The sequence below is a fragment of the Ixodes scapularis genome, unplaced genomic scaffold (assembly GCF_016920785.2).
Source record: "Ixodes scapularis isolate PalLabHiFi unplaced genomic scaffold, ASM1692078v2 PGA_scaffold1__304_contigs__length_218370807, whole genome shotgun sequence".
NCBI lineage: Eukaryota > Metazoa > Arthropoda > Arachnida > Ixodida > Ixodidae > Ixodes > Ixodes scapularis.
In genome coordinates, this window is record NW_024609846.1 from 82536258 (window position 1) to 82608085 (window position 71828).

General features: G+C 45.8%; 2 protein-coding genes and 2 long non-coding RNA genes across 4 annotated transcripts; 2 read left to right on the forward strand and 2 right to left on the reverse strand.

Annotated features, from left to right (window-relative positions):
* Positions 1-1625: 1625 nt before the first annotated feature.
* Positions 1626-44094, forward strand: LOC120837792 (serine/threonine-protein kinase Pink1, mitochondrial). Its single transcript, XM_040207384.3, has 7 exons — positions 1626-2254; positions 2320-2473; positions 5827-5959; positions 15023-15202; positions 18154-18454; positions 42329-42556; positions 43364-44094. Exons 1-7 carry the CDS (start codon positions 1883-1885, stop codon positions 43598-43600), a joined length of 1605 nt encoding a protein of 534 aa, XP_040063318.1. The 5' UTR covers positions 1626-1882; the 3' UTR covers positions 43601-44094.
* On the forward strand, positions 26787-28440 carry LOC115330909. The gene is made up of 2 exons (XM_040207385.3): positions 26787-27557; positions 28358-28440. The coding sequence occupies exons 1-2, from the start codon at positions 26866-26868 to the stop codon at positions 28371-28373; spliced, it is 708 nt and encodes a 235-aa protein (XP_040063319.3). The 5' UTR covers positions 26787-26865; the 3' UTR covers positions 28374-28440.
* On the reverse strand, positions 28957-31754 carry LOC121836095. The gene is made up of 2 exons (XR_006077779.1): positions 30971-31754; positions 28957-29145 (listed from the first exon to the last, which is right to left on the reverse strand). It is a non-coding gene; the product is annotated as an uncharacterized LOC121836095 (long non-coding RNA).
* LOC121836094 lies at positions 38359-38926 on the reverse strand. The gene is made up of 3 exons (XR_006077778.1): positions 38907-38926; positions 38486-38602; positions 38359-38390 (listed from the first exon to the last, which is right to left on the reverse strand). It is a non-coding gene; the product is annotated as an uncharacterized LOC121836094 (long non-coding RNA).
* Positions 44095-71828: the final 27734 nt, after the last annotated feature.

Below are 71828 nucleotides of genomic sequence, written 5' to 3' on the forward strand. Positions count from 1 at the left end.
CGCTTGGCAGCTCGTGTAGTCGTTCCGTCATCGTGGAAAATAAAAAAAAACAAAAAAACATGGTGCTGGTGTAGAAAGGTATGCATACGTCCTTCAAATGCTTGTCGAAGTTCTTTATGTCATTCTTTAAGGCTTTTGGTAATTCAGAAGGCGTTCGGCGTACCTTTAATCGCCGCACCAACAGCGTGCAGCATAAATACAAGCTCTCGATGTTGCCGCCGTCTCCGCGCACTTATTTCATCGAAGTCGTCGTCGACCAAACACTTTTTCGATGTTTCGACGGGACGGGAGCCATGTTCAAGCGCGCGTCGGAAAGCCGGAACCGGAAACGTTAAAAAAGCAGGCGTCAGATGGCGCCTCGGTACCAAAGTGCGCCGTTAAGCTACGCTCCGAACCCGCGCGCTCGAGCGCAGATGTCCGGAGTCTGGAGCTCGCTAACTTAACGCGCCCAATGCCAATCATCGCAGACTACCGCCGCGCAGGGTTGCCAGGTGTTTGAACTCCAACCCGCCAAACGTCTACGAGATATAGCCCAAAAATAGCCAAATGTCAAAACAAACAAACAAACTGATCATTTGAAACGTTTATTTTGAGCAGAAAAGACACATAATACATTTTTATCCACCAGATGTCCCAGAAATGGCGTCCCTTGCACGTTCGGCGAACTTCCTGAAACGCTCGTACAAGCGCATGACAACATGTATTGGGACGCTTGCTATCGGGGCATGATGACCAGAATGACGTCACGGGAGAGCCAATCAACAGACAACCTAAAGAATGCGCAGAACAGGTGCTGTTAAGGCCGCAAGGAATCGCGCCGTCACTTGTTGAGATGGAGGAATAACAACACATGCTTGCATTCGGACAAAATTCGGAGGTAAACAATTGCACAAGGTGCGCAAAAAGAAGACAAATTTGTTTACTGTCGCAAACTTATCAGGGTTAAGGGTCTGAAGCGCCCCCCAAGAGAAAGAGGACATAAAAGCCTGGAGCAAGGAAGCATTAGACTTCCTCCGGCAGTGATGGACACCTCCTTTTCGGACAGATACGTACCATCCCATATGACCTTTGCGTTAAAATTACCGTTAATGTCCTTGTTACTGTTGTGTTAAGTTCCTGTAATACTGCGACACCACAGGCCTGAAGTACAGGCCAATGGCCTTTCTGTGGTGCTGCGACCCTCCAGGGTCGAATAAAGACTATCTATCTACTCTAAAAAACACATTTGAACCTATAAACCCAAGGGCTTTCAGGCATTTTGGTTCCAGCACAGGTCAGAAATTGCCCAATGCACAGGTCAGAAGTAGCCCAATGCACAGGTCAGAAATAGCCCAATACTAGCCAAATAGCCAACTACCATTTTCTCCCGCCAACTGCAAATAAAACTAGCCCAATTTGTCTATTTATAGCCCAACCTGTCAACCCTGCCGCCGCGGCCTCCCTCGTCGTTTACCGGCATGTTTACCGGCCCATCGTCTCTCCGACGACCTTCCAGGTCGAGATTTACGAAAAAAGTCGACGACTGATTGCCGCAAGTGTTCGCTATTAATTTTCTTTCTTGTTTTTAATACCTTGATATTGTGCATATTTGGTGTAGCGACTTGTTGGCGAAATCTCGAATAAAATGGCTACTTTTGGCTACTTTCTGCGCGTGATTTGGCTACTTTGATTCTAAATCCAGTGGCAACCCTGCTGATTTGTTTTTCTCCGTCAGCTGCGTAGAGAGATCGGAGCCGACCTTGTTTGGGACGTCGTAGACGAAAACATCCGCGGCCGTGGCAGCCTGGGCCAGGCCACCAGAGGTGTGACAACCTAGGCTTCGAAGACACCGAAACAAACTCGTGATTCCGTGTGAAGTCCGCCAGCGGATCGAGGTCGAGAGATGCGGCTGGCGCTGTCAAAGGGAGCGCAGTGGTTGCAGCATGGCGGCCATCGGGTCCGCGACTCGGCGTTCCCTTCCTACCTGACCACCGTGCTGGCGCGGAGCAGGGTCCTGTGGCGGGGCCTGTGGGCCCGCGCCAGCCCCAGGTCCCTGGTGTCGCGCCCGAGACCCTGGCTGTTCTCGAGCCCAGGGCGCGCAGGGCCGCCGGCATGGAGCGCGTCGAGTGCTGCAGTTCTGGGCAGGCGCGCCGCTCGGAGGCTCTGGGGCGGCCCTACCCTGCCCCTAATGGGACTGACGGGGATCTGCCTGATCCGCAAGCCGGCCCTGGTGACGAGTGAGGAGGAGCTGGAGAGCGTCTGCGTCGCCATAAGGGTGGGTGGCGTGCGAGCGAGCGGAGGACTCCAGTCCCTGCGCTGACGGACGGGCATGTGTGGCAGGAATTGGTCAGCGAATTCCCCAAGGAGGATTCGTTCCGTGTGCCGGACAAGGGGACGCTGACCCTGGATGACTTGGAGCTGGGCGAACACCTCGACACGGGCAGCAATGCCGTCGTCTACAGCGCCCGCTGGAAGGAGCAGCCCCGCAAACGAGGTAGAGTACTACAGCACTTTTATCATCGCTCGAACCTAGGGCAAGATATGCTGCTGCTTCGAGTGGCACGACGTTAGATATGAAGGGAGAGGGACCTCATTCGAACTTTTTGGGTTGACAGCTGACATTCTGCAAGGTGAGCTTTCTAGGATGAGCTCTTGGACAGCGGTGAATAATAACTCTCGCAATGTGGGCACGAGATACTTCAAGCAGATGTCCCGTGGAAGAAGGATCCATAATACTTTGTCGCACTACGTGTCTTTGTCACTTTGTGCTGAAGCGTCATTTCTAGTGAGTTGCAATGTTTAGTTTTCACTGTTGGCCCTGCTCGCAGCATCTGCGTCTCAGTTTATGAGGATTCAAGTCGTTGGTCAAGTGTATACAACCTTGTGCTAGTATGCTTCATACGCACACTCGCTAACTGGCGTCAGCTGCTAGCCAACTTGAAGAAAGGTTCAGCATCGATTCTTTCATTCGTCCATCTGTGTCCGTACACTGGGTTTGCTTTAAAGGGATACTGCAACAAAATTCTAGTGACTATTTTATTGTCTAAATGTCAACCTCATTCTGGTCAAACCGCGGAGACACCGATTGTTTGCTTGAGGAATAATCTGTATGTCATTACGTCACTTTAAACTTAAAAGCAGCACCGCTTCACGGAAGTATGGCAACCAGCTGCGTCTGCGCGAGCCCTCTCTGACTGTATTTCCCTTCTCTCTCGGTCTATTAAACTCCTTTAAGGAGCGCGTAGGGGAACTAAAAACGACTAGGGTTTAGTGCGTTGAAGATGCCAGGTGGCGAAGCTCATAACCATGCCAGCCCCCAAGCAGCTTTGCCTGTGCTGGACCAATTGACGTCATGTCTATGACATCAATTGGTTCAGCTCTTGTGATGCATCGAGCTCTTCGATGGCTCATCTTTGAGCGCTCGCTGGAATCGGTATTTTGGAATGAAAAATATAGCCATTTGTTCAAAATACAAGTGTGAGATTGTCATTAGCAGATTAAGTTTACCATGTTTAACTTATTTCGGAACGTGAGAGGTATTTTTAAAGTTTTGCTTCATTATCTCTTTGAAGGGGTACTCCGGCGTTTTCTTCATAGTCCCAGATTTGCCTGAAAATTTCCTAAACACACCAAGAAGCATACTTAAAACAGCAACCCAAATATTGGGAAAAAATGCATTTTTTTCGTAAAGTTATTGAGTCCATAATTTTGGTCCTCACCGTGTTTTAGAGCGCAGCTCTTAGGGGCCCGTTTCCGGCTTGAGCGGTGTCGCTGTCGCCATCGGCGTAACTGCAAGGTCACGTAACCCCCCCAAGGTCACGTCCCCGTCCCCCCCATCCAAGGTCACGGGATCCCCCCCCCCCCCCCCCCCCCCCCCCCCCCGAGGTCACATTACACCCGTGACGTCACACGACCCCCCTGGGGTCACGTGACCTCAAGGAGTCACTTATCCCTCAGCACGCTTCCATCCTCCTCCTCAAGAGCTGCGCTCTAATCCGACGTTAAAGGGAATGGTAAACGGCTTTTCTTTTTTCAGAGTTAAAGTTTCTATCTTTGTTGAGGGTGTGGTATATCAGATTCCCTTAACATGCGGTAAGAAGTATGTTGGTCAGACTGGGAGATGCCTGAACGATAGGCTCCGAGAACATAGTCTGAACGTAAAAAACTATCGGGATGGCCATCTTTCAGTGCACTGCCATGACTGCGGATGCAAACCTTTGTTTGACTCATGTTCCGTACTTGCTAAACATAAAAATAGAACTGTTAGGGAGATTATTGAAGCAGACGAAATAAAAAGGGCAGGGCTGGGGTGTGTCAGCGTTGCATCTATCGACCTTTTCGATAAGGAAGTGCAGTTCATGCAGGTGGCGGCTAGGCCTGGGGTTGGTTGATTGATAGGATCGAAGCGTGTATATATGCCTCATTTCCATGTTGATTAAATAGTTGCAGTCAGCGCTCGTGTCTGTCTTGTCTTTCTTTCTTTTGTCCTCGTCCAAAAAAGCGCTACCATGCCTTTGGCAACCCAAGACCAATACCAACTAGCCCAACACACAGCTTTGTAAAGTTTCTACTAGCAACAATAAATAAGTGACGTCAGCAGAAGGCAGGGGTTCACTTTTTTCACTGTAGACTTTGTTCCCAACTGATTACAAGCAGTTTCATGGTGTCAAATAAATGCTTTAAAAGTTCGCTCCAGCATGCGCAGCAGCACGAAAGAAATGCTCACAAATGCTCGTCCATTTTTAGGCTAACCTGTTGACCTGCAAGCCTGCCTTCCTTTGACATCACGGCACAGAAAGGCGGGGGTATATTTGTATGTTGGTTTTGGCAATATTTTCACTTGCTGATTTTACAATAAATATTCTAAATTTGATGATACTAAATAGCGTACCAGAAAGGGTAAAGGCTGGTGATTCCAAAAATATAGTTGGCGTAAAATACCAGGCAAGTGCCCACTCAAACTTTGGAGACAATCGCGAAAAAATGGGGATGGCTTGTCCGGTCATCTATTTTGTATATAGATGTACTGTGTGTATTTTCTGAGATCTTACAAATTTGGGAATGGGCACTTAGTGTGGAACAGGCAGATGTGCGGTATTTTACGGTAGTTGGGGTAGCTAAAAAAGTCGCCAGAGTATCCCTTTAATACTGGTCGGTTGCCAGTGTGACCGAGCAACAATGTGTACTAGGAACTTGGGTGTCAAGACCTGCTGCAATACGTGTAGCTCCACGACGGCAGGAATTTCGGGAACCCTCGGTACAGATCACATGCTTTCTTCTCATTGTGTCTCCGCGACTGCACATGAGCCGTGACAGCTACCGCCATCATTGTGTCAGAGGCGAGCTCTGACGCAAAGTTCGATGCAAAAACTGGCGTTATGACTGATAAAAACCGGCATTCCTCGGACACGGACTGTCCTCTGTGGTTATAGCTTGATGGAAGGGCATTGAAGACAAATACCTGCCGTGCTGCCTTGCCCACGGTTTCTGCTCATGTTTAGAAGAAGAAGAAGAAGAAAAATAGAAGGTGCTATGGAGAATTCGGCAGTCTTGAAATGGTGCTGGCTACTCATGTTTAAACATGTTTAAACATAAAATACATCCCAGATGTCGCAAAGCAAACGTCATAGTGCCTTCTGTTGGTGCTTTTTAATGTGAGATCACTCGGTACTTCCGGAATTTCCAGAATTGAGTGGAGTTGCCCTCATATTTATTCCTTTGCTGTTCCGGAGGACGCTCCTATCTGTGGATTGTGCAGGCACAATGCATAGTATGCGTTGTGCCGATGTTGAACTACTTTCACAGTATGGGTCCTTCCATGTACAGTGTTTTCTGTACCTTCCCCAGAGGAGCCTGAGCCTGCCTTTGACCTGGCCGTGAAGGTGATGTTCAACTACTCGGCTGAGTCAACCGCAGCGTCCGTCTGGCAGTCCCTCCACAAGGAGTGCCTCCCGGCCTGGCTTCACCCTGGTGGCCCCAGGTACCCTGAGGGATGTACAGTCGGGGCGCCTGAGGGGGGGACACAGGCAGTGATGTGATTGCTGCGCCAAGCTGCACCAAGGGGCTAACCCTGCTACATCCTGATACATTTTGCCAAAATATTAGTAATCTGCGCCAAGAGACCAATTTTGGTCGCCTTTCAAAACTGAAACTATATTGAGTACCGTAATTAAGCACTCGTGAGCTAGGTGGCGCAAGCGGCCGCCCGACACAAAGTACCCTGCATCAATCGTTCATCCAGTCCTTACATGGTTTTTACCGCCGTCTCTCGTTTCACGCTCTCGTTGATCTTGTCGCCTCGCATATTTTTTAAAACTTTTTCAACGGTAGACGCGGGCATCTGCGGATATCCCGACGCTAGCGTGCTGGGTGCCATCCATGCCATCATGCTGTGAAACGAAACCACGTTTTTGCGTGGTAGGAGTTGCTTTGAGAGCTGAAGCAGTTGCTCCTGAAAGCAACGGCCGTGGGAAAACTATTTGGTCCCTGCTTGCCAGTCACCGTGGTCGCACGACGTTGGGCGTTGCCGTCCCCACGTCGCTGCAGATATGGTGCTTTCTAAACTTAAACGTAAGGACTGCCCTAATGTTCATCAACATTCCTGTTCTTGTTTAAAACGCTGCTACAAAAATCCGTCTAGCTCAAAGACTGCTGTTTGGAAGTACTGATTACCCGGGTTTCTATCGGTAGGCTTTCTTTCGAGGGGGACCCCGGCACATAAAAAATCTGCCACAAAAAAAAGTTGGTGAAGAGAAGTGAGTTAAGGCAATGTCTGCACGCTGAACCCGCACAGGGCACTTGTTTGTCTCGAGCTCAGTCGTTGCACAAAGCGCTTCAAGAACTTCTTGACCCTGGCTCGTGATGTCTTGCATCGATGCGCTCAGGTTCTTTTTTTTTTTGTGCGTGTGTGTGTGTGTGTGTGTTTAGCTTGTGTTTTGCCAGCCAATCTGGCAAACACCTGCGGCTAAACTTTTTTTTTTTTTTCCCCGTATGCTGGACAGTTACATTTTGTGTAGAATTTTGGGAACCAGTTGGCGACGGAGCGGAGTGGCATGGTTTCGATCGAACAGCCATCTCCTCTTACGCGACAATTTCGCATTGCACTGCAGTGGTCACGTGTATTAACAGTTAGGGACTGCTTCCATTTATTATGTAACTAGTCAACCTAATGGTGTGATATTTACTACTAAGCTGGTCATTTTCAAATAAATTTTAATATGTGCATTTTGGTTCTTATTTACCTATAGTGGGTACATATGTATGTACCATTTAACTGAAGCATTTCAAAATGTGTCATGTCATGACACATTTTGGTAGTCTAAATTGACTATAATTTGTTTATTGCGGCGAGCAAAGTGTTCTAGTTTGTCCAGCACTTTAAAGAAATATTTTTATTTTTCTAAGAATATCTGCTTCAGACGCCACTTTTGCTGCTCCGAAACACTGTTTTAGCTGCTCCGAAAGCCACTTTTGCTGTTCCAAAACATTGTTTTGGCTGCTTCAAAGTCTACTTTTGCTGCACCAAAGCACTGCTTTGGCTGCTTTGAAAGGTGCTCCAAAATGGCTTAGGCCAATCACATCACTGCACAGGGGATGCTGGAGAAAAGCAACGCTGGGAATATTCTCGGAAATTCTATTCATTCATGGAAACTTTGATTTGTTCACGAAAACATTTATTGGAATGGGATGAGTACTCTACCATTTCTGATGGCAAGTCGTCCCACCTCTGTGATGACTTGGAAAGTTTGTCTAAAATTGTCAGTTTGCACAAAAATTAAAGGGAGCATGCACTTCACCTTCAAATGTTGTTTGTTGTTCTCCGCCTTCTTCCATTTTTTCAACGATACTATAGAGTGAGGAACTACTGAATGGACAGATCACATGGTTGGGGATTACTAGTTAAAGCAACAAACAACATCTTTAGGGCCAAGTGAATGTTTCCTTTAATTTCTGTAGAAGTTGAAGATACTTTGTCTTTTATAAAGAAAAAATTGAAATATGCAAAATTTTAGTAGATGCCACCCTGTGTTTGTTACTGTTTTGGGGTAACTTAGTGCAGTTACAGTTACATCTCTAAAGTTATGCTAAGGAATACCCAAATTCACATTGTTTTACAGTCGCCGACCGATATTTCGGACTCGACGGGGATCGCGCAAACGTCCGAATAATCGCGCAGTCCGAAAAAGTGAAATCTGCCAAAAAAATGCCTTTATTGGCACTTTACATACCAAGTGGCTCGAGAAACCGGTCGATGGTTTGCTGGACGGTGTTTCGCCTTTGGGCGATCAGATGGTTTTGCATTTCAGCAAGAGTCATTCTGTCACTGAATACAAACGAAAGTACCATAAGCGCTTGGGTGAGTTCCGCGTTGGACGGCCGTATAATGCCCGGCGCGTCGTCCTCGGAGTCAGATTCGCTGTCTGGCTCGAGGATCTGGCGAACGATCTCTTCGTCCGTCAAGTCAGCACACACGTCGAGTGCACTGTCCATGTCCGTGAACTTGTCTATGTCACGGCAGGGGGAACTGCATGACTGCCATCGCGCAGATCGGCAATCAAGTTCTTTGTGCTGATAAACTGTGCATCCGGCACGGGGGCCTTCGGTTTCGACGGCCGACTCGCTATCAAGAGTGAATCCCGCGTGGCAAAAACAGTTGCGAAGGGTGTCGGGCGTTACCGCCTTCCATGCATCTGACAGCATACCGATAGCTGACAGTAAATTCACCGAGTATGTCTTGCCACTGTCCAGGCACAACACCATACGTCCGAGCAGGCGTGCCCTGTAGTGGACCTTCAGATTTCGGATTATACCTTGGTCCATCGGCTGAAGGATGCTCATTGTGTTTGCTGGTAGAAACTCCAACTGAATGGACTTCAGGTTGGAGATGTGCCCGTGCAGAGCGCAGTTGTCTACAAAGAGAAAAACTTTGCGCTTTTGCAATTCAAACTTGCGGTCCAGCTTGCGTACGTAGCCTTCAAAGAGCTGTTGGGTGACCCAAGCTTTCTTGTTCGCTTCATACAAAACTGGCAAAGATCCCCTTGAAGCACCTCGGGTTTTTAGATTTGGCAATCACCAGAATCGGAAGCTTCTCGGTGCCCGACATGTTGCTGCCCACCATAACAGTCACTCGCGCCTTGCTACGTTTTCCGCCGTGGCAAGGATCACCAGACGGGGCAAGCTCTTCTCAGGGAACATCTTGTAGAACAACCCAGTTTCGTCACAGTTAAATGTGTCGTCCGGCGAATACTGGTGCAGCAATGCGTGCAGTCTTTCAGCGCGGTAGTTTGTGACGATTGTACTTTTAATGGCACCACTTTTGCCGCACATTTTTTTAAATGCAAGGTCGTATCTCTTCTTGAAATTCCGGAGCCAGCCATCACTAGGGATGTCGCGAACCACCCTAGGTTCGATTTCGAAAGGTTTCGATATTTGCGAAGCGAACTGAGGTTCGATTTCGAAAAATTTCGATATTTTCGTACCGACCGAGGTTCGATTTCGAAAAATTCGCAACTTTTGTCCACATTGGAGTTTCGAATTCGAAAATTTCGAAGCTTTCACGGTTTCTAAAATTTCGAATTCGAATATTTCGAATATTTTTTTACTACAGGTTCGATAAATTCGAAGATTTCGAAATTCTTTGTAAAAAAAATTCGAAAACTTCGAACGCTTCGAATTTTTATAGACATGAAGTTCGAACAATTCGAAGATTTCGAATTTCTTTTGGCATAAAGTTCGAAAAGTCGAAAGTTTCGATTCTCTTTTAACGCTAAATTCAAAAAAAAAAAAAAAAAAAATTTGAAGATTTTGAATTTTTTTTAATCCAAGTTTTCAAAGTTTGAAGTCCGATTTTAAAGTTTTTCTACAGTTTAAGTTTCAAATAACGTTTTCACGACTCACTTGTTTTCACGAAATCAAGTTTCGAAAAGTTAGGGTGTGATATCTAGATTCTGCGAAGTTGGTAAGGCAATTAAATGAGACGTCGAGTGTCCCGGACGTGCTAGAATATTTGCCAGTGCAGAATTGTGACCGCCAGCCCCCCGGGGGGGGGGGGTTTATCACGCAGTAGTGATTGCACGAACACACTGTTTTACGAGACTCATCCAGTTCGAAACGGCCAGGGGCGAGCAGGAGGTTGAGGCTCAGAGAAACCTTGAAGCGACCTGGCAAACTAGCTCGCCACCCCTTGCACGCTGGTAGTAATCCGATCCGGTGAAGTTTATAATTGTACTGGAGGTTTATTTTCTGGGACGGAGGAATCGCCTCGCAAAAAGCACAAAAGCCGACACAACTCGAGGTCGAGGAGCGTTCTACCATACAAGTGGCGTCGGAAGAGGAAAAACGGGGGGAAAGAGGGTAGCGGGGGGGGGGGGGGGCTTCAGCCTTCTTCTCCCCCTTGCAGGTATTTCGGACTGTTAAAGAAAACAATACGGGGAAAGAGGGCGTGGTCGAGCTTATTTTAATCTGAAATTATTTATGCATATGTATAGCTACTGTCGCTCTTCACTGCATAAAAGGTTGCGTAGATGGTCATGGTTAGAAACTCGTTGTCAGAAGGCACTGCTCGTCACATGCTTAGTGGTTCGGAAGTTCAAAGCTGTCTTTTCGACCTAAACACCTGTGCCGATAGTAACAAAAAAAAAAAAAAAAAAAAAGAATGCAGGAATAAAAAGCAGGAGGAAAAAAAAACTATCAAGAATTCGTCGGAAGTGTTCTATTCTTGCATATTCAGAGGTTCAAAACTTCGAAACAAGTTTCTTTTACCAAAATGTGTACAGGCTAAAAGAAACACGTCCCAGGAACGTGAAGCGAAAAAAAAAAAAAAAGTTTTCTTTTAATGACGTGCTGAACTTGAACACTACTAGAAATCTTCTGCCATGAGTTAATTTATTCCTTAACGTGAAAAAACAATAAATATATTATTTTGTATTCTGCAGATGGCAATGATATGTACTGTCTGTGGTGTTAATTTAAATGCGATACCTCAAACAACTTACACGAAAATAAATATCAAGTTTAGGTCATAATTGCATGCAGATACATGTTTGGACATTTCTTCGAAACTCACGTTGAATAACAATAATCACATCTTAAGACGGCACTTACCTACGCTATACATAGATCATTCTTAAAAAAAAGTATAACATATCTACCATAAATAGCTCCGGCCGCAGCGTGCTTCAAATCTGGCACAAACGATAATCGTCAAAAACCCGTCGTCCGTCCTCGCCCCTTCGGGGATTTATTTCTTTAAACCTAAGCATGCCAGAACATTGAAATAAATGACATTGTCTTTCGTAAGGAACGCAGCACCGCGTGTAAAAGTTCTAGAAAAAAAAAATTACGAATGTACCCCACTACTTGAAATCAAATGAAACCGTCCGCCGGTCTTTCGAAGTTCGACGAACGTCGAACTTTTACCCTATAAGTTCGAAGTTCGTCGAACTTCTGACTTTTCAGAATTCGAAAGTTCGAAACTTTTCGAATTTTCTTGATAAATAAGGTCGAAAGTTCGAAATATATCGAATTTTTTGGTCAGTCAAGTTCGGAAGTTCGACAAGCATCGAACCTTGCAGCGCAATAAGTTCGAAAGCTCGAAAAAGATCGAATTTTTTAGCGTAATAAGTTCGACGGTTCGAAAAGCGTCGAACTTCTTAGCTTAACAAGTTCGAAAATTCGACCTCCGTCGAATTTTACGATATAGACAATTCGAAAAATCGAAATCTTTCGAACCTTTCGAACCGCTTGATTCGATCATCGAAACTTCAATTCGAAAAAAGTTCGCGGCATCCCTAGCCATCACTGAATTTGAAATTCGTGATCTTCATTTGAAGCGCAAGGGTCTCTGCTTCTCGCTTCAAAAGGTCACCGGACACCGGAACCCGCTTGGCTACTGTGACGTTTAGCTATGTGTGAAGGGCCTCCTCGAGCTTCGGGTGGCTGCCCTTGCTGACATTCTTCTGTCGAGATTTGGTCGACTTTTCTGCGGCCTTCTTTATCTTCGTCTTGTTTCGGATGTAATCGGAGACTGTTTGCTTAGAAATCTTGAATTCCTTTGCGACTTCCGCTTGGCTGCGGCCAGATTCCACTTCCCTGAAGATGGCAGCTTTCTTTTCAATTGTCACTGTGGAGTATCTCCCGCGTTTCGTTGGAGTCTTCGTCGGCGCCGTTGACGCAGTTGAAGATGCAGTTGGCGCCACTTGACACCGCTTGGGGGGAAACGGCAGAAGGCACGCGCACTTACAACGGCGGCGGATAACGTCGTCGCTCCCGGACGTTGGCGAACACGACACCACGACCCGACGACCCGACCGTGACTGCGACCGACTTCAACGCGCAGCATGAAACAAAATTGCGAAACGAAAGAGCACGGGCGGTGTGGGCGGCGCGGGCACGAAAAATACGACTGTAGCCTCAATCCAGTTTGTTTCGGTGTCGCATTGAATGCGAAGAACGCGGTGTTGAGGCTACATACAAAATAAAGATGGCGGCGCTTCGGTTCACAGTGAGAGTGGCTACAAAGGGAAGTGTAAAGTGCAAGTGGTGGCGGTTTGGCGGCCGCAAATCAGTCCGGAAAATCGAAGGACGAGTTGTCGGTTGTCCGGAACTTCAGTCACTGTTATACATTAACTCTATGGGGCGAGTGGCGGTTCCGTGAAAATGGTCAGAATAATCGGGCATGTCCGAAATTTCAGCGTCCGAAAAATAGGTCGGCGACTGTAGTCTCATCGTTGCGTTATGTGTTGTCGCTACCTCAATCTGTACTCTGAGCAAAAGGCTTATTCAGAAAGAAACTATGCCAACATGTTCCTTACACTGAAAACTGAACTGGTAGGTCAGCATATGTTGACATACCTGGATGCCGTGAGATAATATGGGAGGTACCATATTTTTTTAACTATAGTCCGCACACCGTGCATAGTTTGCACTTAGTGCCCAGTCCAAACGTAAAAATGATCATACACAGGATGCCTTGACAAATGCCTGCTGTATCATAGCTCACAAAAAAGCTTGTATCTTACATAAATCAACATTACTATACTCCATTATTCATAAAATCCTTTACGTCTTGTCGCAGTGAATGGTCTAGAAAAAAACTGTGGCTCCAATCCACGCTGTGAAGGTTGTTGGACAGCGAAGCTGTAAATGACACCCACAGCGATTACCAATTGCAACGTCACTTGAAAATTCAGACACGTGGCTGTACAAAGAGTGAAACCAGAGACAAGTGAAATGTACTTAACCACACCCTTTATTACTTCACAGCGACATTCATGACTACTTTATGGTCAGTGTTATACACACTGAGATTTTCAGTTCTCCCTGTAGAGTTATTCTTTGCTAAGCCGGTCTCCCTTTTGTATATGAAAGCGTGGTGACGTCACTACGTGATTTCTCTGCTGTTGGGTACTTTTCTACTCTGAGTAGTTTACGCAACCGTAATCTTTACCGGGAAACACGCGCGGAGAGAAGTAACGTGCTTCGCATTGTTCGCAGGCGTCGTTATCATCCATCATGCGGTTTGCACTTCATACAAGTGCTTCGAATGATGTCAACCCGTTTCGAAGCAGCTGCAAACCTAATATTTACCGGAACGCAAGGGAGGGTGTTCCTATTGTTCACATGCGCATTATCATCCATCATGTGGTTTTGATGCTTGTTTTGTGGTTTTCTTTATTGCAATGGATACTGAGCTGTATGCTGCATGCCTGATTTCAAAGGAGATATGCTGTATTGCCTTCAATTGTTCGCCAGGAGTTTTTTTTGCTTACAACGCCAGCGACGTGAAAAAATCATTGGCTGGTAGAGGTATACAGCTTTGCCGTAAAAAGAACAAATCCTTGTATAGTCTGCACCGGGTGAAATTTCAACTTATATATATGTATACCGTATTTACTCAAATAATAGCTACACTGTTTATGAAAACAAACCTGAGGGTTCGCTTTTCCGCGGAGCACGCGGATTGCCAATCACCGCGATCGAAAGTATGATTCCAGCGGTTTACAGGACAGAGATAACGTCTTCGCGCGAAGATACCATCTGTGAAGATTGCATTTTTATGGAGACTCGTGTTCTCGATCTAGTTATTCGCTATGTTATTTATGTGCAACACGATAATTGGCTGTATGTGTGCTCTGTGGTAAAGTAGACGCAAGGGCCTTGTTCATAAAAAGTGCAGCTATTACTCGAGTGAATACAATAGTCTGCGGGCTATAGTCTGCAAAATACGGTAATCGGAGGATCATTTAGTTGCTTTTCGAGTCGACTGTAAATGTATTCGAATGTATCGATTAAAGTGTAACTGTAGTTTTAGTTTGTTTTGTAACTGCATTTTCACACGAGCTTCATGAATTTTCAGTTAATCAATTTTCAGTTAATTACATTTTAAGAGTAACTTTTGCAGCTTCACATCTTTTTAATGTTGTCTTATGGTACACATTGTCCATCCTTGTTTACAGTAACTGTTGGAACAAAAGCAGTGGGGCATGTTTTTCGAACGCCCGGTTTCCAGCTCGTGTTCCACGCCTTCCACCGTGCTTTGGCCGCGCGCGTGCACTAGAGACGTCGAAAAGTCGTCAAAGGTAGGAAGCTCGCGCAGGAGGTGGGGCGAGCAAAGCTACTTCCTGCTGTTCTCAAGTTGTCATCGACTGTGCAGAGTGCAAGTTCGTCTGCTTCTTGTGCAGGGGTTGCACTGATGTCAGAACGCCAAGCTCCGATCAGCTTTAATGGAGGCATAGTGGGTATACTTCAATGCCCGCTGCCTTGAGGTCTACCCACTATCCTTCCAATCAAGGCCAATCAGTGCTCCGCGTTCTGACGACACCACAACCCTTGCTCAAGGAGCAGACGAACTTGCACTCCACATAGTCCCGACTTCTAATCACATTTTTGCCACACCGTTTTCTACGTCGGAACTTTGTGCAAAGCCATCTCGTTCCAAACCAGGTCTTCTTCCCACCTACTGGTTGCTGCTTCGAACATTTTCTGTGCGTCTCCACTTCCAAGTTGCCACGCTTCGTACGAGCCGTGCGCTTCTTACATGCAGGCGCCTTGGCGACGGAGTGAAGCTGCCCCCTCACCCCAACGTGGTGCAGATGCCCGTGGCCTTCGTAGACAAGATGCGCGCTTTGCCCCGGGCGACCGACCTCTGTCCCAGTGCCCTCCCGCCGAGCTTGCACCCGTACGGTTGCGGCCGCAATGCCACCCTCTACCTGGTGATGCGCAGGTAGGGCAGGAGTTTCCGCAACCTTTGTCGATGCACAAAAGGCAGGACGTGGTGGACAGGTGCAAAGATATTTGCACCTTCTCTTTTACCCACCTCGAAAAGCCACCCTCGAGGCTCTGAGTCAAAGGGCTGGCTTGGGGTTTTGAGTCCCGACTGAGGTGCCCGCAGTTTGATGGGTGTACTTTAACATTCTCTTTACGGTACCTGATTTGCCTCAAAATTGACCCAAACACACCAACAAACATTGTTGAACTAGAACCCAAATATTAGGCCAAAATAAAGTTTTTCCCCCAAAGTTATTGATTTTACTATTTTATTCCTCAACATGTGTATTTTTCTTCGAACAAAAATTTTTTTTTTTTGCAACAATGAAAATGTGACGCCAGCGTAGTGATGGAAGTGCTGTGCCATTTGCTTGAAATTGTGCCATGAATGAAAGGCTCCTAAAGGGCAACTCGGCTTCATTTTTGATATTTAGAAAGCTATGCAGCCCTCTTCAGAATCATATAGGAAGACCCCATGTCAAATATTACGGTATAATTCCGTCTATATATTAATTAAACTGGCCAGCAAACTTTCAAATGAGCCAAGTTGCCAAATTCTGCCAACTCTATTGTGCAGCGTGAGGCGCAATCGTCAGCGCAGTCAATGCGACGGAGTTGGAGCGGCCAACGTTGAACCACTACGTCAGAGGCATGACTACGTCATTCTCACCATTTGTTTGTTTTTACTTCTCTGAGCGAAATTGAACGATGACGTCATGAGTTTCTCCTCCCACTGTTGGCTCAACGGCATCCACGTGATGACCGTAACGCGGATGCGCTAGTTTGCGCTGCCCTGCACGCTTATCGGTCTGTTTCTCTGCTCCCCCTTTCCTCTTTCGTCTTCTTCCCTTCCCCTCTCCCCCGGGCCCGGGCCATCACCGCCCACGCCATGCGAAGCGACCTGCCCGCGTCGCATGTCCTGTACCTCGCCCCCACGAACGTCACAAGACCACGTGGTTCGACGTGACGTGTCCATGACTCTGACGACTAGAGACCAATGTTGCCTGACACAACCGAAGTTTCGGTTTCGGTATCAGCTGATGTTTAAATTAAGATTACACAAATAATATTCCACATTTCGCGAATCCGAAGACGTAGAGCTGTTTAGTAGTGCTTTGTGAAATGGAATCCCATGTAAGCCTAAATTTTTCGGAATGGAGTGGAGTCTCCCTTTAAAAGGCTACTGAAAAGAAATATATATATATTTTTTAAACAGTCTGGTTGGGACACTCGTTTCAAAAAACAAATTTTACGCAAAGAAAACCTTTTTTGCATAAAGCATTGTAGTGAATAAAGTTATCACTCATGGAGCAGGTACAAGTCTGGGGCTAGATAAGAGATGGAACAATCGCGCGGGGGCCTTACCGCAACTGCTAGCCTTGCGCCTGCTCCACGAGTGGTAACTTTAGTGCACTACTACGCTTCTCAAGCACTCAATGTCCTTCTGAAATTACTGATTTAGTGATTCTCGATGACACTCAGCAAGTTTCTAATTGGAGCCATATGTCTATTTTCATTAATTAAAAAGTTAGTGAATTTGAATTTATTAGCCTACTGATCGTTACGATTAGCCCCCTGTACTATGTCCCTCTGGCCGTATAACTCACCTGCACAAACCGCATAAGTGTAACTTTCACAGCGTTTTTTTAAACAAATCTGTTAAGTTAAAAAAAAAAGATTATTTGAGTACATATGCTAGCCAAAGTAGTTTGCGTGCAGTGATCAATTGAAAGAGCAGCAAACTTTTGCTCAACCCTGGTTCGAACGCCACTAAAGTGCAGTGTCACTTTTGATTTTAATAATATTTGTTGGTGGTTGTTTTCGCAGCTTATGAAATTACAACCTTGGGGGTACGTACGTATCTTTATTGATAAACGTTTTAGCGGTATGCTGATATTTGCCAGCATTTTACAGGAATGATATTTACCGACACCTAGTGTAAAAGAGGGAGGGAGAGGCTTTATTTCAACTGAAGTTTTGTGCAATGCTTCATTTTTCAAACATTTCTTTTTTTTAGGTAGCCCTTGTAAATGAGACTTACTCTTTGGCCTAAAAACCTTTTAAAAAGGTTCAGCATTTCTTTTTGTCCTATTTATTCCTATTACAAAAGATAATAAGTATTATGCCTCAGTATCAAAGAAAGACCCTCAATCATTATCAGATGGGAACTCGTTTAGCGATGCAGTCACATTTTTATTTTAAAGTAGCATGCTAACAGAGGTTGACGTCCTTTCCAAAAGCTCAGTGGCTGTTCCAAATCAATATTTTGCCTGCTACAATTCTGCTTCCATCTGTGCCGGCGGCGTGCATAGGTTTACTCTTTAGGTACTAGAAGTTTTTCTCAACCGATTACAAGAAGTTTGATGGCGTCAAGTGAACGCTTTGGAAGTTTGCTCTAGCACCCCCGTAGCAGCATGAAACAAATGCGCGGCATACTCTGTTTTATAGAATGGCCGCTCGACTTGCAGACCTGCCTGCCAGTGACGTGACGGGTCTGAAAAGCGGGTGTATATTCGAATGTTGGGTTTTAGCGTCGCATTCATGTGCCGATTTTGCAATATCTGTTCCGGATTTTGCAATACTATATAGCCTGCTGGAAAGAGTAAAGGCCAGGGACTCAGAAAACCTCATTAGTAGGGGTAGCTAAAAAAGTCACCGGCGCTGACTTTTTGCGCGGGAGACAGCGTGGCAGAAGTTAGCATAAGCATGCTGTGCTTTGGCATTCAATGTTGATGCGTTGTCGAAGGAAGGAGGCTCGCGCTGGAGGTGGGGCAATTGAAGCTCCTCCCTCGCGTCCTCCCTTTGTCCTTGACTATGGGCACATGTACAAGGCTCGCTGGAGTTCCCCTCTTGCGGGGCCTTCCTTCCTGCCGTCCCTGACGGCTGTTGCCCCGTGTACGCGTCCAGGTATGAGTGCAGCCTGGAGCAGTACCTGCGCCGGGAGGAGCCCCTGAGCAGCCACGTGCGCCTGAGCCTGCTGTGCCAGCTTCTGGAGGGCGTGGCGCACCTGTGCCAGCACGGGGTGGCCCACCGGGACCTCAAGGCCAACAACCTGCTCCTGGACCTGTCCGAGGGCCCCGAGAGCCCCCGGCTGGCCATTGCGGACTTTGGCTGCTGCCTGGCACAGGGGCCCCCGTACCACCTGTGTCTGCCCTTCCCCACCGCCGAGGTGTGCAGGGGTGGCAACGCCTTGCTCATGGCACCCGAGGTGAGAGGGCGTCTCTTTGACCTCTCCCTCCTCCAGGTTTTGAGGATCTTTGAATGACAGCCAAGGAAGCCATTTCTTCCTATATTCCATTTTGTGCCTAGCGTACGACGCCACAAAAGCTTCCGGTGCGAGTGCGCGGCTTCGCCTTGTTTCTCGTTTGCACGAGGTCACTTGCAAATCGTGTTATATGGAGACAGGCTCGCGCCATCAGCTTTGATGGCGTTGAAGACCGAGTATGGAAACACATACTATACTTTTTTTAACCTTAAGATCGACCACGGCCGACACGAAGTCATCCTAGTTTATTTGCAGCACCCCTTAGCCAAAGTGATAATAAAACTGTTTCAGGTCCTTCTAACCGACAGTTGGTTGCTACGTCAGCAACTTATTGTTTCATTTTGCTACTACATACAGGTAGTCTGCCGTGTGACACTGAGCGTAATACAAGCATCTGGAATGCTCTGTGCTGTGTGCTCTGCGGGAAAGTAGACGCAAAAGCAGCTTTCGAGAGTTCGGTGACCATTCCCATCCCCTCGGCATTTCTGCGGGAGTACCGCATGAGTTTCGAGGGGCTCCGTCAATTGTCTGGTTTCAGAACAGAACGCCGCATGCATTTGGGATGTGGCAGAAAACAGGAGCGAAGATGACATATTGTGGCGTATGGAAAAGTGTCGACAAGGGTAAAATTATGAATAGAGGTTTAATCGGTCAACTTGTGCCAGAAACCAAAGAAAGAAAGAGCGTTGATAAAACAGCAGCAAGCGGTGAGGTGTCGGCACTACAGCTACTAGTGCGGGACTCTCCGAGTGTCTGACTCAGCAAGGCTACACTAGCCTCCTTTTTATTACCTTTGGTGTCTCGAACATTTGACCTCGAATGTTTGAGGTTGACTCAGCAAGGCCATGTTGGCCTCCTTTTTTCTTACACTCAGTATCTCGACCTAGAGTGTTCAAGTGTCTGACATTTTGGGCAAGAATAAAAATACAGTATAGACCACTTATAACGTAACCGCTTATAGTGCAGGACCGGGTATAACGCATTTTTTTTAAACCACCGGTTCACCTTTCATAGAACTCCATGTAATTACATACCGCTTAAAATGCAGGCGCGCGAAAAGAAATACCGGTTATAGTGCGGTTTTTGGCACAGCCCGCCGACTGCGCCGCCGACCGGAGCAGCGAGCTCGCGCGAGCCACAAGCTGCACTCGCGGGGCAAGGAGGTTGCTCGAAAACGCGGGGAGAAGCGAAGAGAGAGGCTTCGGTTGCCATAGCGACGGAGAGACGCACGCACGAGTCGTTCACGTGCGTGCATCCCTCCGCCGCGTTGGAAACAAAGAAACAAACAACCGCAACGACAGACCAATCGCAGGTCGAGGAGAAGTGTTTGCGCGCGTTGCATGCCGGTCGCGCGCCGGCTGCTTCTATTCCGCAAACATGGCGTCGGTTGTGGTCGTCGTCGTAGACGGCGTTCTGCGTAAAAGCGCTATCCTTGACTTTGAATTTTCGTTGTGTGTCGCTATGATAACCCAGCACGTACTAGAAGGGAAGATCCACCTACTCGTGCGGCGATGTCGTGGCGGCGCTCTCAAGACGGCAAAAACGCCCGTGTCGTCGTGTTTGTTTACTTCGACTACAGTGGTGATTTCTAAGCATTTGTGTCCTCGAACATCGCCCGGATTTCTTATTTGGCGCATTTCATGCGTGTGCCAAAGTTCAAGGTATTACTGGCGCGTACCGTATGAAGGATGCGAATTTTCACGCGTTTTCATCTCCGGAGAAAAGTGATTAGGGTTAGCAATCCTGAAGGCTCGCAACGTCCGTCCGCAACCCCCGACGCCGTTAAAAGGCTGCTCATTTCTTTCAAAATGTGTGACACACTTGAGACAGAACTGTACTAGTCTGGTGAAATAAAGACTTTCCTCAAACTAAGCTTTATTTTTCAACTAACATAAAATAAATTCTTTTACAAAGGTAAGTTGTTTCATGGCATGTATTTTGGCCTGAAAAACTGATGTTTTGGTTATAGTGCGGTACCGCTTATAGTGCGGATTTTCGCGACTCCTGAGACATACGTTATATGCGGTCTACACTGTAATGGTAATCTTCTGAAACTATGGAGGAGCTTTCTCTCCCTTAATGCCTGCATGGTCTGTATCTTAACGCATTTATTCAGAGTGAGCAGGTCGAGTCTATCCAATAATGAAACCCGAGTTTTGCTCAGTTTAAGGGGTCGCTTTAGATAAACAAAGTTTTTGAGGTCAAGGTGAAGCGAAGAAAGCCAATATTTATTGTCTTTTTTGTCGTGTGGTCGAGCCAAGACAGAGCAGTCCCACTTGAGAAAGTCGTCAGAAATGGCAGTAAGTATCGTTGCATCTCTCCAAATAAAGTGGAGTACAGTCGCCGACCGACTTTTTGGACGCCAATAATTCGGACGTGTTCAATATTTCGGGCTTAAAGGAGGAACCGTAACCTACCTGATAGAAATAGTGGATATTCGTGACCGATGGTTCGGACAGCTTAAAGTCAGAAGGTTATATTTTTCAGACAAAAGCGTTGCAAGCGATCAGCGGGAAGCACCACCAAGAAGCCGCCATTTTAGATTCAATGTTGGCTGCATGTGTATTGGCTTGGTTTGGCAGAGCTTACTGCTAAGGCCTATTGCTAGGTGACGCTGTGCTACGCTGTTATCATTATCATTGTTACCATTTCGCTTTGTTCATTTGCCATTCTGCTGTCATGGACTTGCGCCCCTCATCTGGTCTCGGTGAATCATGTCTTCGGACTGCGCTGGCTTGAATGTCATGGCCCCATCTGTTCTTCCACTGCTGCAAAGTGTTGCTAAAAAGTGCGGAAAGTACTCGACCGTAACACTAGAAAAGAAGGCAGTGATTCTCAAGCTCATAGAAAGTGGCTGTACGCAAATGGAGGTGTAACCTGAAGCAAGGCACTATTGATGGCTTTTAGAGCGCAGCTCTTAGGTGCTCGTTCCCGTGTTGTGCACATTGTTATCGTTGTCGTCGCAACCAGAGAAAGAGGGGAGGGTACGAAGGAGGAGGGGAGAGCACAAAAGAGGAGGAGGGGAGGATAATGAGGAGGAGGAGGACACGGAAGAGGAGAGGAAAGTGGTCCATATTTGTACATATATATATATATATATATATTTCTCAAATTCTTTAGCTTGGTATATCGCAGAATCAGAATACTTCAAGAACTGCACTCTAATTTCGCTTTACAAAGATTTGTAAACGTCTCATTTTTTTTTTTTACTTCTCTCTTATTCAGACATTTCTCCGGTTAATGCGAAGTCCGAAAAATCAGTCGGCACTGTATGCTAATAACAGCTGCAAAGATGCTTGCTTCAACAAACGCGATCCTCGTCAGTGCCTTACCTGTCCCTGCCATACTCTGCTTTACCATAACTGTTGTGCGAATATTCAAATTTTTGAATAGTAGTTTTGAAGGATACAATATTTGATAGTGGCTTCGAGATGAACTGCAATATTCATATTTTTTTAGGTGTTTATTGCAGCAGGTTAGCCGCAATGATTGCGCTTCTTACCGAGCACCGGTGCACTGCGGGGAAGCAACACCCACGGAACTCGCTTCTGCAGGTTTTGCTTCTCTGCAGTGCACTGGTGCTTAATAAGCAGCACACTCAATGGGGCTAACCCACCACAGAGCCGTGCATACAGAGAGGTTCTTCAATGGGAGGCGCAGGCAGACCCAAGGCGTACACCTGACGCAGAAAGTGGGCTTGGCATGCTCTCTTGACCAACCAGAAGCCTAAAAGAACCCCCTAGTGGTGGTAGCAAGAAACTGTTTTAATCAAAGGCATATGTTCGTATATAGCTTTAATAAGAGCATAAGAGTGAAGTGTGGTAACCCTTCATGGTTGAAAATACGGTGGACATGATGTTTCGATCATGACCATGCACAAGATGTAAGAAACGAATGCGCCGCTTGAACTCTGTTTTGCTCGGACAGAGTGTGACCGCTGGGACGGCAGATTCCCGGCCCTCGGCGCATGGCGTACAGTTTATGTCGATCGTTCCGCTAGTCGCACTCTTCCACCATAAAGAAACGCACTTATCAAGTTTGTTTCTCGTGACCACCGCCAGGGTATTATTTCCGGCTTCTGGTTGGCCCCATTGTAATTTCTGAAGACGCCCTTGAACACGCCCAGCCTGCTTTCGGCCGTTGGTTGAAAGTGGGCTGGGCGTGTTCAAGGGCGTCTTCAGAAATTACAATGGGGCCAACCGGAAGCCGGAAATAATACCCTGGCGGTGGTCGCGAGAAACAAACTTGATAAGTGCGTCGAAGTCACTCTGTTGATGTCCAATGAATGACTAACGGATAATCCAACGAATGGCCAAATTCTCTACATATACGGCTCTGACCCACCATAATCAACACTTTGAAAGGTATAAATATTGCAACCGCAGACTTAGGTGGAAAGCTGATTTCCTTAGTGGGATGATGCACGTGTGCGTGGTATACTGTATTCACATGATTGTAAGTCGACCCCCCCCCCGCATTGCACATCAACGAAAAAAATAAAAAAAAAATCTTTAGGGGTACATTTTACGGCGAACACGTGAGAATGGCAGAGAATCTCTTTCAAAAGCCCAGCCTCCAGCACGCGATCGATGCCTTCTGGCGTGCTTTGGGTGCGCATGCATGCATGAGGCGCGTGAGATGCTTAGGCGTTATCGAAACTAGGAAGCTCACGCTAGAGGCAGGACAGCTGAAACTGCTCCTTGTCATTCTCACGCTGTCTGCGACTAGAGACTACGATGCATCTGCACTGGTGATGTTAGTCCCGTCTTTATCACTACTACGTTCTCGAGGCACGTAGTCGGCATCGTCCAACGAAATCTCGTGCTTTGCAAATGACAGCCTCAACCGGATCTTCCGCGCTTGCTCGGTGACCGTATTCCACACCACAAGTAGGGACCGATTGCTCACTTCTGTGGCATACATTGCAAGCCTGACCCCTCACTCCAGAAGGCACCTCACCTATTCAGACTTTGGTCCGCGGAAGCCTCGTTTGGCGTCGCAGTTAAGATCCTGCACCAGACTCCACTGGAGCACCGCCCGCTCCAATGGGTCGAACTTGCATCCAGTAGTGCAGTTGTTGGTTGCTTCTGGATGTAGAATGGCCATAAATGAGCACTTAAAACCTAAACTGCCCGGATCACACATGTCAATACAGAAAATCATAGTTGGCACTCCAGCATGATCTTGACCCTCAATCAAACGACGTGCAACCGTGAATTGTGCGAAAAACTGCGAAAAGAAGCCGCAGGGAGTGAGGCGTGAGGCTGTTCCAGCGGCCGTTCTGGAGTGGCTCTAACAAGAAGTGCCGCAACCCCCGGGAGTCAGGCGTGCCGTGCGCTGTTTACCGTCATGCGTTCGAGCTAATTTGCAAATTGCTATCAATAATACTTGTTCGTACAAAAAAGAAAAAAAGAAAAGAACTTGTAACTGAGCACACAGAATAGTGCAATGCAACAGGTACAGCCGGCTGAACTCGTAACAAATCGAGGCGTTCTTGATATCGCATTTGTTTTGTTTTTTTTGGTGGTGGGAATGCTTTAATTCGATTATAAGTCGACCCTCCCCCCCCCCCCAACTTCAGATTTTTAGAAATTGAAAAATGGGTCGACCTACGTTTGTGTAACTACGGTATTTAAAAAGAAACAGAAACTTCATGGCTCTGGATACAGTCGAACCCCGCTTCAACGAACGTCGCTTTAACGAAATTTCCAGTTCAACGAACATTTTTCGGTTCCTTGTCAACGGTTCATAGGAGTCAATGCACAAAAATTCTCCCTAAAGCATAGAGAGTTTCTTGTGCCGTGCCGCTTTAACGAAAGTTCACAGAGCAATTCGAAGTTCGAGAGTTTAATTTTCCATACGAAAAACAAACCTCCGAGCACTTTGGTGCATTTCGGCAGATAAAATGCGTCTAGGGTACTAAAGTTTAACCCTTTGCGGTCATGTGTCGGACCAGGTCCAACATCGGAGAAACGCGCTTCTGGTCAGGTGTCGGGCGTCTCCCGACACGTGTTTCCGTGTCCTTTTAAACATGCTCCTTCGCTCTTTTTGCTGGATTGGTGGCGCCATCTCTTGGAAAACACTTCAATCACATCACTCTTGAAAGGGTTCGAGTTTCTTCTCATAGAGGGGCAGGACTAGTCATAAAGAAAAAAACAAGAGACATGTTTCATGTCGTATGTTTTTTTTTTTGCGCTACGGAGGAGCGCACAAGTTTCAACTTCGCTCGCACGATGGTTACAGCCACGTTACAGCCACGCTCGTTTTATGTAACTCTGCATGATATAATTGAAAGTGACGACGATTTCAGTGAAGAGGCCGACTATATCCCTCCATCAGATGATGGAGAGGCGACCTCTGTGACTTGAGTGAAAGTAGTGATGACTATGAAAACACTGCGCGAGACAGCGGCCGCAGAGCCGCTTCGCCACAAACATTGTCCCGGAGTTTGTACACAAACAATCTCCCGGACTTTCCTGTCCTTACATTCAGTGTGAGACGTTGCCTTTATACGCCGAAATAATTTTACTTTTCCGGCGCCCATGCATACAAAATAGGTCCTGACCGGAATGACCATTAAGTTGGTCAGAGTATCTGACCGCAAAGGGTTAAGTCGTGTGTTGAACCACCAGAAACCGCCACTAATAACCGGAATCCCCGGAACCCGAGCGCAATGGGCGCAACATTGACCGCGCGTGCGAGCCACCATTACTCGATGGCGACGGCGATTGAGGCTGGCCTTTCCGGCCTTCCTTCGCTGTTGCACCGATGTTGGTCGCACCCTAGCTCTTGGCTTGATAATTCTCTGCTGCACACTATCCAAACCCGAAGCTCAGTCGTCTTTTTTGTTTTGTCAGTTGTCCTTTTATCAATACAGTATGGGGGCTTTTTGGACATGCCACCACCAAGCAAAACGCAGAAGTTTTTATCTTTAGAAGATACAGCTCGCATCCTGGCCGAAGTTGCAAGTGGACAGAAGAAATCTGGCATCGCAGAAAAGTTCGAAATTTTTTCGAGTTCTTTGTCGACGATCCTAAAGTCGGAAGATGCAATCGAAAAGGCTTTTGCATTGGGGACATCGGCCAAACGAAAGAAACTGACACCGTCGGCGTAAGGAAAGCTCGACAAGGCTATGTACACATGGTTTGTACAGAGATTTGTGCTTTACCAGTTCGGGTATGACATTTTTTTGTTAATTTCACAACAACAGAATTTTTGCTACAACAAATTTTTTCTCGTGCACCTTCAATTTTGTTGTAGCAGGATTGGACTGTATCTACATTGCAGTAAAATTTTAAAATTAAACTGGCATGCGTGAGTAGCATATGTTAAGCAGAGATGCCCTGATGACCTGTCTTAATCCTAGTGATTGAAGAAAAGATATTTGTTTATAGCAAGAATTATAATAAATCTCCATGATTAGGTATAGCTGGTCATCTCTATACACCTTTTCCGCGTAGTGGTCGCCATCTTGCGTGTTGCAGCGACAGCCGCGCCGTCTGGCGTACGGTTGTTGCGCGCCCATTTTGGTATGCGGAGAGCAGCGTTGTTCCTAGCTCCCGCGTTCTCCCCATTGACCCCGTGCATCGTATCTTCATTGTTTTCCCTTTAGTGAGTTCTTAATTTGTTTGTTATTGAAAGTGTGAATCATTCTTGTGTTCTGGTGTGTTTATTCGCCTTGATGGCGCCCGTTGTTGCGTCAACAGCGCCGAGAGGTTCGTCGCCAGCGTCGCCGGTAATCGAAATCGGAGGTATGTTCACTTTTCCTGAGCACGTTTACCAGTGTTTTACTCTTCGCGTGTTGTTGTTTGTGAAGAATGACAGTCTTCTGCGAATGACTGACGGAGGGTTTCTATGCGCGAGCGAGGGTGACCCTGGGCATAGAAGTATCGCCGTTTAATCGTAGAAATACAAGTTGGCGACGCGGGCCGAACGCTTTTTTGTTATGGTGCACCGTCGAGGGGTACGCCAGTTACCGGGACATCTGTACTTCGTATGACGCCCAGATGCGTCGGAACTATTCAGGAGATGGGGGTGAAAAGGGGGGGGGGGGGGGGGGGGGGGACGACGATTTTTCGCTCCTTTTTTCGTATTGTTTCGCTTAACGTATTTTAGCGGGCGTCGCTACCGAGCAACACACAAAATTATAGTGCACATCCTCGTAGGAATGAACGGAATGAAAAACAAAACTTGAGTAGCCAATAACAATCATTACACCCAGGGTCTTATATTTTCACCACAAGCTGCAAAATTCGTTCTACATTTGACTTGTCGAGGCCTATTACGGCACTTGTAGATGTCTGTTTCTATTCTGCCTATTTGCTTTTTTATGTGCTGATATTGGTGGAACTCTAATGTCACTAACTACCATTTCCCTAATTTTGTGTGGAATCTTATTTTCAGAGAACCGCCTTTACCCCCATCCAACCTGCATAACTACATGGGAGGACAACCTAAAGAAATGGCCAGAAATTCGTGCCCCACAAATAGTTTACTATCTTCTCAAGACCAAGGCCTGCGACTTGGAGGAGGTCAAGGCGTACAAGAGCCTCGACTCGTACAACTACGTGCAAAGCGGCTGGGTCGGAGCATTGCTGGTGCATGAGATTGACCCGTGCACACTTCTACTGAAAGGAACTGTTCAAGGTTCACAGTCTGTGAACAGGCCCAATGACGCATGGATTTGCGCGAAGAAAGACGGTGAGGTGATCACTGGTGGGTGCACATGCATGGCCGGCAAGGCAAGAGTTTGCAGCCACGTCGGGGCTGTCTTGTGGAAAGTGGACTGTGCGGCAAGTGCTGGTTTTACTGGGCAGGCATGCACCGATGCCGCAATGAACTGGAATCGGGGGACCAAGAAGAATGTTATGCCAGCACCCCTGCACAACATCAGCTTCCGGCTCCAGAAAGGAACTGCCAGGGCAGTAGAAAGAAGAGGGACTGAAGTTACGGAACCGAAGCAGGTCCATTCCCTTCGGGACGACCAGGAGCTCCAGCAGTTTCATGCAGCAGCTCCGTTCAAGAGCCTATTCTGCATACCAGGCAAGTATGAGCTATTCTTATAATTATTATGTCAAAACTCTGCGTAGTGAGCTTATGTGAAGTTAATTTTAAGTGGAAATGGCAGGTTCATTCCATCTGGTAACTACCCCAAACATGTGGAGCATTCATTTTGTCATGAAACAGTAGGGTCAAAGTAGCTGCCATATTCGTTTATTAATTGTCTAATTGTTAACCATTTGGAAGTCCAGTACCCTGGTCCATTTGGCAAGTTTGAATTGGGGCAAGCTCTGCTAACAACACTACTCAAAAACAATTGTTCCGTGCCCCTAAAAAGATGACGGCAATATTTAACAAAATAAGATCAGATGTGAAGCTTTACACGAGATAAATAACAAGATTAGAGCTCAAGGGCAACCATAGAGCTTGAGCAATCCAGCCTATCTGCACTACCTTAACAAGTGTACTTAGTGCATACATTACTGTTACAATAAATATATAACTCTTCCATGTTGAGCTTCTACAGACCCCTTTTTTAACCACAGAACTTGTTCCAACTGGTGAGTCACTGACCAGTCAGCTGTGTCTGCCACCCACTTTGATTTACCAGCATTCTGGTATCAGCAGAAAACACTTGAAAATAAAATATTCTGCGATATCAAATAAATTCCAACACCATTTTGTCTGTCCTTGACACATCAGGTACTATTTCTAAATGCAGAGATCACCTAAACAAGCTGCAAACGAGCTAAGGATGCCTGTTATCATTTGTTCTTGCTTTTCTAATGTAATTCATTGATATGAAGTTGTATGTTTCGTTTTTAATAAATTCTGTTTATATTGCAGGAACGCTTTTGCATGAGACCATCACAGCCTCTAGGCAGCCCCAGGCTCAACCAGTTGCCAAGGTGCCCGACCAGGCCCCAAGCCACCAAGACCATGATAGGGCAGAGACCCTTCCAGAATCGTGCCCAGCATGCAACTTATTTTATAGTGACTTCGTTGTACTAACTAGTACTGCAGCTGTGCAACTTGAAACTGGAACACGGGGCACTACAAATGCCTTGTGGAAAGATTCACGGAAGTTGCGCATCACAGCATCCAACGTTAAGTGCGTACCAAAGATGATAAAAACATCTCACGAGAAGGCCGTTCTAACCCTGACAGGCAGTTCATTCCATGGAAATGCTGCCACTAGACATGGACACATGTATGAACCTGTAGCGCGGCAGGCGTTCATTGTAAAGACAGGGTTCACAGTTTCCCTCTGTGGAACTGTAGTTTGCAGTGAGGAGCCCTGGCTCTCTGCTACTCCTGATGGCATCATCGAAAGTCAAAATGCCATTCTGGAGATAAAGTGTCCAGAGGTGCAAGACTGCAGGGCAATGATTGCCACTAATAAGAGGTATGATGTCCAGAGAAGAGATGACACATACACACTAAAAAAGACTGGAAGTAACGGCTTTTATAGCCAAGTACAGTACACAATGCTGTGCACAGGGAAGCAGCTCTGTTTTTTGTATGTGTGGTCAAAGAACAGTGATGTGTTGTTAGAGATTTCTTTCGATGGCAGCTTCATTGCTGAAAACACACCTCGGCTGAGCCGGTTTTATTTTTCTTCGATGTTGCCGCACCTTGAAAAGATGCAAAGGGGGGGCAAACTGAACATGTGCCTTGAATACAGGCGACTGGCCCTCATGTAATCAAACTTTTTCCAAAAAGTGACAAGAACAAAAGGTGAAATAAATGAAGCAGCAGGTGGAGCAGTGACAATGCTTCATACAACAAGCCAGTGTTGACTGTCGCCTGCTCGCCATGTTTTTCAAGGTTCGACGAGGTGTGAAGACTGTGCCATTTGTCTTTCACATTCCTTGAATTATTTCATATACACATACCACAATCGGTCAAGCAGAACAGAAATCAGTAACTTGCAAGTGTCCAAGAAGTAGAAAAACTGTCCAACTTTGGAAAATCTTGAAATGTACAACACATCAAGGACAGCTTACAAGGCTTTCGAGACCAGCGTCCTCGTCCTCGGCTATTGCATGTGTTGTCAAAGCTGAAGAGGGGACCACCGGTCCCAAACCAATCTTGAAACTGCACTTGAAGGGATGGTGAACCGAAATTTTGATATCAGAAAACATTGCAGGAGCTGTAGGCGGGAGACTACAATCCCTACAACACTACTCGTAAAATGATATCCCGAATGGACGGCCGCATTTTTGGAAAAAGGTCGAGATTGGACAATGCGCGTGATGTCAAGATGTCTCGTTTCCTCCTCTTCTCACTTCGCCCCCTCAAGGCGACGAGGCGGAGAAGACGTGAGGCTGTTCCTTCTCCTCCTCGGAGAAACGAGACGTAAGCACATCTGTCCAATGCGCCTCCTTTTCCTGAGAAATACGGTCATCCCTTCGAGATATCGCTGTACGAGTGATGTTTTGGTGTTTGTAGCATCCCGTTGCACGCTTTTGCCGCCGTGTTTTGTGGAATCCAGATTTCAGTTCAGCATCTCTTTAAACTGGTTAACATTTTAAGATTATCCTCGGCTAAGCAGGATCTTTTATTTATTAATATGTTATTTTTGTTTACGCTAGTACACATATCACAACGAAAGAGGTGAAATAATTGGCATGAGTAAAACGAGGCATGTGAAAAACCTACTTTTTTGCTAGACTAAGTCCGTAAGCCAAGTTTTATCCTTTGCATCAAATAAGAATACTAACACTTTCAATCTAAAGGGGAGGTGAAACAATTTACTACACAAACATGCAGCATATAACTTATATTTTGTTTGTATCAACGTAAGTAAAAGTAAATGCAGACTTTCCCTAAAATATTGTGATTTTTCATGTTCTCGCGAAGCAAAAGCCAGATTATTTCCCAACTTGCAGCAGCATGTGGCAGCCATGAGAAAAATGGCCCGAAGTTACCACGAGCTACGCCACAGTGAATGAGCAAGTTGCGTGTGTAAGCGTGCCATTCACCTGAAGTCAACCAAATTATCCCCTTCCGATGCTTTCATGACAAGCGAGCAAAAACGGATGTCCATACTTATGTTTTTTCACTCATCCAAGATTGGCTACCTGCCACGACCATTACCGATGCCGACTGGCTATAATGTTCCAAGGCGATCGAACCAAAGTTTGAAAAGTGTTCCTATCTGAGGCGAAAGGTCCTCTTCCCACCGATGAAAAAAGGAAGGTCACGAGCATGCTTGAGAACACAGTGACTCAGTAGACAGTGTAACAGTTGAAAGATACCATGAACTTCAATTTGTATTATTTTTACAGCAACAGCTCTTAGCGAGATCCTGCTGGGGGAATAACGTTGACATCCTGCTCAAAACTTCACAGTGCCTCGAGCAAATGCACAGCTAGTGAATGCATCAAAAAGCAACGACCACGTGATCAAAACCACAAACACTAGTTGAGGGCCAGGCATTTGAAAGACATGCCTTACCGTTCTCACTCTGAGGGTGGATGTAACAGAAACCCCACTTTTTCCGGAGCATGCACACGACCATCCGAGCAGACGAACTTGCACGTTGTATGGCTAGACCTTGGAAAGTTTGTAGCGGGTCCAAAGAAAATGACTTTTAGTTACGGCACGGGAGTGGAATTGAGAGCGGAAGTGGTGTAAAAATTCTCGGAACTGTGCTCAGGAGGCAGTGCAGAAACGACAATGATGTCACAGTGTTGGCGAATTACGTGATTGCTGAGCTCCTGTTGCTGTGACGTATGTCGTGCAATTGTGTAAACCCACTATTGTTAAAAAAATATCTAGTGCACTTAAGCAATGAAAGGTTTTTGTTCTGAAGTTTGAAAATTGTTCCACTCCCCAATTAAGTGAGCAAGAAAATAAACAAAAAACTTCCATCCTGCAGACAAGAGATCAAAACAAACACACCTACAAAAATTGTACTCAACATCAGCGATGTGAGGCACACAAAGGAAACACGGATAGAGCAATGATCATAAACCACACTACCAAGTCTGTCCAAGGAAATAAAACCTGTCTTGAGCCGCATAGGTACTGGAAACTGCATGAGAATGCGACACTAGCTGTAGTGGCAGAATGCAAAAGCTGGAGAATATGTTACCAGAATCGAAAAATGGAAACACGAAATTTCTCTATAAATAGACGACTACCTCAGCGTAATGCATGTAGAACAGAACAAATGCCACTAAATGCCTGTGGTGTTTATTTTAAAAACAAATAACAAACAATAGCCAATGACAGAATTTGCTATCAGAATTTGTCTACTGAGAGCAGCTGCAGTCGACCTAGATTCTATCCCTGCTGGGGCTATGTTGATTTTATACACAACTTTAACGAACATGTCGGTCGTTACGACGCTTGTTCATATCTAGTTTCCTATTGTAAACAACCCATAAACCACATTCTGTGCTAGAAGTATGGTCTCAAAAAAAAAAAAAAAAAAACAATACTGCATTTCTTACTCGCAAATTTTTCCCACCGGAGCATTAGATACATCTAGAATACCATTTTTTTTCGTTTGCCCCGAGTATTTGGATGATCCAGGTAACTTCAAGTTGTCGAACTTTCACATTCTCTCACCACTGCTAGCCTGACATTCCCAGTTTCATCTTTTGGCAACAAATAATTTGTCTATGCACGCCAAAAACCGGGTTTCATTTTCTTGATCAGACCCAGTACATTAGAACGGAACATGTAGAAAACAAGCTCGAGAATTCAGTGTCTACAGAGTCAGTGTCTACACATCAACGCTGGCACTTGCCGCTGTTCCTTGCGTTGCAATCAGAGGTGCCTTCAGATTGCACAGTCCTGCGCAGATGAAGACCATATCACTCATGGTTCTCCTCGACGTTATGGTTAACGCTGACTTGAAGATACGGTACGTTTTAATGCGATTAATCGCTCTCTCAACATGTATCCGTAATGAGGCGATTCTTCTCGTTCGAGTCACATCGAGCTCGGAGAGCTGGGATTTCCCTGCGAATAATAAAGAAGACATATGATTGTTTAGTTTTACTAACGCTGCATCCTGCAGTACCTTTGACCAGTCCTTCCATTGCAAGCTGCATATATAGCATGCTGACTTTAGTAAGGAATACGTCACATCAACACAATTTCTGGCTATGCACTGAACTAGAAACAATGGAGGACATGTAGAACTAAGGAAATCACAACAAACATTAAGAAATATGTGAGTTGCAGATTTACTGCAAGCGTGCGGGGAGAGAGTGCCAAGCTCTGACTGGAAGGAATATTGGGCTAGCTGCATTTGTCTCCAGAGTCTCCCTCTAATCAAAGCGAAATTAGAGCTCGGTGCTCCGACATCCCTGTGCGCTCTCATGTACTCCTCTCTCCGTTTCTCCTTGCATACAAAACACGCAAACTGTTTTCTCATGGCAGTACTATCCTTGACAAAGTTGAAGAATGGCTACTTCATGTAGTGCTTCACAATAGTTTCTGAAGTGCTACGTCTCAAAACCATGGCTTGGCTGCGGCCAAAATAGCATTTCGATGAAAAAAAAGACAGCTTGTGTGCTGTGTTTTGTGTACATGCAATGCCAGACATGCAAAGCATGCTTGAGTTGCTCCTATTAGCTTAAAATGCTTGGCGAGATTAAGAATTAAGAAGCATGTTCCCACTATTTCGGCAGATAAGGAAAGTTGCCGGAGGTATCCACTCAAAGAAGTTGGATGTTGTGCACCAACAAGTTGACAAGTCTAGTGCCAAGCCACTGGAGAGCGCAGCACTCTGGCCACCGAAATAGCTGGGCAAAGCAGCATGAAGCACTGCACAATGCAAGCACATACTTATAACAGATCAAACTTGCATTGCAAACATTTGAGGATCCACATTCACATTTAAGTAAACACAGTCATATTTCCTATGGCTGGGTGATTGATAGACTAACCTCACAATTAATTGAATATTATTTTTAACTAAGTAAACCCCCCAAAAAATCTTTTTTTTTTTTTTTTTTTACGGTTTCCGTGCTTTTAAAAGGTTAGTCCATTCATCTGTGGGGAACACAAAAATGCCAATAACATTCATCACATTTAGGCTCGGATTGCTTCCAACTTAAGCTTAGTTCAATATAAGGCCCAGTCTGCAGCCAGAGACGAGGACACCTCTCCTCGATTCTGTCTCTGACCCAGAAAGAAGGAAATCCCTCCTTTCTGCAGGAATTAGCTCCCAGGTGAACACCTTTTAGATAGCAAGGCTCATAGGCCTGAATATTGTACAGCACCTGAAGAGGCAAGCATGAGGCACAAATGAGACACGAGTGCTGCATCAGTGTTTGGCTGAGGATCATGTTCAATCAGTGAGGATACAAGTCTCGTCTCAGTGCTGCCGCAACACTTGTATCCAATCTGTGCACATTTGCCTGTTTAGATGACATAAAATAAGGCCAGTGCCTTATTTTATGTCATCCCAAGGCCCGTTTCTTATGTTACATTATATCATAGTACTCGCTAGGCTTCCTCATTTTAGAAGTCGAGTCAGTAATGAAGAAAGTTCCGTGCGTCTTTGTTCAACGTCTCGCAAGCATCTATTTAGCGCTGCAGGAATGATTGTGAAGTGAATGACCCTGCTCATGCCAGATAACATCAGGAAACCTCTTTGCCTTCACAGTTGGGAGTAATATTTTGTCATTTGAGCATTATCAATTGAAGGTTCAAGTTTATCCCCAGCTGAAAAAGTGCATTGCATTGTTTATCACACAGCAAAAGGAAGCAACGAAGAACAGGCGTCCTTGCTCTTTTCACAATATATTGAGCCTGAACATCAGTGCAACCAAAAATTTGACTATTGCAAGGCAATGAGACTGGCTAAAATTTTAAACCAAGAACCAGCCCTAGTTATCTCCAAGAGTATAACTAACACAAAGCATTTGCAGACAGGACATGAATAAACAGTGCCTGCATTAGGGTTCATGCCATGCAATCGTCTTACCCTTTGTGAACGCCGGCTTGTTCAACTTCACCCCTTGAAGCTCCAGGTGGGCATCCAAAGTAAACCCACGATCAGCCATAATCTCATCGCCACACTGGAAGTGGTCCTCGACCCCGCAGTGCCGCACAATGTATTTATCGGAAGCCCTCCCACCATACACATCTGACACATACATAATGAAGCCATTGGGGGCGATAACTGTAAGAAATTTGACCGTGTTGTTTGCCTTGTAAGAGCTGAATGTCTGTGCTCGAGCCATGAGCTTCTTAGGCCTCTGCAGAATGACTTCCGTGCAATCAAAGATGCAGGTAGTCCTGCCGTAACCGCCTTCAACAAAAGAGGCAGGCATACTGTTTTCTATGCGTGACCGTGGCAGCCAGAAAACAACATAGCTCATGATCTTCTTTAGGATCCGAAGCATTCTTTTCACAATGTCACAAATTCTAGTGACCGAGGTCTCAAACCTCCTAGCTAGGTCCCCATAAAGGAGGCCTAGGCGCAATCTCATGAGTGTTATCAGAAGCTGGTCTTCTGCGGACAACTGAGAGTTGGTGGTGGTCATTTTACAGACGGCCTCCGCGAGACTTAGAAACACGGTCTTCGAGACACCCGTATAAAACATTATATCTGAAGCCGACATTTTCAGCGCGATGGCAGGTTTTCGAGACTCCTTGAAGGAGTAGCTGTGGTCCTCTAGTTCCAGAGCTTCCCACTGGGTTTCTTGGTCTTTTGTTGTCACCTGAGAAATGTAAAACCAAAGAAGTTAGTCAGCTTACAAAGATTACGCTGCTTAAAGAAGCCAATAACTTACTGTAGGGCAGTGTCGCGCTTCCAGAGGGCCTTGATCATTAAGTCCAGCCTGCAAAACCTAAACCACAATCCACATGAATGAGACGTTAGGCAGCCTGAACTACTACATCTCTCATATAACAGGGAGGCACTGACTTGATCGAATGACGTTTTAGCGAACGCCCACGTTTCATCGAATGACACTTTAGCGAATAGTCGGACGCCGCGAAGCGGCGTTTTTGGGTGGGCCAAGTGAGTTCATATTTTTGTAATGAGTTGCCGCAGACTGTCGCCGCGAAGCGGCGTAAAGCGTAGCGCGACGAATGGGTTAACGCGCGCCCCCGTTTTTCGCTAAAACGACCATTCGCTCAAATGTCGCCGTTCGCTAAAATGTCATTCGCTCTTGTGATATGGACCCCATATAACACTGTACTGCAATGATGATGTTTCATTTACATAAACCTGTGCAGCACTACACTTTCGTAAAGGGATGGATGAGGACTTACCAAATCTAAAGGCACCACCGTAACTTTGATTGTTGTTGTCAATGGCAGAGCCTCAGGCTGCGGAGCAGGCGTAGTCGTGGGACCAGCGGAGTATCCTGGGTTCTGTTGATGTGCAAACACAAATGCGTAAGAACAGTAAGAATGGACTTGTGAACAGCAGCCTGCACTGAGCCAAAAATGCAGTCTGCTTACAGCATCCAGCAGCTTGTCGGCTTTCGGCAACGGGCTCAGCACAGGCAGCTGGAGCGGCAGAGTCTTGGGTTCTGGGGCCGGCGTTGGACCAGCTGGGTGAATTGGGGTTTCCTGATGTGCAAATACAGATGCATAAAAACAGTAAGAACTTAAGAACTAACTCACAAACAGTGGCCCGCAGAGCACCCGAAAGGGGGTTAGCTTACAGCATCCAGCAGCCGGTCAGCTTTCTGCAAGAAGCTCCGCACGGGCGGCTGGAGCGGCAGAGTCTTGGGTTCTAGGGCCGGCGGAGTTGTGGGACCAGCTGGGTGAACTAGGGTTTCCTGATGTGCAAATACAGATGCATAAAAACAGTAAGAACTTAGGAACTAACTCACAAACAGTGGCCCGAAGAGCACCCGAAAGGGGGTTAGCTTACAGCATCCAGCAGCCGGTCAGCTTTCTGCAAGAAGCTCCGCACGGGCGGCTGGAGCGGCAGAGTCTTGGGTTCTAGGGCCGGCGGAGTCGTGGGACCAGCTGGGTGAACTAGGGTTTCCTGATGTGCAAATACAGATGCATAAAAACAGTAAGAACTTAGGAACTAACTCACAAACAGTGGCCCGCAGAGCACCCGAAAGGCGGTTAGCTTACAGCATCCAGCAGGCGGTCAGCTTTCTGCAAGAAGCTCCGCACGGGCGGCTGGAGCAGCAGAGTCTTGGGTTCTGGGGCCAGCGTTGGCGTTGGACCAGCTAGGTGAACTGGGGTTTCCTGATGTGCAAATACAGATGCATAAAAACAGTAAGAACTTAAGAACTAACTCACAAACAGTGGCCCGAAGAGCATCCGAAAGGGGGTTTGCTTACAGCATCCAGCAGCCGGTCAGCTTTCTGCAAGAAGCTCCGCACGGGCGGCTGGAGCAGCAGAGTCTTGGGTTCTGGGGCCAGCGTTGGCGTTGGACCAGCTGGGTGAACTGGGGTTTCCTGATGTGCAAATACAGATGCATAAAAACAGTAAGAACTTAAGAACTAACTCACAAACAGTGGCCCGAAGAGCATCCGAAAGGGGGTTAGCTTACAGCATCCAGCAGCCGGTCAGCTTTCTGCAAGAAGCTCCGCACGGGCGGCTGGAGCAGCAGAGTCTTGGGTTCTGGGGCCAGCGTTGGCGTTGGACCAGCTGGGTGAACTGGGGTTTCCTGATGTGCAAATACAGATGCATAAAAACAGTAAGAACTTAAGAACTAACTCACAAACAGTGGCCCGAAGAGCATCCGAAAGGGGGTTAGCTTACAGCATCCAGCAGCCGGTCAGCTTTCTGCAAGAAGCTCCGCACGGGCGGCTGGAGCAGCAGAGTCTTGGGTTCTGGGGCCAGCGTTGGCGTTGGACCAGCTGGGTGAACTGGGGTTTCCTGATGTGCAAATACAGATGCATAAAAACAGTAAGAACTTAAGAACTAACTCACAAACAGTGGCCCGCAGAGCACCCGAAAGGGGGTTAGCTTACAGCATCCAGCAGCCGGTCAGCTTTCTGCAAGAAGCTCCGCACGGGCGGCTGGAGCGGCAGAGTCTTGGGTTCTAGGGCCGGCGGAGTCGTGGGACCAGCTGGGTGAACTAGGGCTTCCTGATGTGCAAATACAGATGCATAAAAACAGTAAGAACTTAGGAACTAACTCACAAACAGTGGCCCGCAGAGCACCCGAAAGGGGGTTAGCTTACAGCATCCAGCAGCCGGTCAGCTTTCTGCAAGAAGCTCCGCACGGGCGGCTGGAGCAGCAGAGTCTTGGGTTCTGGGGCCAGCGTTGGCGTTGGACCAGCTGGGTGAACTGGGGTTTCCTGATGTGCAAATACAGATGCATAAAAACAGTAAGAACTTAAGAACTAACTCACAAACAGTGGCCCGAAGAGCATCCGAAAGGGGGTTTGCTTACAGCATCCAGCAGCCGGTCAGCTTTCTGCAAGAAGCTCCGCACGGGCGGCTGGAGCAGCAGAGTCTTGGGTTCTGGGGCCGGCGTTGGCGTTGGACCAGCTGGGTGAACTGGGGTTTCCTGATGTGCAAATACAGATGCATAAAAACAGTAAGAACTTAAGAACTAACTCACAAACAGTGGCCCGAAGAGCACCCGAAAGGGGGTTAGCTTACAGCATCCAGCAGCCGGTCAGCTTTCTGCAAGAAGCTCCGCACGGGCGGCTGGAGCAGCAGAGTCTTGGGTTCTGGGGCCGGCGTTGGCGTTGGACCAGCTGGGTGAACTGGGGTTTCCTGATGTGCAAATACAGATGCATAAAAACAGTAAGAACTTAAGAACTAACTCACAAACAGTGGCCCGCAGAGCACCCGAAAGGGGGTTAGCTTACAGCATCCAGCAGCCGGTCAGCTTTCTGCAAGAAGCTCCGCACGGGCGGCTGGAGCAGCAGAGTCTTGGGTTCTGGGGCCAGCGTTGGCGTTGGACCAGCTGGGTGAACTGGGGTTTCCTGATGTGCAAATACAGAGGCATAAAAACAGTAAGAACTTAAGAACGAACTCACAAACAGTGGCCCACAGAGCATCCGAAAGGGGGTTTGCTTACAGCATCTAGCAGCCGGTCGGGTTTCTGCAACAAGCTCCGCACAGACGGCTGAAGCAGCTGAGTCTTAGGTTGTGGGGCCGGCGGAGTCGTGGGACCAGCTAGATGAACTGGAGTTTCCTGATGTGCAAATACAGAGGCGTAAAGACAGCAAGAACTTAAGAACTAACTTACAAACAGTGGCCCACACAAACAGTGGCACCCGAAAGGCCGTTTGCTTACAGCATCCAGCAGCTGGTCAGCTTTCTGCAAGAAGCTTAGCACGGGCGGCTGGAGCGGCAGAGTCTTGGGTAGTGGGGCGGGCGGAATTGTTGGACCAGCGGGGTGTACTGGGGTTTCCTGATATGAGAACACAGGCATAGCAACAGTCAAAACTAACTCACAAACAGCGGCTCGCAGAGCACCCGAAAGGCGGTCTGCTTACAGCATCCAGCAGCCGGTCGGCTTTCCGCAACAAGCTCCTCACAGACGGCTGGAGCGGCACAGTTTTGGATTGTGGGGCCGGCGGAGTCGGGCGATCAGCGGGGTATACTGGGGTTTCCTGATGAGCAAACATAGAGGCGTAACAACAGTAAGAATAAACTCGTGAACTGCAGCCCGCACTAAGCCAAAACTGCAGTCTGCTCACAGCATCCAGCAACTGGTCGACTTTCTGCAACAGGCTCCGCGCAGGCAGCTGGAGGGTCCGAGTCTTTGGTTGTGAAGACGGCGGAGTCGTGGGACCAGTGGAGTGTACTGGGTTTTGCTGATACAGAAACACAAAGGTGTAACAGCAGTAAAAATGGACTCGCAAGCAGCAGCTGCGCTGTGGCTGGCTTGATCCTCAATAGACTACGGAATTTGGGAACGTCAGTTAAGACGCAGTGAAATTTCATTTGTATCAGCCAAGACACTGTTCTTCTGGTGTTAGTCTATCGTAGCACTCTAAATTTATTAGCAAATACAGATTATGACTGTCCAGCATCTGCTTCTTCAAATAACAAATTTGATTCTGTAAACTACATCATTAAATCAAACACTGGCTTTTGTTTATTTATTTTTTGTTCCTAAAAGTTGAGCGTCAGCTGTTTAAAAAAATTACAGATTTACAACATTGTTATAAATCAATAAGGTGTGCATATTCAGGTCTTTAACTATGAACCGCATATGAGCGATTCTTCCAATAACGGGACGAAACGCTTGCAATTCAGCCTTTACTAATATGACACTACGCCAATCACCTTCAGCGGACAGCCTGTCGACGAGCCTGATGGAGAGTCATCTGCGAGCTTCTGTAATGAGAAAATACACAAATGTCTCATCGCGTCAACGACGTGATTTTATAAGCAGGAAATGTCCAAGCATCAATTACCGATTTCTTGAGGGGTGGTACGGACATCCTCTGCAATCGTCTTCGGCCTACAATAACCTACAGGAAGCACCAATCGAGCAATAAACACAGGTTCCAAGTACCAAAAGCAACGGCAAATAGCAAACAACAAATATGGCAAAGTAGCAGAAGTAACCAAAATAGCACAGTACCTTGCGATCATAGCCCAGAAAGAGCATCGGAACTGGGTTCTGCTTGGTTCGCTTGCCGTCGACGAAATGCCGCGAACAAACTCTCGACGATGACCCCGGCACGAAGTCTTTCCTGTAGACACTTGCCACCCACTTACGTCGCAAATCAGGATCAGCGGGGAAGCGATGTAAGGTGTATACGCTACAGCCGCATTCGCTTTGCGACTTCTTGTGTTCGGTGCACAATTTGTCGCGCGCTATCTTCCGTTTTCGGAAATTGCTGCTGCAGCCAACGACTGCGCAGTGGTAGCCCGATGACCAAGTATGCACGGACATGATACCTCGACGTATTAATCCACCTTATTACAACACACTGCCCTGTCAAGGGCTTCAAAACCCATTTTACGCGCACCACTTCCGCACCGTACGATCCAGCTAGGCGTGCTCCCGCATACCGGAAGTGCTAGAACCGGAAGAACTATTCTCGCTATGCGCCGAGTCGCCGAGTCGAGGCTACGCACGTTACGCGCTGGGTCGAGGTTACGCGGAAAAGGTCTATGGGCTCAAATTTATGTCAAATGCGTCGTTTAATTTCCATCAAATGCAGGCATTGGACTTTCGGAGGCCACAGTCAATAACATTCGGCCAAAACATTTATCGCTTTGAATTTGCTTCAAACTCAAAATCCACTATTCGCACACACCTGATACTGGTCAAACGGTAGCGGAGTCTGCTCCTCGTGCAGAAAGCTGTCACAAGCTTCGCTTCGCCGTTCCGATTGGCTCGAGAGGGCCGTAGCACTCACCGTTTGCCAAGTTTTTCCGAGACAAAGTATAGAGTACTCTGTGAATTGGCATGGATTCCCGTAAACTTGCCTGTGGATCCCTTGGTGTTTTTGAGCCACTGTTTGTAAACTGCCGAATTGAGGCTGGTTCACACACCTGTGACTGCTTATGACCTAATGCCTTACAAGCTCTTGTGATCTCCTACGACAAGAGAACACACTGGCACAAGCTATCGGGTTGCCGTAGAACACTTACAACTTCCATATACCGTATTTACTCGCATAATGAACACACTCGCGCAATGAACGCACCTCCAATTTTCGGCTCCGCAAGTCGTGAACTGCGTCCAACTCGGCCAGCCACCGAGCCCACCGAGCCAATTTCTTTTGCCGCCAAGGGGCCGGGCCGAGAAACGCCAGACGTAGCAGTGCACGCGTGTGAATGGCTGCAAGCGTATAGTTGTGGAAGCGATCAACGTCAAAACAGAGTGGCGCACACACCTAACAAAGCTGTAGTCAAAGCATTTCCCAGCTCCGGACACGTTTCGCCCGTCGGATGTGCCGACATCAACAAACGTGCCATCGTCCGTGGTCCGCTTCCGAATGGTGAAATCGTGCAAGTGGTTAGGTCTAAGAATGGCCATTTTGCTCTCTTTGCTGAGCGAACTTTGTATGGCGCTTTTCCTTTGTAGAGAGGCACGCCGAAAGCACCCCAAGAAAGGTTTGCAATTTGTGGAGCACGTTTACTGCGGCACGCCCTCAACCGGCCGTGGGTGCGCCTCCGTCAGTGGAGACGTGCCGCAGTACCCTGCTGTGTCATATAGACCAGTGACTGCTCTGTTCTATGGGCGCCGCCATGTTCGTTTATGCTGACGCCATGGCACAGTGGGGGGCTGCGCTGTTTTGGAACACTGTTTTTTTAGAAACCTTCGCACATATCAAAGAACACCAAAAATGCATGGTCACGAAGCTCCAAGAACAACAGCAATGCCTAGAGTGCTGTAAAAATAAAAAAAGATCTTGTTTTATGTGCAGCCCCTCTCTTCACAAGAGCTTGCATTTTGGAATATTATTTCCCATTATTGTCACAGGGGGCCAGGATTTCAGACACTGGTCTGTAGGCAGCTAAAACATTTGTGAAAAGTGTGTAAGTGCAAAACTTTTACCCTGCGTAATGAATGCACCCTCCAAATACTATGTGTCAGTTTTTCGGGAAAAAAGCGCATTCATTATGTGGGTAAATACGGCATTTTATTATTTTTTTATTTGCTCAAAAAAACTTTTAACGATGTTATGAATGACCATTTCTCATAGGTGGTACATACATTTGATCTCGTAAATACGACAAAGCCTTCGCTCCAGTAAAATGTGGTTCCAGAGCCACCTCGTACAAGGCGCCAGCCAGCCAGAACTCGGTTGTATGCAGAAGCAAGCGTGTGAACTAGCCTTTGCGCGGCACCACGATTCCGGCTGCAAAGATTCCGTGGCACGGGCCGTCCCGTCCATGGCGTCTCTGGGCCGCCCAGTGCGGGCGTGACTTTGAAGGCGCATTGTTCCTCCAGGTGGCCGGAGCGCAGCCGGGGCCGCTTTCCTGGATCGACTACGGACGGGCGGACGTGTGGGCGGTGGGGGCACTCTGCTACCCACTGTGGGGGCTGCCCCTCCCCTTTGGGGGAGGGGTCCTGGATAGCCGCAGCTACCGGGAGCAGGACCTGCCATCCCTGCCCAAAGACGCGCCGCCGGCCGTCAGGGCGCTCGTCAGGGACATGCTGCATAGGGACCCCCAGCAGGTGGGGCCCACCTCATCGTGCGGAGGCTTACGGCTTCAAATCTAGACTATGATTTTCATTTTTGACGTCGCTAGGGTCAAATATTACAGTTCTTACACCTGACACCGGTACTTTTAAAGACAAAATGGTGTTAGAACCTAACCGAATTGCCGCCAGACTTCGAGAGTTTTTGTACCGTTTGAGCATGGGGCCCCTCTGCTGCTAAGCTGTTGTCACTACTTTGTGCCGCAAAAATGTGGCATTTTCTTCGTGCGATGTGCGCTTCTCTGAGGAATCATAGTGTGAATACTTCTTTTACTGCCCTCCACCTTTCAAACTAAACCGTGTATTCTAGACCAGCTCATCTGCATCCAGTTGTATTTTTCGTCTGTTGCTGTTGCTCAACCAGAACTGTCTGGTGTTCTTATAAGCATTAAAGCAGGCAGTGAATGCTCAGTTATACTTGTCCCAACTAGTCGGGCATTTCTGAAAAATACGGCAAAAATGTTCGAAAGACGGGAGAATTTGCGATTAAAATGAGTCACGACATCCCAAGCAGAGTTAACGTCACGGACGAATGTGATGTCGCAGACGAAGGTAATTGTCATTTCACTGGGAGCGAGGCATTTCTTCAGAAAAACGGATATAATGCCCTTTATTCCCATACAGAAATAAAATATTTGCCCTTGCAGGTCACCCCCCTTGCCCCCTCCTCCCCTCTCTTCCCTTAAATTGGCCACTGTTGAGAACCCATGATGCAGTGGAAAGGCAAACAGAGTTGCCCTTCAAGTTGGTCACCAGCTTCTGACGCTCCCCCCTCACGTGCAGCGTCCCAGCGCAGCCTTTGCGGCTACGGTGTGCCAGCTCCTGTTGTGGGGTCCTCCCGGGCTGCTGCTGCCAGGTAACAGAAGAAGTGCCCGTCTGCTGGTGCGCTGGCTGTGCTGCTCCCTGGGCCGCCTGGTGCGTGGCAAGGCCAACCCGCTGGTGGGAAGCCTACTGGCCAGGGCCAGTCTGGCAACCCTCCGGGAAGCCCTCCAGTACCTGCACCAGGCTGCCGCAGAGTAGGGCGGCAAAGCGCTCCGCTAACCAACGACTCGTTATACGCCGGACCGACGGACGGGGGCGAGCACTGACGTTGTAGGGTTGCCCTTTTCAGAGATGCCTTGGGGGATGGAGGTGGAGCCACCGTGTTGACGTCATAACTCGAATATATAAATAGAGAGTTAGTGAAAAAAAAAAAAAAAAGAGCCTGTTTCTATTTGACAATGTGCTTTAGACAACGTTACTAGAATATAGCCATAGAGCCTGCTTTGAAAAAGGTGGCTCACCTCCGTACTCGAGCACCAAACTAAAGGCGACCGCAACGCGGCCATTTCTCCCGCAGCGGCCACTCGGGGGAACTGCATGGCTGCACGCATAGGCGTAGACTACAGGGGCGCATCAGGCCATGATCCTTACCGAGACGCTGTTTACATCGCATGTAACGAGCTTCTAGTAGTTGTCCTGATATTCTTCAGCCGCAGGCTTTATTTCCATGTATTAAAGAGAAAAGACTCGTGGCCGAGTGGATTGCTGCTTCAGAAGCACAGGGGCCTGGGTTCTACCCCCACAACTTCGTAGCTGGCACAAGCATTTTGTTTTTCAAATTTGTGCTCGCCGGCGCATTTGCCGTGGTACCGGCAACGAACACACAGCTACGCTTGCACGGTAATTGACATTGATACACAGCGACGGACACATGGCGATATACATACGCTGTAAAATGTACCCCCTAAAATAGACTACTGATAATTGCCAATGTCAAAAAAATTGCGTAAGGAAACCACCCCCCCCCCCCGGGAAATACAAAAGTCTATGCTGCTGGCTGCACGTACTGGTTCGGGTCAAGTCGCGCAAAGGCCGGTGGCGTCATCTCACAGTACCATTTTGCAGCAGCTATATAAATCAACTCTTATGTTTTGACTCGTCACTAAAGGGGGCGCTGTTATCATATTCAGTTTGATCTCTGTGGACGCGAGCGGTCCAGGTTTTAAGGGTGAGTTTCCCAACTGAACGTTTTTATAACGTTGGCCTTAGAGTAGCGACGTTCACCATACTCCTCGGAGGGCTTCAGCCTACCTGAGGAGATTGAACGTCGCCATCCCTGAATTTAAGAAATAATGTAGAAAATAGGCAGATTTTACCACAACAGAAATATGAAAGCCTTCTGCGAACGTCACGGTGATTGGTCTTTGAAGACCATTACTTTCTTTCGAGCACACTGTCCAGGTGAGCTGCTTTCGAGCTACCATTAGCACTTCTGAGTGGGAAAGGCTACAGATTTTACCAACTTCGAAAACCTTTTGCTGCCATTCCCAAGAATTCATTCAAAGAGGCAAAAGGAGAGGAGCTAGCGTTATTTTGAACATTCTCAATGTTCTTAGCTGCCACTCCAATCTCCCCCGCGTTTGGACATAAAAAAAATGTTTGGTCAAGCCTACACCCTGTTGCCACACTGTATGGCAAAGAGCGATTGAGTTTGATTCCCAGGATTTGTGAGTAGAGTTTGTCTCTGTATGGTGTCTGAACCGACCAAGTCTTGTTTGCCCATCTCAACCTTATCGGATACATCACATGCAGTGCAACAAAAATGGTAAGGCTTTTTATATTGCCCTTAACTTATATAGTACTTGTTTTTCTGGTTATGTGTTAAAACAACCGAGTCCGGCTTAAATGGTACTCGGACATAATTTGACTAAATATTCAAACTTATTTCGTAGGCCTTATTGTTCCACTCATTCTGGTGTACAAGCTTTTTGGCCAATGTTCTGTCACATGATACACCTTTTTTCACAAGGGCACAACCATCCCGAATGTTGTCACTTCTGGTATGCGTTAAAACATTGTTTTGATCTCCACGCCACTGGAAGGTTCACGTAAAATGCGTGTTGTCACACATTCTTGTTTTACCTAACCTTGTTTTTTTGCACATTCCAAGTTCAAGTGTTTATTTTTTCGTCCCGCATACCAGATACGGAACCATGTGACAGAACGAAAGAAAATGGAAAACTGCTTAATGACGCACAGATTTCCCGTTGCAATCTTAAAATCTGAAATTTATTATGAGGATCCGAAAGAGATGTCCAATTGAACATCACGCCGGTGATTAAAGGATCTGTCGCACATGAGTAGGGTTCCGTCTTTTTGGCAAGTACTGAAAAACCGGAAAATTAACCTCCAAACTAATTCTATATTAAAAAAAAAAAAAAAAAAAAACGAATTGCAGTTGGGCGTTTTTATATAAGATCGAACAACCATGTCCGGTAACCACTTTTAATTTGGATAAAAAAAATATATATATAGGGTGGTCCAAGCCACCAGGCTAAATCTAAAATGGACCGTAAAAATCGACGCCCGCACGTAGCTATCTAAACTTTTCGTCAAAAGTGTATTTCACAGGTCGGTTTTTTCTTGTAAAATTGCAAAGCGTAGCTCTCTTTATGTGAAAAAACAAGGCCAAGAAACTTGCCAGGGTCTACGGCGGGCGGCGACGTAGACGACGGGGGTACAGTAGGGGAGTGTGTTTGGCGTTCGTATTAATAGATGCCGCTACCTCCTTATCGCGACGGCTCGCGACCACCGTGGTTTATTAAAATGAACATAATTTTTTTTTAAATATACTCTCGGTTAAAAAATAGACGCGGACAATAAAAGCAAAAAAAAAAAAAAAAAAAAAAACGCGTCTGTATAACGGCGGCGCTTTTGCTGCCCACAGATTTCGTCTGCGTGTCGTCTGCTTTCTTTTGCTGGTCGGCTGCACCATAGAGTTATTATAAGGAAGTGGATATTCTGCCGCAGCCGGCACAATAACCCGGGGAAAAAAGTCCCCTATTGGGAAAGGGATTGTGAACACGTTTCTCTGAAGCTGCGGATTAGCTCAGGCAAATACAAAAGAAAAAAAAAATGCGGATTAGCTCAGTTGGTAGGGGGTTTGCCTCATACGCAGCAGGGCCCTAATTCAATCCCCCGTGTGAACCTTTTTTTTTTTTTTTTTCTGCTTTGGAATTTTGTTTTTTGTTGAGGCATTAGGCGATATTTACGACATCTCTCTTTTAGAATTAACACTGAAAAAAAAAAAAAAAAAAAAGAACAACACGAATGTCGTTGACGAAACACTTTCTTCTTGGGGGTGAATGGAGAACAGCGGGGCTTGGGCCGCCGGCAGGCCGCCGCGAAGCGGTGGTACTGATGGGCCAAATGGGTCAATATATTTCTAATGAGCAGCCGCAGACTGTCGCCGCGAAGCGTCGTGAACGCGGGCGGGGGGCTGTGTTAACGAGCTCCCCACTGATACACGCGCCGTCCGTAACTGCCGGCATTTTTTTTTCCCGGGCAAGTTCGTCTGCTTCTTGCGCAGGGGTAGCGGTGACGTCAGAACGCCGAGCCCTGATTGGCTGATCGCGACCCCCTATCTGAGCGTCGTCTGCTCCTTTGCAACGTCGTCTGCTCGCAGCGTCGGCTGCGTCTGTCTTACCTTTCCTGCGTAAGACATAACTTAAGAACAAATTCGTATTCACGTAACAAAATTTTCGTAAGTTTTGCGCAGGTTACGAAGAAATCCTACGACAGCTCCGAAGCTGTCTTACGCACTTCTTACGATCAAATCAGCATTTTCGACAGCGTCGCGGTCGCGATGACCAACGAACGTTTATTTTTCTACGTGTGCTTCTCACGCGTCCCAACTTCAAGCATCAAGAAAAAAAATAAAAAGTACTTGAAACAGACCATGACGAACAGGAACACTGGACCCACAAACACCCGGGAAAAGCTCCAACGGCCACGATTCCACCGACAACGACCAAGCGAGCACGGCAGATAGGCCTAGCAGGCACTCCGACTCGGCGACCGTCTGCCCACGACCGGCTGGCGTGCTGAATGGAATATGCCCGCGCGACCCTTGTGAATCCTTCCCGTCTTATACATTGATCGCTGACCTCAATTTTAGATTAAGAGGTCAATCTTTTCCACTTGTCATCTCCGTTTTCAGAGGCAACGGTGACTCTCGCCGGTAAAAAAACGGTGAATCTCCGACAGACGCAGAAAATGTAAAGCAGCCATCGCTTTGACTAGCAGACGTAAAGCAGACGACGTTAACTCCGCCAACCCGCCGACGCCGTTAAAGAGTGAGGAGTCTCGCCGCACACGAAAGGAGTGAAAAAGTATTTGAGAGGGAACTTGCGGACACTAACCACATCGGTTCTTAGCAAAAACAAACCTCGGCGCCTCGGGACTCCTCTCCAGTGAGTCCTTTGACTTCCCTCCTTGATGCGCGTCTGCTAGTTAGACAAAAACAACGGACCGCTCGAGTTATTTCGTCTGCCCTCTCTGAAAGGCGAAGTCGAGCTCGCTCGCCTTCCGAAAGTCGCAGGAAAGGTGACAGGCGCAGACGACGTTGCAAAGGAGCAGACGACGCTCAGATAGGGGGTCGCGATCAGCCAATAAGGGCTCGACGTTCTGAAGTCACCGCTGCTTCCTTTCTCGTGCGCAGAAGACGAAAATGAGCCCACTTGCGAGGCGTATTGTGCCGGCTGCCGGCAAAATAGTGTCACCCTTATTATAACGTACGCTAGAGGTTCAACTATGCGCAACCAGTCTACTTTTGCGGTGCCCCCATGCATTCCTACGGGAAAACGCGTGTGCATTCTGTCTCTTCGGCGGAAAATAACACAGAACACTTTAGTTATTTGGGTCGTACCGAATAGTAAGTACCTTGATTAACAATGTAAAAGTGTAATTACTTTAGTTCGCGCATTTTTCTTAATCAGTGAACGATGTTTAACTTTGCTACATTTCAGTCCCAAACTTGTGTTCCGCAGCAGGTGTGTAAAAACAAGCGACGATTCAAAGCAAAATTACAATCGAAAGGAATATAGAGTACGTTCAAGGCTCGGCAGCATTTCGGTGACGCTTATATATTGATAATATGCCAGTCCTGTCACTATATGAAAATGACCCCGTCGTGCATGAGCGAATGAAAACATTTAAAACGTAGAGAAAGTCTGTGGGCTATGAAAGGTGCCTTTTCGTATTGTTTTCTCTGCCGGGCAGTTTCTTGACCCTAGTTTTAACAGAAAGAGAACTACTTTTTGTCATTTTACAAGAAAAAACCGACTTGTGAAATACACCTTTGACGAAAAGTTTAGATTGCTGCGTGCAGGCGTCGATTTTTACAATCCATTTTAGATCGAGCCTGGTGAATTGAACCACCCTATGTGTCTGGCTGCATGCCCAGAAGAATAAAAGGAAACCTTGTTTTCTAAAAAATGTTTTTGTCTTTGCGAAAAAAAAAAAAAAAAAATTGTAAGCGCCCTCTCAGTCACGTGTGCGTTTTGCGCACCGCACGATGTTGACTATTCGAGCTACTCCCCCCCCCCCCCCCCCCCCCCCCCCCCGCCCCCCCAAAAAAATAAAAATAAAAAGGATTGTTTTGGTTGCGTGCCTAGAAATATTCACTGACAAATTAGGCAAAGGAAGGACTGACAAAAAGTATTAATCACCGAGTATTAGGGTCGTTATTTCGAGAAAAAAAAACAAAAACGCAAACAGAGCATTGCGCAATAACGCTCTGGATTAAAGATTTGTTTTTCCCGTATCTATAAAAGTTAATGTCTTCAAACTTTGCCAGTGCGTTGCCCTGGTTCATCTTTACATGAAATATTGTTGTCCTGGTTAGCGGGAGAAATTTACAAGAATTTCTCACAGAGGGGCATTTAATTAACTACATATGCATTATTGTGAAAATCATTAAAAAAAAGGCCATCTTTAATATTCTTTGGACTCTCTGAAATTAACGTTTATAATATGTACTAACAGAGTCTGCAAAAACATAGTGCAATATTTGTGAGACTTCTAAATTATAAAGCGAGAAATATGGCCAAATTGACCCTAACGCGGTTGCCATAAATGGGGCGTGCATATACCAGTTCTTCACAATTTCATTATTAATAAAACGCGTAAAAATGGTACGGGGTGGTCAGGAAACGACAAATTGACAGCAGAGAGGTGGACGGTAGTTTTGGAGGGAAAATTCTTAGTACATTTTCGTACAACCGACCCAAAAATGCCCATGATCCGGAGCTAGGGTGTATCCATCTGCCGGCCTTTTCGCTGACAGGGTGGAGAGACCAATAGAGCCGATGGAGCAGGATAATATGGCGCCTGAGGTCGGTATTTGCTCCTCATTGGGTGTGGGTCCTGTAGAGTGTGTGTGACAAAGTCGTGGGGCAAAAACGTTATATTAGCGAATGTTCTGGAAAGTTAGACGCAATGTGACGCCGGTGTGAGCATCCCAAAGTTCGCCACAAAATGGGGGGGAGTTTCCACCCTGTCAGCGGAGCGGCCAGCAATTGGAGGCACCCTATCCGGAGCGATCGTGGTGCGCCACCCTGTAACGTGCTTCGCGCGGTGCCTGTTTCATCGCAACTCTAGCACGCCGCTCGCCCTCTCGCGGACGAACGGAGAACCAGAGGAGCGGGGACGGCAGCAGCGGCGGCAGCGCGGAAACGGTGGCAGGGATTGACGGCCCTGATGCGTGAAGCTGTTTTAACGAAAAAAGTGAGCGCGCTAAAAAAGGAATTCTTGTGCTCCGCCTTGCTACAGCCTTGCACAAAGGACCGTGATGTCTAACTTCATTAGGGACGTTTCATATATCATAATCGCTGCTGGTCTCGTGAATGGCCGCCAACTCAATCTGTGCTCAACGTGACGGCAAACGCTCCCGCTAGTAATGTAGAGCTCTAGCGTACGGTCTACAAAAAGTCTATTCTTTGCTTAGGAGATATCTTGTTGCGCAACGGTATGTCGAGCAATACACACCGGGAATGGGCTCGCGTTTTTAGGCCGTTACAAGGAACGTGGCCATTTATTTCCAGCATTTTGAAAAGACAGAATACGCATACTTACTTTCAGTATAATTACAAAGCAAATAAAGAAATTTAAGTGTTAGCATGTCGTTTGTGACGAGAGCTTAAAACGGGAAGTTTTCGCGAGGGGGGCCGCAACATTGAAAATAACATGGTACACAAAATGTACGGTATATTAAAATATTATTTTTTGACAGAGCAATAAATAAAACCTTTAAACACACCGATTATGTTAATAGGCAGTTTTAGCATAGCGTTACCGCGGGCTATTGGCTACCGTGAGCACGACGACGCTCCTGGCGCGTGGTGAAAACCGCGTTTCAAAGGCGCAGCGCGAGCTTCCGGGTGCACGGTGACACTGCACGGTAAAATAAACACTGCACAGTAACCTCCGGTAATAAACTTCCGATCAAAAACCACAAAGCAGTTTTATCATGTGTTGCAATACACTGATACCGAGACGGTGAGCGGCGAGTTGCGAGCCTGTGACACGGAGGCATAAATACTGTGAACGCTGCACTTCCGGAGCTTGATTGTCACCGTGCGCGGCTCACTTTTTAGAGCGCTAATGACCAGGCAAAAAGCAAACATGATATCTTTATTACCCTGATAAATATTTTTCCACAAACAGTGGCGTGGCCGGTGCCTAAAACGCGCTCGCACACCACAAAGCTTTGCAAGCTGGGGTTTCTGCAACGTTTAAATCTCAGCATGCTCTTTTTCTTACCGCGCATCAACATCTCAAGTCACCTGTAATATGATCCTGCCCTAACCAGTTCGCTTTTCTAGACAAATAAATTATTTTTAGCGCACTTGCCAGCGTCAGCGAGCAGGCGCACGTGAAATCCCGAAAAATCTATCCCCGCCTCTTCCGCCATCTTGGAACTACCGCCCCGCAGCACTGCCGCAGTTGCGAATAGCGTTTCCGTCTACGCGACGTAAAGGGAGCAACCGGAGCGACTTTGCAAACAGCTCAGCCTACAACCTTGGCTGTAACATGATATAGGAGGTAGGGCGCGGCAGAACCTGAACCTGCGCCTCCTGTGAGCGCCAATAGATCCGTCGCCGTGGAAGGCCGCACAACGCGTAAAAAATAAAAATACAAAAAAAAAAAATAATTGTGGTTGAATGAGGTTGTTTGTAACTTAATTTATAAGACAACGGTTTGGAGAATTTTTGAAACCAATTTGTGAATGCTCATGTGACCTACGTAAGGGATGGTGAGCAAGCCAATTTAAGTACAAGTATACCGACTACACGAGCTGCAGGCCGAAGTAAAAGTCAGCGAGGTGTGTGTTTTCCGAAAATTGACGTGGCAAGAGTGCCTGTGATTGAATCGGGGATCGTGTCAAGCACCTCGCAACGTTGTACAACCTCCCACAGGTCAGTAGGTCGGTGATGAAGTCGGCGTCAGAGATGGTTGCCCCACTGAACACTAAACTGCCGAACGTGAAACTAATCCACCTCCCGAAAGCTGACGTCAAAGCAATGAGAGACATGAAAGCCAAGGACTGGGACGCTGTTTCCGTTGTGCGTGGAATTCAGTCCTGTCATCTGTGGCAGTGTACCCGGTCCGACACTTCGCAACCACAGCTGTTTTAGCAAGAACAGTAGACGCAGAAAAGATATATCTTTAAAAGTGAAGTCTCCTATGACTGCGAAAAGCAGATCGAGGTCGCGAGCTTGCGGTGCCACTGACAAGAAACGAACAGTGATCGCTACAGGCAAAACGGGAAAAACATATTCCTCCTCGGCGTCCCAAGAGAGCGCCGTGACCGACTCAAGCCAGCGTCCGGCAGAAAGAATGCAGGCAACAAGCTCCGAATGTGCGCACAGGATCGTGATTAATTAAACTAGTTTCAGTTGTACCACTTTAAACATGTGTTCTTGAAGTGCAGGCGAATACAGTCGCACTTGAATTAAACTCACAGGCAGACATACCCAGTCGTCCGTGGGAGAAATTTAATGTTCATTTTGACCTTGACGCTAAACAGATGACAGCGCTTCGACAGCTCCTTCAACATCATCGTAGCTGCATCGCACTTTTTCCAAATGAACTTGACTGCACGTCTTTAGTCGAGCATTCCATCGACACTGGGGACAGTCGACCTATTCACCAGTCACAGCGTAGATTTGCTCCACCCGAACGGAGTGTTACTCAAACGCAAGATAATGACATGCAGTGGTGTAATAACTTGTTTTTGAGTAAAGAAACAAACCAGACCAGACCCCCCCCCCCCCCCTCCTTTCCCCAGGGGCCGGGTGCCGGTTCCCTTGGGATCCCTTGGGCGCCGCCGGCCAGTGTATTTGCCCTGCCCAGTGGCAGCTGTTTCAAAGGGGGGGGGGGGGGGGCAAGCACCCCCTTGCCCCCCCCCCTCCCTCCCTCCCTCACCCCGGTCGGTACGCCCATGATGACATGATTCAACAAGGGGTAATCGTTCTTTCATCAATGCCATGGTTCTCTCCAGTGGTGCTCGTCCGAAAAAAAGATGGTGCTATCCGGTTTTGTGTTGACTAAGAAAAATCAACAGCCTTACGAAAGAGGATGTGTACCCCCTACCTCGTCGCTTGAATGATACCCTGGATCGACCACAGGGATCAGAGAATTTTACCACCTTGGATCTCCTGTCAGGATACTGGCAGGTAGCGCTGGACCCGAAGGATGCAGAAAAATCTGCGTTTTTGACACCGGATGGACTTAACCAGTTTTCGAGAATGCCTTTTGGGCTCTGTAATGCACCTGCAACATTTCAGAGACTAATGGACAGGGTGCTAAGCCGAAGTGGACCATGGCACTTGTATACCTAGAGGCTAGATGACGTAATTGTGTATGGAAGCACTTTCGATGAACACCTCGAAGGACGTACCTAAGTATTGGATGCGCTTTCCTCTGCCAATCTGCGGCTGAGACCAAAAAACTTCTACTGTGGGTTTAAAGAATTAACTTACATTGGACACGTTGTATCGAAAAGAGGGATTACACCAGATCGTGTCAAGCTTCAAGCTTTCGCAGAGTATACTGTTCCAACATCCTTAAAGGAGGTAAAAAGTTGCCAGGGATTCACATCATACTTCCGCAGATTCATTTCTGACATTGCGCGCCGTGCGGCTCCAATGACCCTTCTGATACGCAAGAATGTACCCTGGCGATGGACAGTAAAGGAACAAGCTTCCTTTGAAGACCTGAAGAGTGCCTTGTTCAGTGCCCCAATTCTCGCCCACTTTGACCCTGCTAAGGCGACCTATCTTCACACAGATGCCAGTGGAGAGGGACTCGGTGCTGCTTTGTTATAACAAGATGACGACGACACGCAACGTGTTGTTTCATACGCAGGTCGCCGTCTGACGGACAGAGAACAGCGGTATCATTCTTCAGGACTTGAGTGTCTCGCTATTTTCTGGTCAGTGCAACACTTCTGGCCATATCTCTACGGACGACACTTCACAGTTAATTGTGACCGATAACTCAGCCTTGACATGGCTCCAAACCAAGAAAGATCTGACAGCAAGACTGTCTCGTTGATCAATTTTACTTCAAGAACATAACTTCACAATTGTTCATCGCAGTGGCAAAGAACACAAAGATGCAGACTTTCTATCTTGTCACCCGATGAAGGACATACCGGATTCTCCTGACCACGATGCTTGCTTTTGTGCGCTTACATTTAATTTGAACGCAGGCCAGGAACAAGATTGTGAAATCCAGGACATCATGTCTCGACTTCAAACGACTGACGTACCGTCCATGACAAATCGCCTACGTAGAGCGTACCAGATTCGTACCGGGTTACTTTGCCATCGCAGTTCCAGCACTAAACATTGGGTGCCAGTTGTCCCGTCTTCACTACGCGAAGCGGTACTGCATCTTTGCCACGACGACCCTACGGCGGGGCATCTATAGGAAGTGACAAAACTCTCCAGAAGATGTTAGAAAAGTACTGGTGGTCCGGACTTCTAAAGGACGTGGCAAGCTACGCCTCTTGCTCACAATGTCAGCAACGCAAGTCTCCAAATACAACCAAGCCTTGTGAACTTCACTCCCTACCGCCACCAGAGGCTCCTTTTGAGGTGTGGGGAATCGACCACCTCGGGCCTTGTCCACGTACATCGGACGGGAACTGCTTCATTCTAGTGGCGGTAGATCCTCTTGACAAATGGATAGAGTTAAGCCCCGTGGCCAGTACCTCAATTGAAGAAGTGGTGCGGTTCCTTAGAATCCAGCTTCTCCTGCGATATGGAGTGCCACGAATGAGCATCACTGATCGAGGCACAGCTTTTACCTGCGCTATGTTTTCAGAAGAGCTAGAATCTCAAAGGCAAAACTCATGCTAAAGCAGCTCCCTACCGACCGCAGACGAACGGGTTGATTGAGCGAGGTAACAGAATCATTGTTGGCATTCTATATTCGTACGTAAATTTCAAGCACTTTTGTGGTACCCGCCAGTATCCTGACAGGAGATCCTAGGTGGCGAAATTCTCTGATCCCTGTAGTCGATTCAGGGCATCATCCAAGCGAGGTAGGGGTAACCATTGGGGACACTTTTGTTTCTTATGCCGCGTTCGCGATGAGTACCTCGAAGCAGTCAAGCACCACTTATACACCATTTCAGCTTATTCATGGTAGAACGGCGGTGCTTCCTCAGGATTGCTCATTATCTGTAACGTGGCGGAATACGGGAGACGATTTTCGCTGACGATAACTTTCAGTGCCGCCTGGATGACGCACGAGAACGAGCACCGAATCGCTTTGTTACATTCCCAACAGCGTGCGGCCGCTTCTGGCTCAACACCATGTCTGTGTCTGGGTGACTTGGTCCTTGTTCGGAGGAAATAGCGATAGAAAGGTTGCGCACAGAAGCTTCTGCCTAAGTATAGGGGTCCCTGTGAAGTCACTAAGAAAATTGGACCCCTAACCTATATGAAGTTCGAGATTGGGGAACTTCACGAAAGACCAGGACGTTTTCAGCGCATGTGCATCACCTGAAAATGTACATCCCACGCACAAGTGTCATTTCTTCTTCTCCGGTCTAGAGAACTGTAGGAACCAAAGTGCCGATTACTTGCTTTCTGTACTGTGATAATTATTTTAAGGGAGAGGCGGAGATTGTTAGAAGCAGACGAAGAGAACGACTAGGGGTACAATGATATCCTTGTGAACGTTAAGTGACATTCCGTCAGCCTCAGTTTAGGTCACAGTTGTTCGCGGAGACATGTTTGGTGATTTTTACAAAGATTTGATCGACGAATAATAAATGGTAGTTGGAATGTCGTTTTACCGACTTGCATATAAGTCATTTTGAAGCTCTTTTTTGAATACGATTGAGAGTGATTCAAAAACGCCACACACAACAATCGTCAAAACCCACCATCGGCGTTTGCTCTTTTTTAGCATATTTAGAGGCTTAAAACTCAAAACCAGTGCATATACCTCTAACGAAATGTATTCTGGCTAAAAGAAGAGAGTAGAGAGAACGCGACGCGAAAAAATATATATTTATATTTTTTATACGGAGTGCTGAAATTGAACGAAAAGTGAAAACCCCTCTGTTTCATAATTTATTTCTCAGTACTCCTACACGATAAAAGTAAACTTTTTGCTTAATTTGGAAGGCAATGAAAGGTTCTACACGTGGTCTTATTCAAAAAGCGATACTAAACATAGTCGACTAAAAAAAGAAATCCGCAATTTAGGTCGCAGTTGTTCGCGGAGGCATGTTTGGAGATTTTTACAAAGATAGGAGTGACGAATAATAAATAGTAGTTATAATGTCGTCTTACCTACTTGCATATATATCACACTAAAAAAACCTACAGATAGACGTCAATTTCTACACTATACAGGCGGTCATCCAATACAAAACAAAAAAAGGTATGCCATGCAGCCAAATGCTACGATTGCGACGCTTATGTTCAGAAGATAAGGATTTTAATGTAAAAGCCAGAGCACTAAGAGATTTCATTAAACGTGGATACCCCTTACCGTTAATAAATAATTAAATATAAAAAATTCGAGCGATCTCTCGGAATGTTTGTTTAATAGGGCGACCGAAAAGAAATAACCACGAATTACGACTATTTTTACCTCACCAGTCAAAACTTCAAACATAGACAATATTCTTACACGATACATGAATATTTTATGCATGGACACTGCGTTTGGCTGTTATCGCTCGACCGCCTGGTATAGCGTTTAGGAGACCTCGTAATTTAATGGATTTTTTTAGAGAGTCCAGAAACTCCATCGGACGTAGCTTGGTCCCTCTTGGTTGCATAAAATGTAATAATAACCAATGCAGTTTGTCTGTTGATATAATAATGGCTAACATCAATCCATTCGTAGCACAGAAAATAACTTGAATTGGAAAATAAACGATACCCTTGACTGTAATTCGGAAAATGTTATTTATTTCATTCAATGTCAAACATGCCCAATCCAATACATAGGAGAAACTAGAACAAGCGTAAGAAAACGCATGAATCTGCATAAAAGTCACACACACGTTGCCGCACCACCAGACTTTCTGACTTTAGTAAAATACCGGGCAAGCGCCGACTCAAGATTTAGAGATTATCGCGAAAAAAATGGTTGATGGGCGCTTGTCCGGTCATCAGTTTTACATATAAATGTACTGTGCATATTTTCTCAGATCTTAGAAATTTGAACATGGACGCTTAGATGGGCGGATGCGCGGTATTCTACTAATTTTATTATACTTCAGGGTGGCTTTCGAACCACCAGAGATCGAGAAAATTAAAGAATCCAAATTTATTTATAAATTTAATACTTTACAATTTAAGCACCTTAACCGTTCGAAAGGGTGATTGCCGTCTTTTTTATGGACATTCAATTGGAATTTTCTAATCGGTACCGCACTGTTCCTTTTCTTTTTTTTTCTCTCGCTTGATACTTTAATGTGACACGAGCAAACGCTTGGCATTGTGCCCAACGTCACTGGAGCAAGCTCAGTTTCGCAGCTCCCTATTCTCGCTTGTAAAGACGAGTGGCCCATGTGGCGGTCACGAGAACTAGCGACGCTGCAGTCGGATCTTGCTTCCCTGTCTCGCGCGTCGTCTACTACCACCGCGTTGAGAGCTTGCTTTTCTTTTTCTTTCCTTCCTTTTTTTTTTACTTCCATGTGTATATTAGCAAAAAAAAAAAAAAAGATGAAGGTGAAGCGTAATACACCACAGAGATCAGAGTCAGCGCATTGTGAATGTTCTTTCTTTGAGTGTTCGAAATTTATCTTCGTTAGCGTCTGTTTCCTTGCGCTGTGAAGTGTTAGTACGAATCAACAACTCGCCCAAGCTCAAGTATTGCTATTCAAACTTGGCGGGCTAGACAATCCGGAAGCAAGGCTCGACTGCAGCGCTGCAAGTTCTCGTGACCGCCACTGAGCCCACGTCGCAGGCAGAGCTGTGAAACTGAGCTTGCTACAGTAAAGTTGATTGGGCCTTTCACTGGCTACACACGACACCAGGTATTAGCGATGTGCGCGGCCAAAAGCGTCGCTGTGGTCAGCTTTCCTCAATTGGCGAAACCATGGGCATATGAGAGCTGTCAGATTGTCAACGTTTGCGGTGTTAGTTTTGGATTGCGATGGCTCCTCGCTTCTACTGTGCTTTTTAAACACACCATCGAAATCGTCGTCGCACTCAGTGGTAAGTAGCCAGAATAGCAACTGGTGACGTCACGGCGAGGCAAATCCCAGTCGTGACGTCATGGAGGGAAACCATAAGAGGGCACCACCGAAACAACTCGGCGCTAATAGACGATTGCAAGCTGGGCGACTGACCGCCGCCATGTCTCTGCTCGAGCAGGCACGCCCGTGCGATTACGAGCTTGCCAAAGCTACGTTCACCCGCGCGTTGCACGCGGTTGCACGCATGGGGCACCACTTGTGGCGCCATGCTTGCAATTGTCTATAGTTGGCTTCTGTACAACCACGTGCCCCCAAAACTGGTTTTGTGAAAATGATGGTGTTAATAATATAAAATTTAATTATGTCAATACTATTTACTGCTTTTTTATCGGAATGCAATAGACTTTTAAGCGCGACATTAGTTTAGACGATACCCGCCAGCCGGTAAGCATTTTTTCAATTACTTCTTTGCGGCCGTTTTTGCTTTGTTGGAAAGGAAAACGAAGTGTTCGTTGACAGACTGACGGAGGAAAGAAAAGAAGAAGACGTGCATGAAAACAATGTCGCAATTTTTCCTCGGATTTTCAATTGCCTTTTCATCTCAAAAGCAAGTTCTTTCCGGTTATCCAAATTGTTCCATCGACAAACTACAGTTTTTCGGAGACAGGCATGTATGATGAAGAAAACTATGCCTGATGCTGAAGTCACACCTTCGAAATCCACCGAAGACCAGTCCTACTCGTCCCAGGCAAATCAGGAGCAGGGGGTGAACCCCTCAACAGCGACAAATAATTTGTCTTCGTCAATTGCCCTCACGCAAGCTGACCCAACGCAGAGCCAACTTGAATCTACCGCCATGGATATGGATCTCCAAATCACTGACGACCAATCGTGATCAACATGAATCCCTCTTAAGAGAGATTCATCTTGATCACGAACAAGAAACGTCGCCATTCCAGTGACAGTGTCATCTCAAAATCCACCATACAGACTCCAAAGCACCCCGTGGGTCTCACTGTGATATTCTCTCCAACCAATCCTGAACAATCCTTGATGAAATTGAACATGAACTAAGTCTCCGACGCCTTCGAACTCCACTGCCCAGAGTGCATCTTAATGGTACGTCCAAACAAAAGGCTTAATCTCATCGCAGTTGACAGACGAAACTTGCTCGCTACCAAAGCACTGCTGCAACTTACTAAGCTTTGTGGAATGGACGTTAGGGCGCACGAACCAGGACCTCGATCTGCTGCAGTAGGCGCCATACGGGGCGTAGAAAAGGACGTCGCCGATTCAGACATGCAGAAGTATATGTCTTCAAATATACCCATCTTCCATATTAGGCGACTGGGAGACTCTACATCTGTCAAAATAACGTTAGACTCACCCATTCTGCCAAGATATGTGCTCTTATCTCGAGTCCGATATCAGGTGTGGCAATTCGAGGAGCGTTCTTTGCAATGCAAAAATCTCGGCCGCTGTGGTCACAAAGCGTAACTTGCGAAAAAAAAAAAAAAAAGAAACCTGTTCCAGATGCGGGGAGGGGCACAACAGAGAAACATGTCATGCTGATCATCCGAAATGCATCAATTGAGGAAGACAACATGACGCACTTACACCCACTTCTCCGGTGCGAATTGAACAGCAGAGAAAAGCTGAGCTTCGCGAAAAGCACTTTGGGACTGTCACAGCTCCTGCAAGTGACACCATTACGCAAAGGCAATAAGACCAGCCTACGACAGAAACGCACTCTGAAAGCGTGCAAAATATCAAGAGGGTACAGAAACACAGCGTTCGTCAAATTCTGCGCCTAAGAAATCTTTTAGAGATAGATATCTTAACTGACAACTCTCCATATAAAACCCCCAAAAAACAATGTGCAGGGCAGTACACCCACAAAATTGATGGAAGTTCACCATGCGCAGTCAAGGGAAAAGCCGGCAACTCAAAGAATCACACCCTCTGATGGTGATAATCTTGCCTCTGTGTCTACCCCCAGGAACCGTCCGACAGAAGAAAGGTATCAGAAAACAGATACTCCCTACTTAACACAGCCCTAACTATGGTTCTTGATTTTGTCAGAGGCTTTCTTAGACGAAGCAACTACACCTGGGCTCCAATAGTACTCAGTCTCATAGATTTGATTTCGCCAAATCTTCTAGATTGGCTGAATTAAGTGAACCATTTGTCATGATATCTTCGATCAAACTACTGTCTTCCAATGGAATTCAAATGGTATTCGCTCAAAAATGTCAGACCTCAAACAACTTGTGCATAAACACTCTTTCCCCCTGCTAGCGATATCAGAAGCTCGAATAGATGATATTTCAAAACTTCGACTCCCAGGATATTCGTTTATTACATCAAAAAGGACAAACGGGGTAAGTCGGGCGTTACTAGGTATGCGGGTTAACCTTGTCTCCACCGAGTATGAGGTCTCCCCACATGAAACAAACAAATATGCGTGCGTGATTGTAAGAAACAAATAAAAAACATTTACACTCATTTCCGCATATATTCAGCCTCAAGTACCATTTGATGTTCGCCGTCTGGAAGCCCTCTTAGAGGCGACTCCCTCCCCTCATATATTGTGTGGCGATTTTAACGCTCACCATGAACTTTGGGGGTGAGGTATAGCGACAAGCGAGGTTCTGCACTGATCGGTATCAGTGAAAGATTTAATCTATGCCTCTTAAACGACGGCAGTGCAACTTTTTACAGGGGAGATATTAGCAGCGAACTAGACCTAACTTTCGTATCAGCGGAGCAATACCATAATGTTCCCTGGACTACTGACCTTGAAAGTAGAGGAAGTGACTGTATGCCGCTTCTAATATTTTATAATGGATTTATTTAGCGAAAAAAGACTCATACTTCGGCTGCCAGAAACTGGGAAACTTTTACTGAACTTGTAAACGAGTCTATTACCGCTACCACGTTGGATGAAGAACTCGGACCTATATTAAAAGTATGCTTAAAAAATCTACATTCCAAACAACGATGCCCTTTGACAGAAATGATATAGGTTCAAAGTACGAGAAACTACGAGCTATCAGGCGAAGAGCAGAAAGAAAAGCAAAGAGAACGAAGACTCTTGATATCGCCGATCTGAAAGGAGAGCACAAAAGACGGTCAGACGCCATTTAGATTCCCTTGCGCGGAAATCATGGCGAGAACTATATGCTTCATTAGACGCCAAAAACAACCTTGTGAAAATGTGGCGAAGAGTTCGTAGAATTAGACGTCAGACACACCACCAACGCTACCCTTTAAAGCTATTGCTCTAAGAGAACACTGCACTGAGCTCGAAATCGCTGAGTCCTATTGCAAACTAATATCAAACAGCGCAGCTATAGACAATAATAAACCACACAAAACTCCCGTGCAAGTTGACTCCAGACTCGATCATCCATTCACGTGAATTTGACAGCGCGCTACAAAATACCAAGAAAAAGTCTTCGCCTGGTCCTGATGGAGTGACGTATGCTGCCCTTTCTCGACTGAAGAACGCTCCACGGCATAGATTACTTGAAGTATTCAACACATCCTTTACAAATAGCCCAGTCCCCAAAGAATGGAAAAGAGCCAAGATTATGCCTATTTTGAAATCGGGGCAATCTCAATTACGTTGTAGATCACGCAGACCAATCGCTCTCACAAGTTGTATAGGAAAAGTTATGGAAAAAATTATATTTATAAGGCTCAAGTGGTACCTAGAAACTAATAACATATACCCTGAAGTGATGTCCGGTTTTCGACCTGGGCGGTCAGCAGCAGATAATGTAATAGACCTAGTTACTTGTGTAGAACATGGCATATCACAAATTCAAACCACAATAGCAATCTTTATCGACATTAGCAAAGCGTTCGATTGCATTCAACACACTGCCATATTAACGGCATTACCCCTCTGAAAGAACTATATTCATGGATACAATGGAAGGTTGCACCTCCTTCCATACTCTTAGTATGGGTGTCCCACAGGGTGGCGTCCTCAGTCCGACACTATTTAATTTAAGTCTGATATCACTCGTGCAACATCTACCCCAAGGAGTGAATATTGCTATCTATGCAGATGATGTTTGCACATGGACGACTAACCGAAATCGATTTATCCCTCAAAGGAAGCTTCAACAGGTCCTTCGAATAATCAGTCATTTCCTCCATTCACGCGGGCTCAGACTCGCACCTGAAAAAGCAGTAGCAATGGCCTTCACACGCATGTCAATGAAAAGATTTCCCTTATTCCTTGCAGGAAAATTGATCTCTTATGCTTCCCAACACACATTTTTGGGATTCACTCTTGACAGAAACCTGACATGGACACCCAACACCAAGCGATTGAGGAAAAAGATAGACTCCGCGTGTCAAATTCTTCGCTGTTTGACCGGTAGATCCTGGGGTAAATCATCATATTCCATGCTCAGATTACAAAATTCTCTCGTGAATGGCTTGCTGCGATATTCACTCCCTATACTTGACACATGTGCGAGCAACATGAAGAATCTCTAGGCTGGACATAATTAATCTTTACGGTTATGTCTCGGATTGCCACCAGACTCATCCACGATACCAATACTTGGCGAAGCCGGAATTTCCGCTTGAAATAATGCGTATTCAGGAAATTCTACGCGTGTATCTCAGATGTAAAACTCAGCATCGTCAACATCACCTCAAGAATGCACATTTGAGGCGCCCGAATGCAGAGATTTCATCGCACATCGCACTTATACAGCATGATATCCCACAATTTGCTGTCTTCTCCGAAGCTCCACATTGTCCACCTTGGATCCTGCCTCCACCCATTGTGTCTTTATACATAAACGGGGTTGAGAACAAATCCTCATAGTCCAAAATTGTTTTACTACAATATACATACTAGATACCCGGACTTTAAGCATACATTTACCGATGTATCAATAAGTGGAAGCTCCTCGTCCTCAGGATTGTTTATCCCTTCTATAGAACTAGTTCAGTCCTTCAAACTCCCAAGAAGAGTATCATCCACTGCAGCTGAACTCCATGGCATCAAAAAAGCACTGCAGCACATTCTGAACTGCAGCCTACGACAAAAATGGGTCATTTTTTTAGACTCACAAGCAGCTCTACAGTGCTTAAAGAAACCCCTTAGCAAATCAACTAACCCGGCGCTCGTTTCTGAACTTCTATTTATTCATGCCACGGCAGCAAACAATGGACAACACATTGTTTCAGTGGGTGCCAGGTCACTGTGGTCTTCCCGGAAATGACGCAGCAGACGCTGCGGCTGCCTGTGGACATAACGTAGAGCTTTGTGAAGACGTACCGTTCACAAAAGCGGACTACCGTCAACTAGTTAGAACATTAGGAAAAAATCTCTTCCTTGAGACCTGGACATCTACATATTACCACACCTTCCCTCATCGCATTAACCCGCTTTTACAGAACTTTCTGCCAAAAGGCCTCCCAAGAGACCTAGACACCTTTCTTCATCGTCTAAGACTCAACGTACCCTACACAAATCAGCACAAATACAAATTGGGATTTATATCCAGCCCTAACTGCAGTGCATATCATATACCAGAAACCATTTAACATATCATTTCCGAGTGTCCACTCTACATCACTGAACGTGCGGAGCTCCAGAATTCTACGCCAAGTCACCATACCAACGACATGAGCATATCATCAATTTTAGGCCACTGGCCGTCGCCATTTTTCCAGCGCAAGGCCTTGAAGAGCATGTTAGCATTTCTTGAAAATACAGGCCTGGCAGAGAGACTTTAGCGATAAAACCTGGATATAATGTTTATCCTAACGATAACTGTGACAGTAGCTGCTCTATGAATATTTGTGACTATAAATATATTTGTGACTGTGACTGATGACTATGAATGTGAGCGTGACTCTGTGACGACGAAAGTGTTCTGACTGCCCACACAAAGAGACGTCGCCAGTTAAAATGTGTGTGGGAGTTTACGCCGAAATGTGTGTCCCACTTCTCCCTCTCTCTTCCCTCCTCTTCTGACACTCTTTTATACTTTTTCCCTTCCCCTAACAGAGTAGCCAGTCGAGGGTACTTCTTGGCTTACCTCTCTGTTCTCTCTATCTTTCTGCATTAATAAAAAAAAAAAAAAAAAAAAGACTGACGAAGGGTTTACCAGGCTCGAAACGTTTTCTCTGCATACACAACTTGCTTATTGACGATCATCTCCTCCTTAAAAGGCCTCTGACACGCCAAAAAAAAAAAAAATGTTTTCATGCTAGGTGTTGAAATGGCATTCAGGACATTACAAAAAAATTGTTTTACTATAGAGTTGCGTATTTTTTTTTATAAAAAATAGAAATACGAGGCCCAATTCAAAGTTCCCGCCGTGCACTGTGATGTAACAGTGTACCGCAAGGTACACTGTTATATATATATATATATATATATATATATATATATATATATATATATATATGGGTGATTTCATCTCAAATCGGGCAGGCTAAAAGGGCCTAATTTTTAATTTTCACGAAAAAAATATATGTTTTGGGGGTATTTCTCAAATGAAGGAGGGCACAAACCGTATGTTCTCCCGATTTTTTGTTCTCGAGTTACGAGCCGTAGAAGCCGCAGTGGCAGAAACTAGTGTTTTTGCCTGCCGTCGCAGGTTGCTTGTTTGACACCCTCTGCTGACGCTATTGTTTTCTCTACACGCTTTTAACGTTTCCCCCTCATTTAATAGGTATTATAAAGATACCTTGATGTATTCATATATTTTTACCGCTACTTTCACGTAAACGTTGTGAAAAATAACAAATGTTCACACATTTCACGCGATTGCGGCTCAAACAGAGGACATACAACCAAAATATTACATTTCTAGACTGTTTTTTCTTGTAGTCGACTAATACGTCTAAAATAATTAAAAAAAATAAAAATTTACAAAAATGGGGTTTTCGAGAAAATCGACCTCAAACTTTCAACATTTGTTATTTCTTACAACGTTTACGTGAAGGTAGCAGAGCGGCTGGTCGACAGATCATAATAATATTATGATATCTATAATGGGCTTGCTTTGGGCTTTCTGTAGAGCCAAAGAAAGAAAATTTACCTTAAGTACAGACAAAGTAATGACCTGTCAAATTAAACCGAAAAGCGACCGGAGTGACGAGTTTGACATGTGTTTTAGAAAACAATCAAATTTTTAAAAATATTTGAATACATCTAGGTATCTTTATAATACCTATTAAATAAGGGGGAAAATTTAAAATGGTGTAAAGAAAACAATAGCGTCAGCAGAAGGTGTCAAATACGCGACCTGCGACGGCAGGCAAAAACACTAGTTTCTGCCACTGCGGCTTCTACGGCTCGTAACTCGAGAACAAAAAATCGGGAGAACGTGCGGTTTGCGCCCTCCTTCATTTGAGAAATACCCCCAAAACATATATTTTTTTCGTGAAAATTAAAAATTAGACACTTTTAGCCTGCCCAATTTGAGATGAAATCACCTATATATATATATATATATATATATATATATATATATATATATATATATATATATATATATATATGGGTGATTTCATCTCAAATCGGGCAGGCTAAAAGTGTCTAATTTTTAATTTTATATATATATATATATATATATATATATATATATATATATATGTCGTCTACCAAGTTAAGCGAATTCGAAACTAAACAGTACACAGAGAGCTGGTCAGAAATTGAGTCCGACGAAACCAGCGGCCGGGATGGTCTAATCGGTTAAGGCGTCTCCCCGGATAGGAGAAGGTTGCGGGTTCAATCCTCGCTCCTGGCTCAATTTTTCACCAGCTCTCTTTCTCTTTCCCTAACTTTAATGCAATAAATTCAATAATCACCTTCTCCCCTCTTCGTTCACAATATTACAACGGCTGCACTTGTCAATCTTCACTCATTCCCAATATATATTCCATATATATGTATATATATGGTGTTTCAGAGAACTCAGGCCGAATCGATCCTGCAAAAACTACTCATCGCAACGGAAAAAGGCTTGTGTCGTTTTGGTCCTGGGCCAGGGGCCCATTTAGGAAAATTATTAAAGTCCGAGATAATTAAGTTGTTAATTATATTTTCAGAATTAACTTTGTTAATATTGTGTTAAAGGGCATAGTTTCAATTAGAAAATTGCTCAGCATCGTCGAAAAACACTAAATCAACCAATTGCAGAACGATAGAAGGCACGCGAAGCATTTTACGGCTTTCTGAAAAACCGCACAAAATCGACGGGTGTTTAAGTTTCGGTTTGCTATCGGAGCGCATCTGGGCCCGGCGGCACCGCGCCCGGTGGAAAGATAGTGCAACCAGCCTCTGCTGCGTCGCGCGATGACAACAACAGCAGCAATCAACGGAGAGCACTGTCGGCCATAAACTGTCCAAAAGAACGTGGTATTATGTTTTTTTTCCTGACTTCAGGCAAAACTGAGCTACGTTTGGTGAAATCAAAAGCTGCTAATTTGTGTACGCGATAATAATCTATCTTGAATCCTACGCAGAGTGTGTGTGGGTAGAAATACTATCAAGTGATGGTTTCAACTACCTTGTTGGAAATTACTATTTTCCGCCACTATCAGATACACAGATGTTTGATAACCATCTGCAAACCCTCGAAGAACAGGTCGATTTTAAGAAATATCGGGTACTGATATTTGGGGATTTCAACCTCCCAGGGGTAGACTTTGCATCTCGTCTAGTTTCTAGTGGAAGCACTCAAACTACAATTAAGGTATCCCGTCTATTGGATTTTATTAATTTTGGTGGGTTAACCCAGCATAATCAGTTAAAAAACTCCGCTGGAAATGTATTGGATCTTTGTCTTTCTAACTGCCCAATAGACAGCATAACTCCAGTTATTGATCTCTTGTCAGACCTGATGTGTTTCACCCGCCATTTGTCGTATATTTTTCTTTTGTGAAAAGGACATTTCACAGACATAAGTTCACCACTTACTGTTTTTGCAGTGGTAATTATTTGGGGTTGTACACATATCTTCGAGACTACAGCTGGTCGACGGTTCTGGATGATCATTGTATTGATTCCGCGACTCAATCTTTGACAGATGTAACGAAACATGCAATTAATTTGTTTATTACTAAGCGGTTATCGAGACCCTCTAAGTATCCGTTTTGGTTCTCGAAAGAATTAATACATTATATGCACAAAAAGAGCACTTCCATAAATTGTTTAAGAGAACTGGGCTTGAGCTCTGGTACATAAAATTCAGCATTTATCGTGCGCTCGTAAAAACGTTGTTTAGATATGATAAACGTGCTTATGAAAATAACGTAGAAAGTAGCCTGTTCCGTGAACCTGATAAAATTCGGAGATTTGTCAGGCAGCACACAAAGAAGCCAACACGGGTTATTTCTCTCCGTCATAATAATGGCTATGTAACTTCTCCTGAGAAAGTAGCTAACACTTTTAGAAATTATTTTAGTGAGTGCTATTCTATGGACGTTTTTATAAGTGCGCCCTCTATGAGTAATGTTGAATTTAACGACACTCTGACTGTCAATCAAGTTGGCACACAAGAAATTCTGGAGGCAATACAAAGGGTAAAGCCCAAGCGGTCTGTAGGGGCTGACTCTATACCTAGTTTTATTGTTAAGGGATGCGCTGAATTATTTGCCCCTTTATTAAAGCATGTTTTTAACCTTTCATTGAGAACTGGGGTCTTCCCGTCTTTGTGGAAAAATTCAGTTGTAGTACCTATACACAAGTCCGGTGACACGTCTAAGGTAGAGAACTATCGCCCTGTGTATTTGTTATGTGCGTTTTCAAAGGTTTTCGAGATTGTTATACATGCCCATGTTTCTTTTTACTTCAGTCAAAAATTAGCCACTGTTCAGCGTGAATTTGTAAAGGGTCGATCTGTGGAAACGAACCTTTGTTCTCTACTGGATTACACAGTACCGGTAATTGTTACGCGAGGACAAGTTAATAATGTTTATTTCGATTTATCCAAAGCCTTTGACAAGGTAAATCATAAATTGCTATTGTATAAGCTCTCACTATATGGTGTATCTTCGACGCTTTTAGAGGGGTTTAATAGCTATCTGTCTGGACGTCAAAATCGTGTACGTGTCTCGAGTTGCTTGTCAGATGTTCTTGTGCCCAGTTCCAGGTGTTCCGCAGAGGTTAAACTTAGGACCGCTTCTGTTTCTTGTATAGGTTTAGAAAGAGTTATATACGTAAAAACAGGGGACGGTCCCGTCCCCTGTTTTTACGTATATAACTCTTTCTAAACCTACATCATTACCAACGCGGTCACTAAGAAGTTTAAGTCTGTTTCTTGTATTTATTAGCGATATTGAAATGTGCGTAAAGAACGCGCAGATGCTTTTATTCGCTCATGATATTAAGATCTTCATGAGAATACAATCGGAGGATGACTGCGCTCTTTTACAGAATGATGTGTCACGTGTTTCAGACTGGTGTATTGATAACTTTTTACTTTCAACCCTGATAAAACAAAACAACTTACCATGTGTAGAAAACGTGAAATTATTTCTTATCCGTGTCTACTTCGTAATTCTACTATCGAACGTGTGCTTCAAGTCCGTGACCTTGGAGTGTATTTTGACAGCAACCTTTCTTTTTCACATCATGTTAGCCAAATTGTTTCCTCTGCTCTTAGGGTGATGGGAATGATATCGCGCCTTACACGGGACTTTTCAAATCATTGGTGCGTGGTGCACTTGTTTTGCTCCTTGGTTAGGGTTAGACTCGAGTTCTGCAGTGTTGTGTGGAACTCGCTGAATTCATCTGATGCGGCTCAAATTGAAAGAGTGCAGAAACGATTTATTCGTATTGTTTATGATAGGTGCGTTGGAAGGAGATGTTTTACGACTACGAATATATTCTTAAATATTTATTGTTGCAGAACTTGTTAAATAGAAGAATAGCTCGCGACGTTCTATTTTTACATAAGGTGATAGTGAATTAGTGTCCTCGTTAAAATTTCACGTACCGGCACGTGTTGTTAAGGGATTTAGTATACTTTACCCCTCCATTTAATCGAAATTGTCACCGATGGTAAGGATGCAGATTTGTGGTAATGAACTGTCCTCTCATGTTGATATCTTTTCAGATATATCAGTGTTTAGAAGGGAGCTAAATTTTTATCTTCTTATTTCCTGATTGCATGTTAGTCTGTTCTTTTTTACAAGTGGAAGACATTGTGTTAAGTCATGTACTACCATTTTATGTTCCACAACACTACGACCTAGTGGTCGTTCTGGGGCATGATTCAAATAAAGCATTAATATTATTATTGTTATGATTATTGTCTACACTGACATTACCTTTGAAGCGGTAAAACATATAAATTAAAATTACTTTTTTGTGTGTGTTTAAAGAAAATATATGTTTCTGTGCAGTTCGTTCTTTTTTTTCTTTTTTAGAAACATATATTAAAAGCAAAGTTGGAAAGACGGGCCACGATTTGTCTGCCAGAAGTTCGGATATCTTGTGCGGAAAACCTACGGCGGTGCATTTGTACTACGAAAAAATATGTTCGCCTATTTGCGACATTTTTATTATTTTCACGCGAGTCCTACAGTACAGATTGAGCATCACTGCTAATGTCATTGGGCACACAATTTGAAGCTATACCCGTTAATAACTTTTACAAGTTTCGGACGTAGAAGCCCCGCAGTTTTCGTGGAAATTCATCGTGAATCACGGCCAGCTTTCTGGGACACGCTGTTTTAGTTCCCAATTCTCACGACACGTAGCGTATCAACCTTGAGCAACCTAAAGCCCCTCTATCCTGGGAAAAGTACCGCCATTCATTGTTGTAGAAATAAATGCTCGAGGCACGGGCCGCGCGCGACTTCTGGGAAATTCATGGCGTCTGAAACCTATATATTCTGTTTCACCTTGTGATGTACCGCGGGAAAGGCTACAAGCGCCAGCTCTTTGCTCTGAGGCACATCTCGGCGGCGCAAGCTCTCGTGCGTTAAGAGTAGCTCCCAACGCTATGAGCTCGCGCTTCTAGCCTTGTCTGCGGTACAACATAAGGGGAAACGGAGTACAGCTCAGTGCTGCGCTAGAGTGTACTAGAAGGACCTCACTCTAGCGGCGCTGTGCCGCCACATTTTCTTTTTCTTTTCCGCCCAATCCTTTTTTTATGCATTTTGAAGCACGGGCGCGTAGCTTTAGGTAATGCATAGGCGCCAGTTTACCGCCCAAGTCACGCACCGAGTGCGCGAGAGCGTCACGCGCTGGCACATTCAGGGCAACAATGGATGTCTTCACCCTCAGACAGATAGACATGTAGGCACCTAGAGCAAGATAAACGGAGAATTCGAAGAAGCGCGGCCGCCTATCTGAACCTCCTCTCCTGTGCATTATCCGGCCTCCCACCTTTTCACCGTTTGCGTCTGGCCATATACTTTACTAGGGAGAATACATTCCACCCCGCTCATATACATTAGACAGAACGCCTACAGCGCCGAATCCAGCCCTGACGGAGGGGAGGTCCGCGCCGAGTCTTCTTTTTTTGTTTTTTTGGCAAATAAGCTATCATCATCATCAGTCGCAGACATTTTACGACTACGCACTATGCTACGCCGGCGGTCGGTGCGCGAGTGCGAGCCAGTGTCTCGAGGCGTGAAACAACGTGAAATATGTTGCCTGGCGTTTTCGTTTGATACTTTTTCGAAACGATGCACACGATATACCCCGAGTTTCAGCAAACATTAGTTTAGTTTAGGTTTCTGAATTTGACTTTTAGAAACAAAAAATCTCCCCAATTATGTGTATTTTGCCGTTTTGCGTTCAAAAGACATTCTGTTATTTTCTGTATTGCGCATGTTATTTCAATGATGTGCGGCACAAGTATGGCGTAGTTTTGGAATTTGTATCCTCTAAACGAGGAAACACTATTGTTCTTTCTTTAAGGCGCTACCGGCTGTTGCTCAGCAAAGCATTTTGTCTTTAGTACTTTGTTTTTAGTGTTCATTTATTCGGCTCTGGAGAGCCGTGGCACCGCGGAAAGGCAGCAAGCAGCCCGTACCATGGAGACCCACGGTGCCGCGTCTAGTGATTAATGATAATAATAATAATTTTTATTTCCATCCTTTATGATGATGGGGCCCAAGAAAAAAAGCTTCAGTAAACAGCTTCACGAGTTCCTGGGCCTCTACAATGGACAGCAAGAAGCGTGCGGGAAAACGAACAAAAAACAACATAATAGCGTGCTAGAGGCAATGATGTAAGAAATCAGTGCACAAAACTAAAAGCACCTCTTGCAAAGTTTAAGAGAGAAGATGGTCACGTACAAGCATATAAGAAGCGCAAGTCTCTAAAAGTTAGACTTTCTATTGCTGCTAAGGCTGTTTAACAAATGCGGAAGTCTGGAGCTTATCATTTGAGAGCCATAATTTGTTCGCTGCGTGACCATCTTCCATTTCTCCGGGTTACGGGTAGGATATGGAGGAGACGTTTTCCTCAGCGACGCAAGGTTTTCGTAAAGAGATGTACCTCTTGTTTATTTTCACTTTTATATCTAGTAGATAGCCGATACTGATAAAACTTGTGAATATAGTGATTATATGAAAGTTCTTAAATAAATCAGCGGTATGAAAGTCGCATGATGATGTGATGAGAACATGATAATGTGATGAGTATATGCATGCATGATGACGACAACACAGATTGTTGGTATTGGGCAGGATGACAGTCCGATTCGCAGAAGTTCAGATTTCGTAGAGGTGGGTTGGACGGGTCAGCAGCGA

Bases quoted from the DNA above. Each gene is read 5' to 3' on its own strand.
- LOC120837792 (XM_040207384.3), top strand. From the start codon at position 1,883: ATGCGGCTGGCGCTGTCAAAGGGAGCGCAGTGGTTGCAGCATGGCGGC. The intron at 18,455-42,328 runs GTGAGAGGGCGT...TTGTTCCTCCAG, and splicing joins CCTTGCTCATGGCACCCGAG to GTGGCCGGAGCGCAGCCGGG. The intron at 42,557-43,363 runs GTGGGGCCCACC...CCTCACGTGCAG, and splicing joins TGCATAGGGACCCCCAGCAG to CGTCCCAGCGCAGCCTTTGC.
- LOC115330909 (XM_040207385.3), top strand. From the start codon at position 26,866: ATGTCACTAACTACCATTTCCCTAATTTTGTGTGGAATCTTATTTTCA.